We start from the raw sequence: 60,948 nt of genomic DNA on the forward strand, positions 1-60,948 counted from the left end.
CCTGAACACAGTAAAGAAGAAAATTGTATTATAGGAGATAGATTTTACTTGGCAGCGCATCATCTCAAGGAAAACCAAACGTGTGCACTGGTGTGCTCCTGTCCAGACATCATCAAAATTTTCAAAAGCACCTATAAGGAAAGGTTTAATGGCGAATTTTCAGGATGCGAAAAGAAAAAGTTGAACGATGTATTTAAAAATTATTTTTGCACGAATGACAATGGTGCAAGCTCAGAATCGGAAAAACTGAACAAAACAATCTCGAACTCATCTCTTTTAGCAATTTCTTGTCCGATAATAAGTTTTAATTCCAGTTCAGATTCCGAGGTTAAAATTCTGCGGGCGATCTCTAGTATTCTAGCCATCCTGCTTTTCCTGCAGTCTGCTTACCTGCTAAAAACAAAATCGGTTGATTGCAAGAAACCACTAAAAAATGATGAAAAGGTTGAATTGATTGAGCTGCAAGCTACAGGTATAACAACAGTAGAAGTGGAGAATGAAGAGCAGCCTGCGATAGAGGAAGTCAATGAAAATTACAACACCTGTGGAGGAGCTGCTTCGACGACTTGTCAGAGCTCTCCCCGCGAAGAACTTTGTTTTGGCAAGGAGGTCATTTACAGCGATGGAATCCAAAATATATTAGATCGAGATTTCACTGGGCCGCTGGCCGACTCATTCAACATTTACGAAAGGATTTCATTCCCCGATGAAGATCCAAACGATGAGTGAAAGTTTTGTATTGACAATGTTTTTAATTTTCTGTTTTCTCAGCTTTTATGAATTTTGCAGCAATTTTCCTTCTATAGTTTGTTTTAAATGCTTCATTCGTGCTGTTAGTTATAGTAAAATCAAATGAAAGTTAGAGCAAAAATAGTAAAAAAAAAACAACAAACTTAATATGTCGGTCATGTTGGCCATTTGAAGTTAAGCAGTGAATTTTCCTTTTTATTTGTGTGTATTATGCTTTATCAAATATTGCTATATATGGTTGCGTGTATTTTAAATCAGACGAAAATGGTGTGCTTCTTGCATTAAAATGATAAAAAAGCAGTTATATCATGAAAAGCGTATTTTATTTCTTGCAGTTCTTAGATTCCTATGCAACTCGTTTTACCCTCATGACAACATTTATTCCTTTTATTGTGTCACGTTTCAAAAACGATGCATCTGATCACTTATTGTTAGAGGTCTCAGCCAGCCGGCAAATTTCGGGTCACGTGGGCAGCCACAAGCCGCCGTGAATCTGGCTAAGCTGCGCCAGCCACCGGTGAAAAAAAGCCCAAAATTAAAAAGTGCAGGAGAAAAAATGTATTTCTGCACTTCGGTCCGTTAAGCACCGTCAAACATAACGTTTAAAATATTGTCAGTCGCACCAGCCGCCGCCTTAAATCTCGCGGCTGAGACCTCAAGAAAAAATATAAATATTTTTAATAAATTTGATCCCCATTACATTTTTTTTAAATTTTAAATTTCGTTTTTCAAATGGCTCTCTGACCGTCACACCCAGCAAACTAGTTCCTGCGGTTGTGAATTGAACGCCACTTCCACCCCGAAATGTGTTTTAAAATAAACGAGGAAATAGTTGTCCTGGCTGATTGGGTGTGCTCTGTTCCGCCTTTCAAGCTGCAACAGGCCATCGAGCTGCTAAAATTTATTCAGAATTCGATATCGGGAACAAGAACAGTGCGGACTAAAGTGAGGGACATGGAGTTAGTTAGCAAGCAAGTTGCTGGACTCTTTTTGCTGCTGTGCATCCTGCATTTCGCGATCAGTGATGATTCATGTGTTTTTTCAACAAAGAAGAGTAAGAAAATTTGTGTTTAAACATTCCATATATTGCGTTTTATTTCAGGTTTATCATCAAGATATGATTTTGTGGAATATTTAAAAGACACATTCCAAGATGACAGCAGTAAATGCGTCAGTTGCAATACAATTTCTTCGACAAACTCTAAATACGAAGCTAATTGTCTGCAAAAAACATCAAACGGTAACTTATCTGTCTCATCAACCCTGAACACAGTAAAGAAGAAAATTGTATTATAGGAGAAAGATTTTACTTGGCTATGCGTCATCTTAAGGATATAAACCAAACGTGTGCATTGGTGTGCTCCTGTTCAGATTTTTCCAAAATTGTTAAAAAAATTGCATGAATACGTCATCCGTTTTTAAGGAGAAGACCAGCGAATCGGGATACGAAAAGTTGAAAATGAACGATATGCTTAACAAATATTCTCGCTTGAATGCTTATAGCTTAGAATTGGAAAACTATTTTAATATTCTGCTGGCTCTCTCTAGTATTCAAACCATCCTGCTTTTCCTGCAGACTGCTTACCTGATCAAGACAAAATTGGCCTACTTCAACAAATCGCTCCAAAATCCAGAAGCAAAAATTGAATTGATTGAGCTGCAGGCTACAGGTAAAACAACAGTATAGTGGAGAATGAAAAGCAGCCTGCCATAGTGGAAGTCAAAGACCATTCCAACGCCTGTGGAGAAGCTGCTTCAACGAATTGTCAGATCCAAGAACTTACAATTAGTCCTGGAAAGGCGGTCATTTACAGCGATAGAATCCAGAATATATTAGAAGGAGGTTTCACCGGGATGGTGGCCGATTCATTCAATATTTACGAAAGGATTTCATTGCGCAATGAAGATCCAAAGGACAAGTGAAAGTTTTGCATTAACCGTATTTATTATTTTATATATCTTCAGCTTATACTTATATTAATTTTTACAGCAATTTTCCTTATTTTGTAGTTGGTTTTGAATTCTGTTAATATTAACAAAATCAAATAAAAATTTGAGCATATACAATAAAATTAATGTAATGAACAATAATAATGTGGTTATGTTGTACATTTTATTTTAAATTAATGGTTTTTCGATTGAAACTCTAAATTAGAGCAGGTTTCTAAGCAAGTAGATTCATAATTACATTTGAAGTTAATCAATGAATTTCTCTTTGATTTGTGTGTATTTATGCTTCATCAAATATAGCTATATGTATATGGTTGTGTGTATTTTAATTCAGACAAAAATGGTGTGCTTCTTAATTTAAAAAAAAAAAAAAACTATAAAAATCATGAAAAGTGTATATTTTATTTCTGTAGCTCGCTTCATCCTCATGACCAGATTTTTTCATTTTAAAGTGTCTCGTTTCAAATATGGTGCACCTGATCACTTCAAATTAGAGGTCTCAGCCAGCCTGCTAATTTTGGGTCACGTCGGCAACCGCCAGCCGCCGTGAATATGGCTAAACTGCGCCAGCCACGACAGCCGCCGCCGGGCAAAAAAATCGGCTAAGCCGGCCCCGCCAGCCGCTGCTTTTAATATCGCGGCTGAGACCTCTAGTAAAAATATATAAAAATAATTTGGTCCTCATTGTTTATAGCATTTTAAACATTTAATTAACATTTTTTTAAAATTTCGTTCTATTAATGTCTCTGGCTGGCACTCTCAGCAAGCAAGTTCATGAGGTTGAGAATTGATCGTCACTCTCGCACCGAATTAATATATTAAAATGTGTATTAAAAATAGACAAGGAAATAGTTGTTGTAACTGATTGTGTTTGCTCTGTTCCGCCTTTAAAGATGCGACATGTCTTCGAGCTGCTTGAATTTATTCAGAATTTTATAGAACAGTGCGGACTAAAGTGAGGGACATGGAGTTAGTTGCTGGACTCTTTTTGCTGTGCATCCTGCGATTCACGATCAGTGATGAATCATGTGTTATATCAACAAAGAAGTGTTAGAAATTTTGATTTTAAACATTCCATTATATGACGTTTCATTTCAGGTTTATCGCCAAGGAATGATTTCTTGGATGATTTACATGAAATCTTCCGGAGTTACAGAAGTAAATGCTTCAGTTGTGATAAAATTCACTCGACAAACGAAAAGTTTGAAGCTAGTAACTGCCTACAAAACGCATCAAACGGTAAATTTTCTGTCTAATTAACCCTGAACACCGTATATAAAAAAGAAAATTATATTATAGGAAAATTCACGAAAAGATTTTACTTGGCAGCTCATCATCTTAAGGAAAACCAAACGTGTGCACTGGTGTGCTCCTGTTCCGACTTCATCAAAATTTTCAATAACACCTATAAGGAAAGGTTTAATGGCGAATTTTCGGGATGCGAAAAGAAAAAGTTGAACTTTATATTTAAAAATGATTCTTGCCTGAATGATAATGGAGCAAGCTTAGAATCGGAAAAACTGAACAAAACAATCTCGAACTCATCTCTTGTAGCAACTTCTTGTCCGATAAACAGTTTAAATTCCAGTTCAGATTCCGAGGTTAATATTCTGCGGGCGATCTCTAGTATTCTAGCCATCCTGCTTTTCCTGCAGACTGCTTACCTGCTCAAGACAAAAACGATGTATTGCAACAAACCACTCAAAAACGAAGAAAAAATTGAATTCATTGAGCTGCAGGCTACAGGTGAAGCAGCCGCTGTGGAGAATGAAGAGCAGCCTACTGCGATAGAGGAAGTCAATGAAAATTACAACGCCTGTGAAGGAGCTGCTTCAACGAATTGTCAGAGCCAAGAACTTTGCTTTGGCAAGGAGGTCATTTACAGCGATGGAATCCAAAATATTTTAGATCGAGATTTCACTGGGCCGCTGGCCGACTCATTCAACATTTACGAAAGGATTTCATTCCCCGCTGATGATCCAAACGATGAGTGAATGTTTTGCGTTGAAAGAGTGTCTAATCATCTATTTTTAGGCTTTCCTGAATTTTTTTAAACAATTTTCATTTTATAGTACGTTTTAAAAGCTTCATTCATGCTGTTACTTAAATTAAAATCAAATAAAAATTAGAGCAAAAAAAATTAATGTAATGCACTATAATAAATGGCCATTCGAAACTTTCTCTTTGATTTGTGTGTATTTATGCTTCATCAAATATAGCTATATATGGTTACGTGTATTTTAATTCAGACAAAAATGGTGTGCTTCTGATTTGAAAAACTATAAAATTATGAATATAATGTTTATTTTATTTCTATGCAACTCGCTTTATCCTCATGACCCCATTTTTTCCTTATGATGCACCTGATACTTCAAATCCGCACCAGCCTGCAAATTATGGGCTGCCAGCCGCCGTAAATCTGGCTAAGCCGGCCCTCCAGCCGCTGCCTTTAATATCGCGGCTCTATAGAAAAAACGTTTATTAAATAATTTAGTCTTCATTGTTTATAGCATTTTAAACATTTAATTAACATTTTTTTAAAATTTCGTTCTATTAATGTCTCTGGCCGGCACTCTCAGCAAGCAAGTTCATGCGGTTGAGAATTGATCGTCACTCTCGCACCGAATTAATATATTAAAATATGTATTAAAAATAGACAAGGAAATAGTTGTTGTGACTGATTGTGTTTGCTCTGTTCCGCCTTTAAAGATGCGACATATCTTCGAGCTGCTAGAATTTATTCAGAATTTTATAGAGGAAACATTAACAGCTGAAGTGAGGGACATGGAGTTCGTTAGCAAGCAAGTGGTTGGACTCTTTTTACTGCTGTGCATCCTGCGTTTCGCGATCAGTGATGATTCATGTGATTTTTCAACTTGTTACAAGAAAAGTAAGAAATTATAATTTTAAACATTCCATATATTGCGTTTTATTTCAGGTTTATCATCAAAAAATGATTTCGTGGATTATTTTAAAGAAACATTCCAAAGCAACAGCAGTAAATGCGTCAGTTGCAATGAAATTTACTCTTCAGACTCTAAATTTGAAGCTAATTGTCTACAAAAAACATCAAAAGGTAACTTGTCTGTCTCATCAACCATGGACACTGCATAAAAAAGACAATTATATTATAGGAAAATTTACGAAAAGATTTTACTTGGCAGCGCATCATCTTAAGGAAAACCAAACGTGTGCACTGGTGTGCTCCTGTTTAGACTTTTCCAAAATTGTCAAAAATATTAGCATTCATGCGGCATCCGTCTTTAAGGAAAAGACAAGTGAATCAGGATGCGAAGCGGAAAAGTCGAAAATGAACGATATACTTAACAAATATTATCTCAAGAATGACAATAGAGCTAGTTTAAAAATGAGAAAGTCCTGTTCAGATTCGGAAGTTAACATTCTGCGGGCAATCTCTAGTATTCTAGCCATCCTGCTTTTCCTGGAGACTGCTTTTACCTGCTCAAGACAAAAATATTACCTACGCTCAAAAATCCAGACAAAATTGAATTAATTGGGCTGCAGCAGGCTAAAGGTAAAACAGCAGTGGAGAACAAAGAGCGGCCTCCGAGAGTGGAAGTAGTCAGTGACCATTCGAACACCTGTGGTGGAGCTGCTCCAACGAATTGTCAGAGCACTCCAAGCAAAGAATTTTGTTTTGGCAAGGAGGTCATTTACAGCGATGGGATCCAAAATATATTAGATCAAAATTTCACTGGGCCGCTGGCCGATTCATTCAACATTTACGAGAGGGTTTCATTCCGCGTTGAAGATCCTAACGATGAGTGAACGTTTTGCGTTGACAGAGTGTGTTTATTTAATCTTATAATATTTTTATGCTTTCATGATTTTTTATGCGATTTATCTTTTATCGTTTGTTCATTCTGTTAATTTTAATAAAATGAAATAGAAATTAGAGAAAAAGTATAAAAAATATAATTAAAGTTGGGCATGTTGGCTATTTGAAACTCAGAATTAGAGCAAGTTACCAAGCGAAATTAATAATTACATTAGAAGTAGTTAAACAGTGAATTTTCACTTTGATTTATGTGTGTATTTATATGCTTCATCAAATAAATATGGTTGCGTGTATTTTAAATCAGACAAAACGGTGTGCTTATTAAATTAAAAAACTTTGAATCATGAAAAGTATGTTTTATTTCTTGCAGTTCATAAATTTCTATGAAACTTGCTGATTTTTTTCCTTTTATTGTGTCACTTTTCAAATACGATGATCACTTTACCATCCGCCGCCTTAAATCTCGCGGCTGAGTCATCTAACAAAAATATTTATAAAGTAATTTGGTCCCCATTTTTTATAGCATTTTAAACATTTATTTAATTTTTATATTCCGATTTTTTATAAATATCTCTTGCCGTCACACCCAGCAAATGAGTTCCTGTTGAGAATTGATCGTCACTCTCGCACCGAATCGTGTATTAAAAATAGACGAGGAATAAGAGTTGTGGCGGCTGATTGTGTTTGCTCTTTTCCGCCTTTACAGATGCGACATGTCTTACAATTAGAGCTGCTAGAATTTATTCACAATTTTATAGAGGAAACATTAACAGCGTGGACTAAAGTGAAGACATGGAGTTAGTTGCTGGACTCTTTTTGCTGTGCATCCTGCATTTCACGATCAGTGATGAATCATGTGTTATTTCAACAAAGAAGAGTAAGAGTATTTTATTTTAAAACATTCCCTATATGACGTTTCATTTCAGGTTTATCGTCAAAATATGATTTCGTGGAATATTTAAAAGAAACATTCCAAGATGACAGCAGTAAATGCGTCAGTTGCAATACAATTGCTTGGACAAACTCAAAGTTTGAAGCTAATTGTGTACAAAATGGTAACTTTTCTGTCTCATCAACCAAGAACACTCTAAAAAAAGAAAATTATGTTCTAGGAAAATCTGCGACAAGATTTTACTTGGCAGCGCATCATCTGAAGGAAAACCAAACGTGTGCACTGGTGTGCTCCTGTTTTGCCTTTTCCAAAATGTTCAACAGAAATTGCATGAGTGTGTCGTCCGTCTTAAAGGAAAAGACAAGTGAATCGGGATGCGAAACAGAAAAGTCGAAAATGAACGACATACTTGCAAAATATTCTCGCTTGAATGAAACTCGAGCTTATTCCTTAGAATTGGAAAACCATTTTAATATTCTGCGGGCTATCTCTAGTATTCTAGCCATCCTGCTTTTCCTGCAGACTGCTTACCTGATCAAGACAAAAACGGTTTATTGCAACAAATCGCTCCAAGATCCAGAAGCAAAAATTGAATTGATTGAGCTGCAGGCTTCGTGTGAGACAGCAATGGAAAATTAAGATATAGTGGAAGTCAATGACCATTCCAACGCATGTGTAAAGGAGCTGCTTCAACTTTGTCTTGGAAAAGAGGTCATTTATAGAGCGATAGAATCCAAGATTTATTAGAAGAAGGTTTCATTCGACATTTACGAAAGGATTTCATTCCTCGATAAAGATCCAATAGTGAAAGTTTTGCGTTGACAGAGTTTTTAATTTTCTATTTTCTCAGCTTTCATGAATTTCTGCTTTATTAATGCTGTTAATTAAAATAAAATCATGTGAATCATATAAAATTAGAGAAAAAATAAACTTAGACGATTGATAAGTTCATCACGTTGGCCATTTGAAACTCACAATTAGAGTAGCAGGTTGTCAAGCAAAATTCATAATTATATTTCAAGTAAAACAGTGAATTTGATTTGCGTGTATTTATGCTTCGTCTAATATAATAAAAAACTATAAGACATGAAAAGTGTCTATGTCTATATATTTTATTTCTATTTAACTCGCTTTACCCTCATGACCAGATTTTTTCTCTATTATTAGTTTCAACCTTTTAAATATATGATACTTACTAATTTAATCCGGCTACCTTGATATTTCCGGCCTTAGGATTATTTGGGAGAAAACCCAGCGTGTCGCACGTGCGTGTGTTGTTACCTGTTTGTGCGGAAGGGGGAGTTGGATTGTCGAGGTCAAGAGCGATCACCCGGGGGTGTGGCCTCAGAGGTTACACACACACTCTCTCTCTCTCTCTCCCGCAGTCAGAGGCTGCAGGCAGATCATCGAGCAGCTAGAGGATTTTCATTTCCCTTTAACAAATACCGAGACGCCGAGAGAAAGGGCCTCGAGAAAGAAGCAGGCAGTCGCGCTTTGACACCGCTGTCGTACGATGCGTCGTTGAATTTAAGCCTCCAAGTGGTTGCGCAGAAATACTGTGAGTTTAATTTTGATTAATTTTTAATAACAATCAAATTTTTATTAGCCAGAACGACCCCCGACGGCTTTGTTAGAAAAATAATTTAGTTCGAAATTCTCCTTCACCCTGCAAGCAACAGAATTTAGTTTATTATTAACATTTATTTATTATAAAGAAGTTCAAATTAGAACTATTTTTTCTAAGCCGTCCGTGGGCTTTAAATGGTCGACCCAGCTTTCTATGCCTGCTGACTAATAAAAATAATCGTATGATGCGCGTCTAGTCGGCACTTTGATAGCAACCCCCGTATCATAAATCTGGCAACCCTGTCTCAATGATCAATTTGCTGACTGAGAAGTAACGGAGTATGTTGTAAAACTATTCCCCCCGTTATATGAATTTGTTTTTATGCTCTTTGTTTGAAATATAGTTTAAAAAATCATTAAAATTTGATCAGAATGAGTCAATAGAAATTAGTTGGTTTAATTTTTGTTATGAAAAATAATTATTTTAAAGATTTAAATTGCAGATAGTACATTTCAGGGAAACGCAGCTAACAATTTTTTATTCAACTAATGCATACGCCGTGTAATGAATTGGGAAAAAATCATTTGATATTTGAAATTAAAATTTTAACGCTTTTAAATTTTGGAAATTATTGGTTAAATCATTTTAATTATAAAAATTGCACGATTTTTCATTTGATTTTTAAACTCAAAATCAACTTTTTATCTGAAACGGAAAAGGAAACGTGGTTTGATTGCGTTTGTGGTATTGCAGTAAAGAGGAGGGTAACATTAAAACGTCTAAAAACCTTAGATTTAAATGAACAAACAATATTAACATATTTAATTTAAGAAAGTGAATCATTCTCAAATATTCTCATTTTAATTCCACGGCATTGCTGCCCGAAAAGGCGACCCGTCGCCCTTGAACCTGCCAAGCAGCAGCCGCAATTTTGCCGTTTTCCAGGGTCAATGGGGAGGCGGAATTTGCAGATAACATACGACGTGGGCCTATAGCTGACGAGCAGATTGGTCTCTTGGCGGGGCGAGCCTCTCATATATAACATACAAGAATCACGTATATATGCGCGACGACTGCAGACGTGCCTCTCGTCCGTAAACAACGTCACAAAGCGCTCTGCTCCGGAGCGAAAAAGGAAGCAGTTTCGTGCGCAGTTCAGTTTCTACCTTGCCCCCGGTTAAATGGACCCTGGCGCCAAGCAGGTTTCTTTGTAAGAAAACTTTCTTTTCATAACAGGAAATCTATCTGATTTGAAACCAAAACGGTTTTGTTCTACTCCAATAATCCTCAGAGCCGCAAGAACCGGAATAATTCTCCGTAATTTTATATTTTTTTCAGGAGAATTGTAATTTCAATTTAGTTAGGATTAAATTTTCCTTTACTGTAATTTAAAGTAGGCTGAAATTCCTCTTCCGTGGTCGCTGTTTTCCTCGCCGCTCTTGTCGCCAGTTCATTTCTGGGTCGACCAAGGCCACTGAGGAGCCGCTCCGATCGCAGCAGCCTGCGTTTTATTGTATCCGCGCGTGTATATATTTGAATTTTTATTGTGTAGAGAGACAGACTCGTTCGCATAGTGTCACTGGCACCAGTTGGAAAAGTGTCACGCACGCCATATTTAATTTAATTCATTGATAACTCGATTAACATTGAATTGAGCGATTGTTTAAAAAACAAGTTGTCATTCATGCGGAGTTCACCAGTGATTGCGTGAAATAATGGGAGTCTTTCCGGGACAGATAAGAAATGTATCAATTAAAACTCGGCGACAATGGGTCCGCGATTAATAATCTGCAGCTGGATTACGCCGAGTGGAAAATCTTGGCTCTTGGGTTTCAACCACTCAAGGCCTTTCTTCTCACATGTCAGCTCGCGATGGGAATAATAAAATTTGCACTTGCAAGACCTTCGCCGGTATGAACGAATTGAAATATATTAAAGAAGCGTTATATTATTATTATTATTGCCGTTCATTGGAGCATGCTAGCTTTATCGCTCAATTTCCCTGGATGAAATTGCGCGTTTCTTATCGCTTGTATATTTGTTCACGGTTCACGCTTATCTTGCTTACAAGGATTAACAATGGACGTTTTCAAAAACAACTCGGATGATGCTGTATTTTTGTTAGTAGAAATAAAAACACATATTATGTGTTCTTATTATTTTGATGATTTTTACAAAAACAAAATCAAAATAAATATCAGAACGGTTAATCAGTTATTGATATGATAAAATTTATGATTAAAAAAATATCAGCGTGCAGATAAATTTACTTCCTGTTAAATTGTTGGGGCATTATTTTATCTAATCAATGGTGTCACAAAAAACCGAAACCCCGGTGATTTGTGTTTTCATTAAATAAATTTTCGCAATAAATAATTGTTAAGAATGGAGTGTTAACTAAGTTTATTTGAATAAAACAAACTCAATACTTGTGCAATGATAAATGAACATCGTTGACAACAGGATTTAAATGAAAACAACTTGTACTGTCAGACGAAAATCATTTATCTTGGAAATGTGAAAAGAGGCCGAGAAAAAATTCTCCCTATAGGGAGAATTTTTTCTACGCGGTCAGACGTCCATACAAAGTGTTGTTACCAGGAAACCCTCGTTTTGCATTATTATTCTTGTACATTCTTGCTAAGGTCAAACAACAATAAAATACATGAATATATCTGAAACTATTTTTAAAGAAGGACTTACCACCTGCAGGTACAAGTACATTTCAAAGAATTCGACGCGCAGGGCTGGTTGTTTGTATAAACAACAATAACAAAAAAGTAGATGTTTGTTTGACCGACTCCTATGTATACAACGCGCTAGAGGGTTGACATTGACGTCTCCATTATTGTGTGATAAATATATAATATTATATGTGTTATATATAAATAATTATTATTTATATATAATATTATGTATTATATGAGCAGCGCATCTAGAGGATAGCGCGATTCGACTATTGGCTATTTTGTCACCAAACCTTTCGGACGTGCAGGAGAGAACCTCTGCGTCTGAGGAGAAAAGTCAGAGCCAGTCTTGAGAGACAACCAGCACTAAGAAGACTCATCTGTGTCTGTGTTGGCCTCAGACTGAGCAATCAGGCAGTGGTGAAGCGATTCGCGTGTTGCGAGTTTTCCTGTGTGTCCACGTCCATCCGAAAGGGCAGAACTTTTTCCTGTTCCCACTCAGGAAAGGTGCGCAAGACTGCCATTTACTCGTGAGTACAAAACCAAACCATGAAGAAATGCACTGAAGAACACACAAAATGAAAGGTGCGAATTCGGAACAGAATATTATTTATTAATTTGTAAATCACATGCACAAGTATTGAGGTTTTTTATAAATATTTTATTTTCCTGCTTTAATAAGCTATTATTGGTAATCGTCTAGATTATTCAGTAACACTAGAGGATTTTTTATTTTTTATAGCATCAATTTCTTCAATTTCACAGGTAGTTTAGCAATCAACAGAGAGAATCACCAAAATGCTGTGGCGGCTGGCGCACTCGCGCAAAGTCCTCCTGATTGCCACTCGTCGCTACACACAACGCCATGACGTGAGATCAATCAAAATCGTATTTAGTTTTTCGTATTTGCATGGTGTGCGTATGTTTTTATTTCAGTTGGAGCTGCAGGGCAAGGTCATGGCAATTCGCCGGGAGGACCAGTCTGTCTGGGAGAGAAGAGCTCCGCTGTCGCCGTCCAATGTAAAACAACTCACCAGAGCCGGCGTCAAGGTAAAACTTTTAATTTATCGCTGTATAGGAAGTCGTTCCGAAGCAACCAATCAAAATCGACAGAAAAATTTCGATGGTTTTAAAATGATTTTCTGCTTAAGAAATAACCAAGAATCAAAATTATTTTGAATTGAATTTTAATTGAACTACCAAAAGATTTTATTTCAGAACATCTCAATTGCTGCTTATTTTCTTAATTAAATAATTATTTAATGGTACAAAAATGCATACTTAAAATAAATGGGTGTTCCCACAAGATATATGATGGTTTGCAATTTTTTTTAGCAATGTTGAAAAATTTAATGCATTTTTTTCTGGAAAATCGGGGTGATATCTGTAGAAACAAGCCTTTCGGTATTCACAAAAAATGCCCAATAAGCAGCCTAAAACTTTCAAATTGGAATTAATCAAACTTTTTAATGTTTGACAACAGTATTTTTTTCTAAAAACGGGTTGAAATAGTTCCTTAACATGAGTCAATATTTCCAGGATGGGAAAGGTTGCTGTATTGAAAAAAAAATGTCAATAATGTTTAAAATAGGGTGTTCTTGTGTTCCTGCGGGGTGAAAAACAAATTAAAATTGCACGATTGGTTGATATTTTCCCTCGAAACTCGAAACACAACTCTGTGTCACTCCTGAAGTCATAAAAGACCATTAGAACATGAAAGAAATCGAGCCCTGGCGTCAGGGAAGCCCTCGATGATCGATTTAATTAAAAATCCATGTGTGGCCACTTTTAACGACGCCTGACGGGAACTGTATTAGTTCGCTTTGCAAGATTTGCACACCGTTGGATCGGCCAAGTCAAAAGATTGCAAAATATGTACAATTCAACCCTTTGGAGGCCTTCAGGGTGCTGTCTAAACACCCTGATGTGGAAAAATCTCGTTCCTGACAGCCCTGCGAAGGCAAAAAAGGGTTGAATCGAATCACACATTTCCTGAAAACTCTTGACTTCGCCGATCCAATGATGTGCAAATCTTCAAGATCAAACCAATGAGAAAAAAATTAGAAAAAAACAGAATATAACTTAATTAATCTGTTTTTTTTCATCTTTTCGCTATCCTGATTCCTTCTTCCCTATAACAGAATTGATTTCAAACAAATTTGGCTTGTCCAGGTGATCGTGCAGCCGTCCAACCGGCGTGCCTACCCGATGCAGGCGTATGCGTCGGCCGGGGCGGTCATCCAGGAGGACATCTCCGAAGCCAGCGTGGTCTTCGGCGTGAAGCAGGTGCCGGTGGACGCGCTGCTGCCGAACCGCACCTACTGCTTCTTCTCGCACACGATCAAGGCGCAGGAGGCCAACATGCCTCTGCTGGACGCCTGCCTCGAGAAGAACATCCGCCTGATCGACTACGAAAAGCTGATGGACGATCGCGGCCAGAGAGTCGTGGCTTTCGGCAAATACGCCGGAGTGGCTGGCATGGTCAACATTCTGCACGGATTGGGACTCAGGTTGCTTGCCCTCGGCCACCACACGCCCTTCATGCACGTCGGGCCGGCACACAACTACAGGAGCTCCTTCATGGCAAGACAGGTATTTTAAAATAATGCAATGACATAAAATTTGAATCAAAATATTTGATTTAAAAACTAACTTTTTTAATTGGAACAAACCAAAAATCTTATAGGTCTTGTCCGTTCGTTCCCTTTCCGTTACATAAAAAATATATTTTCTATTTCTAATTTATAAACTTTGGAATTTTAGTTGGTTTTCCCGGCCCATTAGTTGGCATTAATTTTTAAATTTTATTTAATTTTTGACTTTTTGAATCTCCACATTTTTAGTTTCTGAAACACAAAAATTAAACGGAAAGTCAGAAATATTTTTATTTTAAAGGTCTAAATTTTTTCCAGAGAGCGAAAATGTTGACAGTTTTGAGAGGAAAAAAGATTTAATTGCAAATTGTAGATTTTTTCAGTGTTTTGGTCCACTTCCTTTAATACTAAATAAATTAAAATACAAATTTCATGACTGTTTAATTATCCAGGGTCGCAATTAAAAATCACGGGAACTAGTTTACACGATTTTCTCGTTGGCAACGTGTCTTAGATAATTAGTTGAACCAACTGAAGTAATTAAAATCGATTTCCGATGCGGGAATTTAATTAATTCGCTATTTTAGGTACTCAGTCCTAGAAATCAGCCATTTCTTCAGATTTGACCTATTGGAAACTTATTTAAAACACTCACGATGTATATCCGTTTCAGGCAATAAGAGATGCTGGCTACGAAATTTCTTTGGGCATGATGCCAAGGTCAGTTGGGCCGCTGACCTTCATCTTCACGGGCAGTGGCAACGTCAGCCAAGGAGCGCAAGAAGTATTCCAAGAGCTACCATTTGAGTATGTTACCCCTACCAATTTGAGGAAGGTTGCTGAACATGGAGGTGATTATTATTATCTTAATTTGTTGAATTCCCTCACCCAATTAACAAAAAATTTCAGCCACAAACAAAATTTACGGCTGCGAGGTTAGCCGACACGACCATTTGGAGCGGAAGGAGGGTGGCGGCGGCTTTGATGCCAAGGAGTACGACCAGTACCCTGAGAGATACATCTCTACCTTCAGCAAAACTGTAAATTGAAATTTATTTATAAACAAATTTATAAAAATTAATCTTTCTGTCAGATCGCTCCTTATGCTTCTGTGATTGTGAACGGCATTTACTGGGCTGTCGGGAGTCCAAAACTGCTCACCCTGCCGGACGCCAAACACCTCCTCCGCCCTGCACACACACCCTGGCTGCCCATTTCGGTGGGGGCGCCCGCCCTGCCGCACCGGATGCTTGCCATTTGTGATATCTCCGCAGATCCCGGTGGTTCCATCGAGTTCATGAACGAATGCACAACTATTGACACGCCGTTCTGCCTCTACGACGCTGACCGCAACAAGGAAACTCAAAGGTGACACTTTATTTCTGCATTTAAGGCTGAAAGAGATTTACGGTCTCTAGAAAAAAACCTTTATTGTAAATGGAATGATTTTAAAATGTGCAATTTCCAGCTTTAAAGGTCCTGGAGTGTTGGTTTGCTCAATCGACAACATGCCCACCCAGTTGCCACGAGAGTCGACGGACTTCTTTGGCGACCTGCTGTTGCCCTACGCAATGGACATTCTCAAGTCTGACGCCACTGCGCCTTTAGAGACGCATAACTTATCTAATACTGTGCACAATGTAACACTAAATTTAATCTCTCTCGATCGTTCATTTTAATCTGAAAATTCGTCCTGCAGGCCATAATAGCGAGTAATGGGGCGCTGACCCCCAATTTCAAGTACATTCAGGATCTCCGCAATGCAAACACGTGGTAAGGATTTTTCATTCGGATTTTTAGAGCTTGGCAACCATCAACGTTTAATTCGCAAATTCACAGCAGGAGCAGGCACAAGTCGTCTATAGACATAGAAGAGTCGGCCAAGAGGGTGGTCATCCTGGGCGCAGGCTTCGTCAGCGGACCTGTGGTCGAATATCTAAGCAGGGAGAAGAACATTAAAATCACCCTGGGTAAGAATAACTGTTAATTTAAAAAATTGCATAAGGATTTAAATTTTAATAACTTTTTTTCGTGGTTTGTTTGATTAAAGTCTTAAAAATGTCTTCTTAAAAGAAATAATTTAATAAAAATCTTCACTGTTTTTTTTTTAATAATTTTAGATAAATTTAAATTTATTCTTACACTGCTGTATCGTAACTAATACACCAATTGTATAAGCCCGTAGTGTTCGTAGGAGCCAACAGGTGGCGCCACCGTGTACTTCAGTAATAAATTTAATTTTAAGGCAATTCCGCTGCGATTTGAGACTCAATCCTGCTTCTGTGCATTCTTTACTCTATAAGTTTTATTTTGACGTGCTGAACACCAAAATCAGTCCAGTCATTCGCCTTAGAAACGTTGGAAAAGATTTTAAATTTCAAAAAATAATATTTTGCTATTATATGGCGATTGGCTCAACCGATTGTGGTTTTCAGCCCGTCAAAAGAAAGTAAATTAAGTGAAGAATGCAAATTTGCAGGATTGAGTCTAAAATTGCAGCGGAAGTGCCTTTAAATTATTTTTTTAAGTAAATATACGGTGGCGCCATCTGTTGGCGGCTTCGAACACTTAACTAGTGAATTGGTAATTTTAAACTTTTTTAAAATTCTTGTTCAGCTTCCGCCCTGAAGGACGAGGCCGATGAAGTGGCTGCAAAGCACGGTGGCAACTCGGTGGAGCCGGTCCTCCTGGACGTGGTCGAGCGACCCGACATGCTGGACGACCTGGTCAAGTCAGCCGACCTGGTCATCTCGCTGCTGCCGTACGGCTTGCACCCGAAGGTGGCGCAGAGCTGCATCGACTCGGGCACCCACATGGTCACCGCCAGCTACTGCAGTCCTCAGCTGCAGGAGCTGCACGACAGGGCCGTCGAGAAGGGCGTCACCATCGTGCACGAGGTGGGACTCGACCCTGGGCTCGACCACCTGCTCGCCCTCGAGTGCTTCAACGAGGTCAAGCAGGCCGGAGGAAAGGTTGAGTCTTTCATTTCGTACTGCGGAGGGCTGCCTGCACCTGAATTCTCCGACAACCCTCTCAGGTGGATTGACAGTTAATAATTTTTAAATGGATTTTTTTTAAATTTGGTTTTTTTCTTCAGATACAAATTTTCATGGTCACCTAGAGGCGTTCTGTTGAACACCCTGAGTGGAGCCAAGTATCTCAGAAATGGAAAGGTGATGCCCTTTATTTTGACTTATCAGATCTTCAGCTTTTTTAATTTCCTTGCAGCACATTGAAGTACCTTCTGGTGGCGCCCTGATGGACGCTGTTGAGCAGCTGGACTTCCTGCCTGGCTTCGCCCTGGAGGGCTTCCCCAACCGGGACTCTACCCACTACAAAAATCTCTACGGCCTGTCTGGCGCCCACACCATGTTCAGGGGCACTCTCAGGTTCACCGGCTTCACCAACTCCATGAAGGGGCTGCAGGCGTTGGGTCTTCTTGGACTCGAGCACCACCCTGCCCTTCACCCCAACGGCCCTGAAATCACCTGGGTTCGTTTCAAAAGATTTAAAACTGTTTCTAAATTTAATTGGTCTTCCTCGTTCAGCGCCAACTGGTGACCACCCTGATGGAGCTGCCACAGATCGACATTTTCTATGAAAACCTGAAGACGGCGATTTTCGAGAGAGTAGGCCGCTCTCACCACAGACTGGAGGCGGTTGAGCGGCTCGGTCTTTTGTCTGATGACCTAGTGCTCAAGAAGGAAACGCCAATTGATACGCTCAGTCACTTTTTGGCCAAAAAGTTGCAGCTAGGTAATTAATTTTTTTGGCAAATTATCAAATTTTATTTGTATTATTTATTTTAGAAAAAGATGAAAGAGATATAGTTATTCTTCGTCACGAAATCGGCATCTTGTGGCCTGACGGCAAAAGAGAGATCAGAGGCATCAACGTGGTTTCGTACGGAGATGCTGGAGGCTACTCTGCCATGTCGAAAACCGTTGGCTACCCAGCTGCAATTGCCGCGAAAATGGTTCTCGATGGTAAACAACTTAATTCTGCTTAGAGGTTAATCGAATTTTAAATAAATGCATCAATTCCAGGTGAAATTCAAACGAGAGGAAACGTGCTGCCTTTCTCGCAAGACATCTATTTGACCATGCTGAGCCGCCTGAAACAAGAGGGTCTGGAAGCGACAGAGCAGTCCTTCTGGCTCTAAATCTCACAAATTCCAATCAATTTTTACATTTCGTGTTCGTACACAATTCTGTTGCCATATTTTTCTATGTATTTTGAATATTGTAAGTGTAAAATAAATAATCTTTTTGAAATTTTAATAAGAGAAAACTGAATTTTATTTTTAACATTGAATTTGTAATAATTTAATTTTAAAAAGATTGCGTTTGTAATAATTTCCATAATTTCAATTATTTAAAGTGGATTGAAGCAGGACAACAGTTGAAAATAATTTGAATTGTTGGATGTAATAAGCAGTTGAACCATAAACAATTAAATTTGTTAAACAATTTGCAATAATCAAAAAAGGACCTCAATATACAGTAAGAATTAAATTTTCTCCAAAATTTCCAGCGCTTGATGATTACATTTTCGATTCCTCTTGTCAAGATCTGTCAATAAGCGTATGAAACCCTTTAAGGAAACTCTTTGTCGTGAAATAAAATAGGATTTCAAATAAGGAGACAGTCCTCACCATTTGAAAAGCAGGCTAACTTTACAGACATTCATCTAAAAAATTTGCATGGCTACTTAGCTCAATTTTAGCTTCAACTGAATCCCAAGGGACGAGTTCATTCATGCATTGGCAGCAAGAATTTTCCAGGATTTTGCAGTAACATACGTTATTTATCTGCGTAACTAAACCTATAAGAATTTCCCCCCGCCCAATTGGCGCGCTTCTCCCGCAAAACATGGTATTTGGCGCACGCGTCTGCCATCTCTTGGCATTTATTGAAACTGCTTTTCTGCCTCTGTACAATGCAATGTTCGGCGCACAAGCCAACAAGCTAAAGAAAGCCAATCGCGCTGCTTTGCATTCCTGTCTGTCACAAGGAGAGTAAAGGTAGGAGATGCAAAGCCCCGCCCAGAGTCACCAAAAGAGGAGAAGGAATGGGGATGAACAACCAGCGAACAAACGATGTTCATCCCCACTCCTTCTCCTCTTTTGGTGACTCTACGCGGGGCTTCGCATATCCTACGTTTACTCTTTACTCTCCTTTCCTTAGTCTGTCAGAGGCAACAACAAAACAAACCGTCGTGAAGGCCGAGTGATATGCGGTTGTCCCGTTTCTGTCCGAGCTTTCGTCCAGTTTGACGCAATGTCTGCCGACGCAGACCCCGAACTTCTGGAGCTAGTGTCCAAAAACCTCGAGGAGGAGGGATACTTGTATAAAATGCGGGTAAGGTCTAAAATAAATGAGTCACAGGTGCAATGGAAATTATTAAACAAAAATATTTATTGTCTTTCCCAGGCGCAGCTCCGGGCCAAAATTTTTCAAACTTTGGATAATCAGCTGAACCCACAGGTACGAATTTTATAATTTTTGTTGATTATTATAATTTTAGTTGATTGTTTCGTTTGCATTGCAGAAGCAGTCTGTCCGAACGCAACTGCAAGAATATTTAAGCAGCTCTGAAGGCTTGATCGTGGCCAGTTTGGTCAAGGACTTCCTCGACTTCTACAGTCTTGGCTACGCCGATGGTTACTTCCAGCCGATTGCCGCCTGCGGAGTCAACTTCTTCGCCAGCACCAGGGAAGACCTGTCCAAGCAGTTGGGCATAGCAGACGAAAATGGAAAGTGCAGAAAGCCGCTCCTTGCGCACTTGATAAAGCAGCACAGCAGCCCCGAAGTCCAGAAGCCGCCAGCCAACCAGACCTTCACCAAAACCAATGGTGACCTGTCTGCAAAGACCTCTCCGTCCAAGAGCCACGACCTCTCAGGGAGTGATGACTCGAGTCCGAAGGTGCTTGAAAAGGAGTCGCCTCTTCCTGAAGTAGCCAAGCTGGTCAACGGCAGCAATAACTCGCAGGAGACTGTGCTCTGCGCAGTCAAGAAACTCGAAATCAACAACGAAAGGTGAGCTGCTGTTTAAATTCCTTCAAATAATCTTAGTAAATAATTTTGGCACTAAAAATAAACAAAAGATTGAGTCATTTTAATTTGATTATTTAATTCAATTGGTAAAAAACGTCCGTCATGGCTTAAATTTAATTTATACCTTTATTTAACATTATCTAGTGCCAACAAGTTTGAAAAATCAAATTTCGGTATCTTAGGACGTTTCATGCCAATAGTATCCTGGATTGCATAAACCCCGCATTTAAAAAAAAATGTAGTGGTAAAAAAGGTGGCTTTTTTAAATTTGAACCAGTTTCTTGCAGGCAATAGTTGGACCTCAATTTTCAATAATTTTCTAATTATTAGCTAATGACCACGATTTGAAAATTTGTCAGAAATATTTGGAGAAATTGAGGCAGAAAATGGCAATTTAATAGAAAAAATCTGCACAGTAGAGGAAATGTTGACTACTCCAGCCGCAAGTTTTAGATTTCCGAAGGGGAAAAATGAAAAAATCCATTTTTTTGCGCTCTGAAGATATTTTTAGAGGCTCTTTAGCTGTTGCCTAATTATATCTAAATAGCGTAATTCATGCAGTAATAACTACCGAGATTACGTAAAGCTATTATTTATATTAGACGCACAGGAATAAAGAATAAATGGTCGGTTGTCTTAAATTCTCAAATCGTGACCAAAGCAAAAAATAACGCGGAGCAATTGGAAATAAGAATAAATTTTCCCGAAAATGCCATAAAATCAACTTAAATTACGCGAAATTGTTATCAGAAGTCTATAAGATATTTATTTTTTAAAAAAGAAAATTGCACAGGGTGTTTGTACATATATATTAATTATTAAATTTTATTCAACATTAAATCGAAAATTAAAAATGAATTTTAAGTTATTGTGGTTTGATATTTTTTTAATAAGAAATTTAACAAATTCAAACCCCTTTTGCAATTTGAATGTAATTTCAGGAAAAAACTTAAGAGTTTGTTTTACTGTTATGCTTTTAAAAACGTGTTTGATCTTTGATCAAGCATTTTTTTGCCATCATTACAATAAAGAAGGGAATGAGGAAATTTAAAAGTAAGCAAGGAGGTCCATGTGAAAATAATGGGGAATTTGGAGTCATAATATAACTAACTGGTATCGTGTTAATAGTTTTGATAACATTTATTTAAACCAGTTTTTAGACAAATATTTTTTTCATAGTTTTCCCTCTGAAAAAGTACACAGAGCTAACCTAACCAACAGCCCAATTGGCACCACTTTTATTGTTAGATTTTTACGAATTTTATTTTAAATTTACATTAAAAATAAATTTTTCAACTTCTAAAGCTCTAGTCTGCCAGAAAAAAATGAGAAAATAAGAGTAAAGTTTTTACCGCACCATTTTAAATTTAATTAAAAATCATAATCCACAGCAACATATTATTTTTCGCCTGCGAGGCGAGACTTACTTTAAAACCATGAATGTTTCAGATTATCCCCTGGGCTCACAGAGCCTGCTTCTATGCTCAAACCTCCATCCGAAGTGCCGTCGACTGAGCAGCACAAATCTTTGACAGAAACCGGTACGGCTTTTTTGTGTTTAAAAAATATAAAAATCTCATGCCAACTGTGCTCTATTTAGGGTCTCCAGCAGATTCTCTGGAAAACTATGAAGAAGATTTTCAGTCGTCAGCCACCTTGAGTCCAAAGGAGTCAAGGCAAGCTGCGGCCAGCGCCAGTGAAATTGAGGAGGTCATCTCGGAGGCTGTCAGCAATAGTGACTCAACGGTAATTGGATGGGTTTTCATACGATTCAAAACATTTGTCTAAATTTCTGATCTTAATATTAGCTATGTGATAGATGTCTCAAGTCTCAAATCATTCCATAATAATTGCTACTTCACACATTACTAACCATGCTTTTAATATTTTTCTTGTTTTTTTTTCGTAGCATGGGAAGTTTATATATCTTAAATTTTATAAGAGAATTTTTAAAATCATTTCTATGATCAATTTTCAATAAATTTGTGCTTGTTATTGTGTTTCAGGTTGAAGAATTAACTATCGACGCAACAATATCATTAACAAGTGGCTTTTTTGGAGACCACCTGCAGTCAGTATAACTCTCAGCAATTGGAATCTACCAAAATCTCTTAAAATCAAACTCCCAAGATGTGGAAACCGGATGCAATCTTGCCCTCAGCCATTTTTCACAATTTTCTTAACCATGTTTGTTGCTCAACTTGCAGATTTTGTGTGCTATCAAAATATTTTGCTGTTTTTAAATTAGTGCAAGGTGTACTAGTCACTTTTTCAGTTTGACGTCGTTCTCCAGCGTAGTATGCCTGTGTTTTGATCGTTTCTGTTGTGACAGGATAGAGTTTTCCACATTATTTATTGTATAAAAGAATGTACATACAGGTTAGCTCGTTTCCAGAAATTAAAAAACAAACGGATTTTAGCTAAAATCAATGATGAATCCATGTTTTATTCTTATTTCTTTCTTTTTCAAAAATGGAAATGGCGTCACATTAACGTTACATGAACAGTTAAAGAGGAATGTTAGTTACTTAAAGACTTGGATTTGTAATTTTATCGAGAAAGAGATCGGCTTCGGACACAGCGGCGAAAATGCCTCCATTGTTGAGGGCGCCAGCTTCGGAAGAATAGTCAAGCTTGTTGCCCTTCAAGTCAGTCATCACGCCCAACACGGAGTTAATCACGGCGTTACCGGCACACACGTCCCACTTCTTAATAGCTGTCGAATGTAGATAAATATCTACGTTTCCTTTCACAACCTCCATCACTTTGTAGCCTGAAAACAAAATATTTTTTGTTTTCACTCAAGAGGGAACATAATTATTTATAATTATATCATTGAAAGAGGTCTAAACCGCGAGATTTAAGACAGCAGCTGGCTACAATTTTCTTGCGGGTAATGTTTGCATTTGCAACTCAGTTTCAATAATTTTCTAATTATTAGCTAATGACCTCTACTTGAAAAATTGTTAGAGATAAATTTTTGGAGAAATGGAGGCAGAAAATGGCAATTGAAAATAAATCTGCACAGTAGAGGACATTTTGACCACTCCAACCACAAATTTTGGATTTTCACATGGGGAATATGGAATAAATTCATTTCTTGCGCTAGAAATTAGTAAAAATTGAGCGGTAAACACCAGTGGTAATAAAAAAACTAAGTGGTAAGCAAATGCAACTCTGCTGACGCGGCTGATAAAATTTTAAACGTGAAGTTAGATAGTGCTTAACTGCCTGAAGGGCCAAAAAACATTTTTTAATAAACTTTTTATTACTATAACCAGATAAAAACATTCTAGAAGAATAAAACTCACCAGCTCCAGCTGCTTTGGTGATCTTCACATTCGGACCAAAAGCAACTTGCGCCAACTTTTGCACTTCACCCGTGTGCGACATGGAAACCGTAATATTCGGCGCCTCCACATTGGGCTGCAAACACGTGAAACGATTTTAAAACCTTTCAAGGAGGCGTAGCAACTTTGCCTCACCTTTGTGCGAGCCAGCTTCTTGACACTTTCAGACCGCGCCACATTTCCCCAGGTCCAGTAAGTCACTTGGGGCTCGGCGAAAGGAAAGTGGATCACGCCGATAATCGGTTTGCCTTTCACGGCCACGCACACCATCGTTGTCACATATTGGAGAAGGTTTTCTGCAAATAAATACAAAAATCCTCAACCCAAGAAGTGTGTAAAATTAAAAAAAAAACGACTCGTCAAATCACATTTTTAGTTTTCAATAAAATCGGCAGGCACGGAATCTCTGAATTAGGCGATTTTTTCGACTCTTTCCCATCAAATAAACATGGAGGGTGCAAATGAATGAAGTGTTTGGATGAAATCCTGCGACCAGTACAAAAATTCCGGAATTTTTAATGAAGTATTTCGTTAATTTACATCTGTATGTATCGAATATTGTGTTCCAAGTAAACCTGTAAACTCTTTTGTAGCATCTAGGGGGTCGATCCAAATAGTGACATCTTCATTAGCCACCATTAAATCAGGCAACGTTTGTCCCTCCACGTCCACGACGTCAAGAGAAGGAGGGGTATTGCATTCATTGGTGTCATGCTCCTCAGAAATCACCTAGAGAAAACCAAAATTAATTTTTCCATCCGTATTCATCAGAAAGTCGGACGTACCTTTAATTTTGGGAACTTTTTCTTCAACCCATGGTACATGACACAGTGCGATTTGAAGTCGGCGTCGGTAACAGGGTCGTTGACCCCTTCTTTCGTCTTGCCCTTGCTCTGAATGTGCATATCGGCAAGTTTCCTAGCGCTCCTAACCTGTTGTCCTCCCTTTTCGGCGACCTAAAATCATAACAGCAAATGAATTTGTTTTGATAGATATTTGCAGTTTCTCGTTTCCCACCTCCTTGGCAGCCACCAAGAGGGCCTTCATGTTAACCCTGTTTTCCTCATCGGGGGTGGCCAGCAACCTGCTGCTGTTTGTGTCGTCCGGGTGACCGATGAAAATGTAGATAAACAACAGCAGGAACGAGATGGTGACGATGCACACACCGACCTTGTTAATCTTCACCGTGCCGCCGAGGTTCATGGTTCAATGAAATAGCCTGCCTTTTATTGACTAGATAGATTTTATAGTCGTTGTTTTCAGTCGGTTACGGTGGCACCGATGTCACATCATGATTGCGAACTGTCGAGGGACGCCAAGCTAGCTTCTTGCTTCGATACACAAAATAAATTTAAAGCGCTTTGAGCTGGATTCTGGACGTCGGAGGGTCAAAGGGCCGGTGATCGGTTTTGGCCTGTGCTTCAAACCGGTTTTTATAACATCTCGCAAACAGTGATTCTCAACATAAAATACAATTCACAAACAGTTTTTGGCTTTTTATTCAGTCATCTATATTAAAATTTAAAATAATAATTCATAATTCGTGTAACTTTACTATTTAAGTCAAGAATTTTCCAGGATAAAATTTACAAAAACCGGTTATTCTCATTTTGAGCTGATTTTAAACCGGCTGGGCTGCAGTGGGCGGTGTTTACAAACCCATGTGACCCTGACACACCTCCTTCGCATTCGCTCCAGCGCAAATCTGAAATCTGCCCGTCGAAAATGATTGCCCTCTAAATTAACTGAACAAAGTGCATGGAATCTACTCAATTTCGGGTCAGGTCGAACCTGACAACGCTACTCGAACGTAATGAAGTTAAAGCTGTCGAGGTTTTTGCTGCACAGGTGCATTTTCAAGTCACTTTCGTGTCATGTTCTAACTTTATCGACCCGTTTGTCAGACAAAAAGATATGCATTATGCATTCATTCGTTCCTTTAAAGTTTAAAGTGCATGCATTGTGCATAGTGTGAAGTCCTTTGAATGAATGGCGTCCACTTCAACATAAAAATTCTTCATACATTCGTTACTTTACTTTCAAGACTGGCATGAATTTCCTGTTCATTTGAACAAAAACAGTATTTAATTTCCAAACACCTGATTTTATGGCTTTTTATCTTTTTTCATGGGAGATAATACGATAAGGTGATAAGATTTATGCTTGCTTTAATCATTACTAATGGTATTATGCAAGATGGCAAGATGAATTTAACATTCGCGAAAAATCATTTTTTCAGGAGAAAGAAGAAGCTGTTTTTCGGCTTCATCTTTATTAGCCTGATCTCAGTTGAGTTTTTCACGTACTTCCTGCAAACTTTGTCATGGATAAGAGTCGAGTGTGCAGACCAAACCGCGGACGAGGAGTGTGTCAAGCTCCTTTTCGTCGCAGACCCGCAGCTCATCGGGGAGGAGCACGAAAATGCAGCTCGATACATAGGCAGCATTTGGGACAGTGACAGGTATACAGGTTGATGATAAATTTATTTGTGTTATTAAAATCACCCTCCTTACTCTCAGGTACATCAAACGTACATTTTCTTACGCCATGGGTCACGTTCGTCCAGACGCAGTAATATTCCTCGGAGACTTGTTGGACGAGGGCAGCACTGCGTCCGAAGATGAATTCGAGCGATACGTCGACAGATTTAAATGGGTGTTCCCCGAGTCTGACATCCCTTTTATTATCCTTCCTGGGGACAATGACATCGGGGGAGAAGGAGATCCGATCACTCACCAGAAAATAAGACACTTTGATCAGTATTTTGGGCAGCCAGATGTCGTGCGAGTCAAAGGAATCGTTTTTTACAAGGTTCGGTGATGATTTATTGAGGTGGGGTGGATTTTTTTTATGAATTGTTTTAGGTCAACAGAATGCGTTACCATTTCCCAAAGAACAAATTGCCGCTCTCGGAGAATGAGACAAAAATTTTGCTCAGCCACCTGCCCTTGCTCACCCACCCTAGTCCTTTTATAGATCATGTGAGTATACCCTATAACCTCTGAAAATCCTAGAAATTGTTAAAATGAAAAAATAATTTTTCTGAGATGATTTTTGAATAAATTAACTTAAATTTAAGGGGTTTTATTTTTCCCCAAAAAAAACAAATATAAAAGTCCTCTAACGGCCAGTTGGAATTTTCAGACAATAGGAAAAAACTAGAAATTTAATCAGATTTTTGACGCTTCTTAGAACTGGGGAATTTAATGAGCCAAACTCAGACCCCTTTAAAAAATCTGCAATTTTTGAAAAATAATAAAAACAAACTTTCAAGGCTCAAAAGAACTATTTTTTATCTTCTCACCATTAAATTTTCATAATTTTTCTTACCTCGGAATTAATTAATTTCCTTTGCTAAAAAAAGAGGGCGTTAACCAGTAAAATTCTGGATTTTGGGCCATTTTTGGTCAGAAGTACATGAAAAAAATTGGTCAGTTATTAGGTTCAGCATTTCGTTAATTATCATTTTTTTTAAATAATAAATCACTATCATTCCACTTTAAAACTTTAATTTATTTAATAAATGATTTTTTTCAGCTGATTGAAAAGTTTGAGCCGAATTTAATTTTTTCTGGTCACGAGCATACTGCCGTTCATCTCAGCATCGTTCAAGGCCAACGTCTGGGCAGGACTGAGGTGCTGATCGACCCCATCGAACTGGAACTAGACCAGTTCCAAGTCATTAATGAAATTATGGTGCCAACCTGCTCATACCGCATGGGAACAACCGAGATTGGCTTTGCTGCCGCAGCTATTAGTGAGTATTTGCATTCATTTATTTATTTAAGCCGTCAGTTACGGAATTAATTTTAATACTGAATCGTTATTTTTTAATTACCAGTATAGCTCATGGTTTTTAGTGAATTTCGGACCGTATTTTATAAATTTACCCCTTTAATTGTTTGATGAGGAACAATTTTAATGTCAGACAGTTTTAATTAACTCTAAAATTAAGGTTATTTAAAATTAGATTACTTTTTTCTCAAAATATTGTCGCTTAATGCTCTAAATAGACTTGAACCATCCTTGGCATGAGGCCTTCATCTTCAGATCCTGATGAAATTTGGTATAGAATGCTGCTCTAGGGTACCTATGTAACTAAAAATTCCGAAAATTTCTCATTTTACGGGGGCTCAAAGTTTGCAATTTTTGAAAAAGTGTAATTTTTCGGAAAATTGTAACGTAAGTTCTGTTTGAGGAAAACACAGAAATTTGATGACAAAATTATTCTAAATTTAACGTCCATCAACTTCCCCACAATGACCAACTTTGTAGGTTAAACTTCAAGGTCACTAAATTGGGTTAAAGAATTCAATAACCTCCCGCATGCCTATTTCATTTCATTAAACGGAATTTTTAAAATTTGAGATGGCCAAAATGTGCCCAATCTCAACGGAAATTTTAATTAAAACGAATTTAATACGTTTTTTCTTCGTCAAGATGAGATCTGAAATAGGTCGTGAGATATAGACGGTCCAAATTTAAAAAAAAAATGAAGTTTTCTTTATTTGCTAAAAAATGCTACCGCAATTTTTCGAATTCTAATAAATTTAATAAACCTTCAAGGAATGTGTTTTTGATGTCCTTATCAACATAATATGTAAAAATCATAATCGTGACTAGAAAATTCGCAGAGATTTTTTTCGCGTTCCATAACAGATCTTGCGAATTGCACGTACTCATAACGCATGCGTACTTACAGCAAAATCAGCATTTTCACCGTGATCACAAGAAGTGTAAACTGATTGCGATCTTTGTGCAGATTTGAAGACTCAAAGAGCAACGGTGTACGTTTTGCCGCTGCCCGACCGATTCCGGCAGCTCTTCTTCTACGTCGGAGTGATCATCGTTTTAATACTCCACTACGCAGTGATCGCCGTTTACATATTTTTTAAAAAGTACTTCCGGCGCTGTCTTTACCTGTAGCCGTGGGAGACGCGATCAATAACAATAGTCATTGTCTAAAAATATATTATGATATACATGTATTAAAAAATACCAACAAACCGTGCCAGTCGTAGAACTTGCGTCTAAGTCAGTCCAAGTAGAGTTCTTCCAAGCCCTCAGAGAATATTAATAATAATAATATACTTACAATCCGCAGAGATGCCAAAGACCCCCCCCCCCCCAGAGCGTATTCAAGAACAGATTTTTCCATCCTGTAACTCAAGTTCCGGAAAAAATCTTTCTGCCTATTTCTAGGTTTTGATAGTTTAAAGTATGAAGCCCAGAGGAAGCATAATTAAAAATTTTTACTGTCAAAATTGCAGCAATTCACCAGTTGCATAAACCCTAAGTGTTCGAAGCCGCCAACAGATGGCGCCACCGTAGACTTTCGATTTTAATGCACTTCCGCTGCGATTTCAGACTCAATCTAGCTATATTGCTTTTTTTAATTAATTTGCTATTTTTTGACGTGCTGAAAACCAAAATCGGTTCAGCCAATCGCCGTAGAATCGTAAAAACTATTTTTTGAAATAAAAAAATATTTTCCAACGTTTCTACGGCGAATGGCTGAACCGATTTTGGTTTTCAGCACGTCAAAAAATAGCAAATTAATTAAAAAAAGCAATATAGCTAGATTGAGTCTGAAATCGCAGCGGAAATGCGTTAAAACCGCTTAAAACAAAATTTTTAAGAAAGTCTGTGGTTGCGCCATCTGTTGGCAGCTTCAATAACTAAGGGTTTATGCAACTGGTCAATTGGGGTTGAAAGGGGATGAAGGTAAGCACCCCTTAAATACTTTACTGGTTAGTTTGGGTCGAGACAATTCTATCGGAGGGTAGTTTTTGAAATTCTGAGGGTCAGAATCCGAGATTTGGAGGTGCAAGAATTCCAAAAAATATCGAAAAACATCAATTTTTAACCCTTGGTGTGGAAAATTTCGAAAACAAAAAAAACGCCCTGAAATTCAACAAAATTTTCAGCCATAATTCATTTTTGCTGCGGGGCATAATTATTATTACTATTTGAAAACAAACAACCTGAAAAATCTGTTCGGTCCTGTACCGGTTAAAATATTTCCGGTTTCGGGTTTCCAGTTTGGGTTTCCTGTCTTGGGATACGCTCAACCCCCCCCCCCCCACCTCGTCATCTAGCTCGTGCATATCTGTTATAGTTAATATATGTTGCGTGTGTTTTAGACGTTTTTTGTGTCAATGAGATCATGTACAATTTTAACTCTAAATAAACTTTATTTTTGGCCAGCAAATCAAAATCTGTCGCGCGTGTGTGTATTTCTCATCAGCTTTCTCTTATCATAGTATTACAAACATTGATCATAACACTCAGGTTTTTTTATCATTGCGGGGAATATCGCTTTCAAATTTTTAGACAGCGTTTTATTTCAATCAATCTTTAGGCCTATTGGTTTGATTTCTTTTGCAATTAATGAATCACTCCGATCAGGGGTTTCTCCTCGTTTTACCGCAGGAACAACAACGACTATAACATTGAAACACACTGCTTTCTCGTCTAATTGTCTTTTTATGCAACTTATTGTTATCGTTTAGTATGGTGAAAAGTCAAAAGGCCCTTAGGCGGGGGGTGAATGTGCCACTCCTCACACAGTTAGGAATGCACGCACCTCGCGACTTTTCGAGGGTAGAAAACGTTTGGTCACAGTTTCCTTGGGTATGTGTGTGTTTATGTGTGTGTGTGCGTGTACAAAACTCTTTGGTCATTTTGGCCTGCGAGATCGGGGCGAAGCGTCCGCCGTGGAAATCTAGTTAGTTTCTTGCAAAATCAGCGCGGCGAGAAATTTAGTGTGTTTTTCACAGATCAAAAACAGCACTTAAAGTTTGTGTAAGCTCAGAGGAAAGTGAATAAGATTCGTATTATCAAAGATATGGGAAGTCGTGTCTTTTTCGCAATATCAGTCACAAGAAATGTTTTTTTCACACACTGTCGGCCATCGCCTGATCTGCGTTGAAAAGTACAAAATCGGAAAATAATGTGATTCAATTATTATTGTATAATTATTATTTTCAGCAGAATCGTGTGTTAAATAATGACAGATTTGATCTCTCCGATATATTTTTTTTCTCGGGGATTTGTCAGCGTTTCGCAATTCTCTGTGAGTTTGCAGCCAAGTCAAAAAACTGCCAGATGTTTCATATTTTCAAATTTTGATTTCGCCTGTATTGAATTTCACCATGGAGACCTAATAAATCAATCAAACTCGCATGGCTTTCACAGAATAAATCGTTTTTTAGTTTTTTCGCATCCTATTAGTTTAACCACCAGCGATTATCAATTAAATTTGTTGAAAATTTTATTTATTTATTTCTTACAAGGAAACTTTTGAGGATTCGACGTTTTAGTTTTTGGTGACAAAAAGTTAAGAATTCGATTTAGGGGAAATTTGGTTTATAAACAAATTCGTCAGTTGTGAAAGCCCTGAAGTGTTTGAAGCCACCAATAGATGGCGCCAGCGGTTACTTTCTATTTTAAGGCATTTCCGCTGCGATTTGAGACTCAATCATCCTGCTATTGCGCATTCTCCGCCTAGAATGATCTATTTTTAGGTGTTTGAAACAAAAATCAGTCAGCTTATTGCCGTAGAAATGTCAACAAATATTTTTTTTAAATTTGTTTTTCACGTTTCTACGGTGATTGGCTGAACCGTATTCTGGTTGACGCACGTCAAAAGAAATTATTTTAGTTTATGAATGCTCAGTAGTAAGATTGAGTTTGAAATTGCAGCGGAAGTGCCAAAAAAATCGAAAGTATTCACTAAGGGCTTTCGCAATAATTGGTGAATTCATCGATGCAGACTCATATATTTTAAAATTTCACTTGAGTATGTTTGTCCTGGACGTTGCAAGTTCTTGTAGAGGTAAATCTAAACATCTGCTAAATGTTTGAATATTTTTTAATAGTTTCCTACTGACCAAAATGGAGGCTACAAGACCTGGTCAGTTCAGAAACTCAAGAAGGTTTGAAAATATACTATTTCAAAACATACATGCACAATTTTTTGCAATTTTCTCAGCCAAAGTGTAAAATTTAGGGAAAGTTACAAATTACAATAGTCGAAACACAAACTGGCTGCAAAATTCGATTTAGAATAATTTCCCTTTTTTAATCTGGTAAGGATTTTTACATTCGGAGCTCCTCAACTCGCAAACTTCGTCAAATCGATAATTTTTAACTCGATATTATTATTATTTCCACCAAAAACCAAAATGTCGAATCCGCTTATTCGTTAACTCTTCTATAATTTCAGTTCAAACTCCGGCAGATTTTTCATTGACTGTGGAAAATTTGAGAAACGAATCATGCATAGATAAGGTGACACCGTACACATTTCATAATTGGCTATTTTTTGTGCGAGATCGCCACCGTATAATAAGCGTTAGTTGAAAAGAACAAGCGCTCTCTCTCATCCAAGTTCATCTTGGCGCGAAGGGGGCAAACATAATGAATTATGAGGCTGCAGTATCATAATTTATATGGAATATACGGGGCGCAGAGCGGAACCGCGACTGTTTTGACAGAAAACAGTGATCACATTGAAGAAGAGTGTCACATTGAAGTTCGCTTTGAAGCACATCGAATCGAACAATCCACACTGAAGACACAATTATGACACACTGAACTGTTTGTTCATCGTCTCAACACAGCTGCGCGCGAGAACACAATTTGTGTCGCTGGTATTACTTTGGCTACTTTGCTTCGGTTAGTGGTTTTAGACATATTTTACACATTCAAAGCGTTCTGAGAAACTTCATCGTTTGCGCAGGGCAGGGTGTGCTACAGCGGATTTTATTAAAAATCTTTACGGGACAGGAGTGTGATAAATTCAAATACTACAAGTATACAGAATTTGTATCTGGCTATTGAGATTCTAAAGGAAAATATTTTTCGCCTTCGAGTGAACCAAACAGACAATTGTCTCTGCTAGCGGGGCTGGCAAGACGAAACCAATTTAATAATTCATCTACCCTATGCGATTCACTCATCTTGTGTGTGTGTTAAATTGCGCGTTTTGGCGGCATCCTTTAAAATGTAAACTCAGCTAACACATTCATGCATATCCTTAGTAGCGCCAATCGAAATTTGTACATTTCTGGCAGCTTTTATCGATTCTGTTTCGAGTGTGGAAAAAGATTTGGTTGATGTTTTTCTCGTCTACGCGGTGGCTAAATCAACTCAGGGGCGTGGGCAGCGCTTGTCTTCAAGGCTCCAACGGGGGCCCTTTATCAGTCGGCCTCGTGGCACACCTCCATGAAGTCTGGGTCGTGCATCACCATTTTAATCATGTCCTTCAGGATTGTGTAACGTATGAAAATCGGGTACATCTTGCTATTCAGATATTCTGACTGAAATTAAAACAGACAATTTTTAATTGAAGCAGCAAAATTTAATTATAAATTATGTTTTAGATGTTAAAAAGGAGTTAAGAAGAATTTTTAATGCTGAAAAAGATGTTTAAAACAAACTCCAGAAAAATTTGCTTGTAAGTCCAGGAAGGGAAATTTAAAAATAGTGCAACGAGATCAATGACACATTCAATTTTAAAATTTTACTCTGTGATTGTATTTCCCTTTCCAACTTGTGATTGGTTCAAATTCACAATTTTGCAAAAACCCTTTGGGTTTGAAGCCGCCAGTAAATGGTGTCATCGTTTACTTCTGATTTTAAGGCACTTCCTTCGCCGGGTTTGCTGTTTATTCAGCCCTTATAATGATTATTTATTTTGGTACTTTAGAAACCAAAATTAGTTCAGCCAATCGCCGTAAAAATGTGAAATTTAATTGTTTGAAGTAAAAAAATCTTTGCAGGACTCATTTTTGTGTTCAGCACATCAAAAGAAATAATTAAACGAGCAGGATTGAATATTAAATTGAAACGGAAGTTCATTATAATCGGTTTGCTGCTTCAAACGCCAAGGGAATTTGCAACTGGTGAATAAAACACTAGTTTTATGAACTGTTAGCGTTCGAAGCCGCCAAAAGATGGCGCCATCGTATACTTTCGTAATAAATTTAATTTTAAGGCACTCGCGCTGCGATTTCAGACTCAAGCCTGCTACTGTGCATTCTGCATCTATTATGTTTTCTTTTTACGTGCTAAAAACCAAAATCAGTCCAGCCATTCGCCGTAGAAACGTTTGAAAAGATTACATATTTAAAAAAAATAGTTTTTCACGATTCTACGGCGATTGGCTTAACCGATTTTGGTTTTCAGCACGTCAAAAGAAAGCATATTAAGTGAAGAATGCACAGTAACAGGATTGAGTCTGAAATCGCAGCGGAATTGCCTTAAAATTAAATTCATTACGAAAGTATACAGTGGTGCCATCCGTTGGCGGCTTCGAAAACAAAGGGCTTACACAACCGGTGTATTTCCATAAAAATCTTTTACATTCTAAATCGGTCCACAACCTCCTGTGCAAACGGGTACAATTTAATTTGTGTACTGTCATAAATTTGCAATAAAATTTAATTTGATGTCTTAAATGATCGTGTTCTAATTTCTTTAATAAAAAGTACTCACTTTGAGCTCGCGGATCAAATTTCTGAGGCCAGAGTATTTTTTTAGCAGCCGGTAGAGGTCATTGGTCAGTTGGGTGTTTTCCGCCTCGATTTGCGCTATCGTCATGTCTACATACACCGAACAGACTTGGCATCAAGTGTCGCAAAATATAGCAGCTGGCGATAATACCTTCGAGTCTCTCTCTGTTGTCGCGGCGCTTTTCCTCTTCCTCGGCCATGCGGGCCGAGCTCTTGACGCTCTCGCCCGACTTTTGAGTCTTCTCCATGATTGAGCAGGCCCGCAGCACAAACGCGGGCACCGTTTCCTGCTTCTCTTGCTTCGGGATGTCCACCAGCGTCCAGTACTGCGTCTCCAATCGAATCACATCCTGACAAAAATTGATACAAAAAAAAAATAAATTCAGAGAAGAGATTACATTGTAGGCAACAGTCTGTGCATTCACGTTGCACCGGTTGCATAACTTTTAAAGTGGATTTAAATAGGGTAGAAATTAAAAATTATTTGAATTTTGTTGAAGCAGTTATTTTACAATTTTTCAAAATTTCTCCAAAATTTCCAGGGAATGAGCACATTTTCTTATCAGATTTCGATTCCTCTCGTCGAATCTGTGCAACAGCGTATGAAATCTTTCAGGGAAACTCTTTGTTGTGAAATAAAATAAAATTTCAAGTAAGGAGACAGCTGATAACTTCGCAAAAAAATTCTTAGGTCAATTTTGTCTTCAACTGGATCTTAAGGGATGATTTCATGCATTGGCAACAAGCATAATCCAGGATTTTGCTCTATAAATCCTCTTCAAAATAAAATATCTACTTCAAAACGCACTAAAATAAATATTTGATTGCAAGTTGGTACCTTGATCATTATTTTGAGAAGGGTGTATCTGTGGAAGACGTTTCGCACCGATTTCGAGTCAGTGTATTTGGTGTGCAGGGTGGTGAGCGAGCGTTTGGCCGTATCATACGAGTCTTCGAGCCGAACGCGCACCATTCGCAGCCTCTCGTTCAGCTCAATCACCTCCTCCTTCGACATGCCACCTGAAAATCACACGTGCATTGTGTTGCCACAAACGCTGCCACTGATTGCCGGCTATTCAACACAGCGCAGCTGAGCATGCAACGTTAGAAAAACCGTCTTTTGTGTTGTTTTCAAATGCACCAAATCGATTACACGGCTTAAATATATATATATAGGAACATAATATATCTTTTGAAGCTACAAATAAATTCATTTGCTCTGGGCAGTATCGAGTTTTGTCCACGTTTATCTTTTTGTAATCTAGATCAAACAAATAACATATTTATATTTCAGCGCTTGACTCTACTGAAACTGGACTAATAAAAAGCTAAAGGCTATCAGCTTTCATCGTATCAAATGATGCATAAAAGCCTCTAATCCAGCGGGCCAATTTATATTTTGTTTCACAATATAGGCTTTGTAAACTGAACCTAGCTTGTGACATTTTAAAAGCTGCTTTTTACAGTGCCCAAAATGGACAGCTTAAATCCAATACTAAATATTTATAATAATCTTTCTAACAAAAAGGAGAACACACCTATTGATATAAAAAAATGAGTTTTCTTCATTACCATATTTAAGAGTTTTAATTACAATGAAAATATATATGTCAAAGGATAATTTTCGGTTTTCGGCGCTCAAATATCGAATTTAAAAATACTTTCTCCTCCTGTAAAAGCTGTTACATCCGTTTGAAAAATTGATTCAAACTTACCAGGACGTGCAAAAAATTTGAAATGGCTAAAATAAAATGAAGCTTGAATTTATGACAACAAAGAAAAAATCAAAACTCTACCAAAAGCCGAAACTTTCCTGCATTCCATTTTCCCCAGAGAAAATTTAGGAAAAAATCACTAAAATTTCTAAAAGAATTTCAATTTATCTCGCTGAGTAGAATTCAAATATGTCAAGTTTTTTCCAAAGAAAATATGGCAATTTGAAATTTCTCAAAATTTTGAATTAGCTAACCATAAATAATGAGAGCTATTCCTTTGGAAAATTGTCCTCTTTTTCAAACACTCTCGAATTGTAGCAAAAAACCTCCATGATTTTCGGATTAATTGGTGATTTCCTCTTGTAAACCTTATTTATCATTTCACAATATTGTTTCAAGTTTCGATTTAATTTTAATTAATAAATTTATTCAGTTAGAATAAGCTGATTTTAATCTAGATTGACACAATTTTTTTCAAATTGAAAATGTTTTGTCTAAATACCATAATGAGTGCTAAAACAAAAATCTTTTCAAATTCAAAAAGCTGATATAATTTAATGTTTTTGCATATTATCTTGAAAACAAAATTACCTCTGCCAAATTTCCCGGAAAATCCATTTGAAAATTTGAAGCAAAAAAAATGAAATGGCTAAAATGAAGCTTGATTTTATGTTAGCTATACATATCTTAAAAAAATCAAAACTCAACCAAAAGCTCTAGGTTTTCTGCATTCGTTTTTTTCCCAGATCAATTTTCTATTGGAAACTTTAGGAAAAATCCCCAAAATTTCCAAAAGTGTTTCGATTCATCTGATTTTATAGATTCCAAATATGTCGAGTTTAAATAAAAGACGCTAAGAAATTATAGCAATTTGAATTATTTTCAAATTTTGAAGAACTGTAGCGAAAAAATTTAACTTTTTTATAATTGGTGCGTTTCCTATGTATACCTGATTTCTCATTAATTTCAAAATAATGTTTCAATTTAATTTAAAATTTAACAGACAATTTAAATTAAATATTAAGAAAATAGAAAATGACTCACTGGCAGTGCCCTCGTCCTTGACATCTTGCACAATCCGGCGGACGCTCTGAGTGAACTTGCCCACCAGATTGCTGCCTGCAAAGGGAGCGGAAAGAAGAGCATTTAGCCAAAATTGCACTTTGCCGCCGAAAATCGCGGACGAAAAATATAAAGTGAGATGTAGTCAAACCTGGCTCGAGAGCAGTTTTCAACACGGTGGGTGGTTGGGGGCGAATATGAGAGATTGGTGGGTGTGTAAGAACATAAATCAAGATGACTTAGACCTTTGAAGTGCTGTATGTACACACTGGCGACAATTTTGAACCGTTCGACGAGCGAGGCGAGGCAGGCCCGGTCTGTCGGTTTTGCCTCACAGTCAGAAAGAGTGCAGTGCACACGCGACTTCATGCACACATATACATACATTCATGTGCGCGGCACAGGGATGAATGGGGCGACGAGCGGTATGAACACAAACATCAAAGCACATCTGGCCTGACGTGAAAGATACATTATTTCCACATTGATGGAGAGACACACAGCGCGGCACAGAATGTTATAAATGAGGACGCCTGCAAAGTGGACTTGAGCAGATCCGCACGTCCAATTTGCGAAATTGCTTTTTTAAATTGAATTGGCGCAAAATTGATCAGGTTTTTTGCACGAGACAGACTCACTCGACCGGATATTAAATTTTTTACGCTCGTGTCTACTGTTTCAAAGCAGGAATCCACTTTTGTATGTATTTCAATTGATACAAACTTAATAATTAGTAAAGCAGACCGTCTTTGACGAAGTGTCTGAGCGCACCAATCGATTCTTGAGGGTCGAATTAGGTTAAGTGGATATTTTTTCCGACCAAAAAGTTCAGCGCAACGTGCGAACTTTTTCCCGCCAGAACAATATGAATCTGAGAGCTGCGTATGCGTCAGAGCTGGCTGGATCTGACAAAGATATCATTCATACAGTCGGTCTCTGCAAGTGCTCATACCAGCTCTGACGCATGCGCAGTTCATGTTGTTTTGGCGGGAAATGAGTTCGCTCGTTTTGCGCTGGACTTTTTGGTCGGAAAAATATCCACTTTACCTAATTCAACCCTCAAGAATCGATTGGTGCGCTCAGAAACTTCGGCAAAGATAGTCTTTAATTGTAAGCTCAACAATGTATAATTTCAAATCAGTTTTTTTTAAATTCTTGCTTTTGGAGCATCCCTGCTTGTCTAGGAGATTTAGGCAAGAACATCGGGAAAATGCAAAATCGTGGCCGAAAAACGTGTTAGTTGGGCAAAACCCATCTGAAACCATATAAATCGGGTTAGAAACCATCCTATCCGTCTATTTTTCAGCAAATAACAGTCTAAAAGAGTCCAAAAAAATTAATAAATAAAAAGTTAAAAAATCGTCTTATTTTTACAGCTCTTATAATGGATGTGGTGGCTTTAAATTGTTTTGCATGGAAACTCGAACATTTTTACAGGAAGATTTTAAAGAAAACATCTATGTAAATGTTTAATAAAAAATATTGAATTTAAAATACCGAAAAGAGAAGAAAATTTGTTATATTGTGTCAAAGTTTGCAGTGCTTCTCTCCACCTCAGCCGAAACAAATTTGGATTTCATTGCTGTACTGATAGTGAGAACAATATGTCCTTTGAGAAGGCCTATAATACTATTTTTTGAAATTTAAGATATAAGCAGCACTACCTAAACGTCATTAATATTCATAATTGATTGGAACAAGTATATAGTTAGCCTGGCTGCAAAATATTTCAAAATTCTTGATTCATTTCCCGTTATTTCTAAATGAATAAGAGAAAAGCGGGATCAACTGCTTAATCTCTCACATTTTGACGCTTTTTAATTTGTTTTTAAGTTAAAGTAGTTTGTTTCGTTTACTTTGTTGGGATGATTTGCATTAAAATTTTCAAATCAGATGCTATTTTCACAAACTTTCTTCTTTAATAATTTTTTCATGGAAATAAAAGTCAATTCTGAGTCAATTAGCTGGTTTTTGATAAACTTATTTAATTGTACAATGGAATTTAATTCAATTATTCGTTCTAAATTCATGTAATAACACTTTGAAGCATGAATTTGGAATAAAGTTTGAAAAGCGCGTTAGCTCTAGTCCTTATTTATTCAATAAATTTATCCTCGAAGCAAAATTTCTTTCCTTTTTTCAGACAGTCATAGATATCTTCTCTGTAAAATCTCCTTTTTGAAATGGATCGATTTTACTTAGCATTCAATTTAAATAGAAACCATTTCTAACAGAGGAAAAAAATAATATTCGCTCTTATTACAAAAGTTGAAACCTGCTTTTAAATTGAAATAAATGCAAATTTCGGTTAGGCCGGCCGAGGCTTCCTTTTGTCGAGGCTTGTCACATCAATTTCGTGCAGCATGTGCTCATGCTTTGCTCGCCCTCGTTGGAAAGCACACAAACGTGGATTATTTTCGGCTTGTGTCAACACATCGGCTGCTTGTGTGGTGCACAAAACATACATACAGGCAAACTCGTGTCGAGTCCGGCGGCACTCACCCATAGACTTTCTTTCTGTGCTCATGCTCGGGGCTAAAAAGCATCCAGCAAACTCTGTCGTCGGTCAGCAGCGGCCTAAATGCGCAGCCCCTGCTCTAAAAAGCGCCGGAAATGCCGAGCGAAACACACTAAAAAGTTGCTTGAAACGCAAAAGGACGAAAATCTGAGAATAAGTTGACAAATTTGCCAGGGAAGGCGGGAGAGAAAGAAAAAAGAGCATCGCAAGGGAGCAAAGTGAGAGAGAGTTAAGAGAGAGAGAGAAAGCGAGTGAGCGGAAAAAGATTGCAAAGCGGAGCAGAAAAGCAAAAAAGAATTGCAAAAGCCATTTGGCACACGCGACACGCACAAAAACGAGCTTTGGATTTTGTGCATTAATTTGAGAGACTTTTCTTTGATGTCGATGTTTGGAGAATTGTTGGCAGTTCCAACGCACTTTCGGCCGTTTTTAACAGGGTTTATGGCAAAGGGTGGACATAATAGACAAGAAAAATATGCAGTTCCGTAGATTTTCCAGAAATAACCGCAATTTTTACTAAGATTCGCAAAATTTTCTAGAAAAAAACACTGCATTTAAAAAAAACTGGTTTTATTGTTCATATTTCCGAAACTTATAAATGCTTTTTTTATTTAAGGTCAAAAATCCCCACAGTGGATGACTAAAAATAGGGTTTTTAAAAAATCCAGTATATAAAAAGTCACCGTTTTCACTAAAAGGCCGAAAATGTTATTTTACTGGGGAATTTTTTCCAGCTGTATTTTGCGCAAAAACAGTTTTGCATTTATGTGCATTGCAACCCAAATTTTTAAATTAAATATTTTACTGTAACACTGTAATTAAAACAATAATTTTTCAGCCAAAATTTTGTTTCAATTTTAAACTTGATTTTGAGTTTGAGAGAAATTTTTTTGGGAAAATAACTTGAATATTTTTTTCAATTTCCTCCGATATATACAAAAATTTGGAACGACAAAACTTCAAACTCCTTTGGTTTTAAGTTGCGCCGCGGGCCGTGCAATTAATAATTCAAGATTTTCCATTAAGAAGCGCTTAAAATTGCATTTTGAGCGAGAGACGCGCGCGCCTTTTCATTTACTCGGTGCGCTGAGGAAGTGCCGGTCGATTTGAATATTAATACAATTTCGGTGCGCCTCAAATCGCGACGCGCGGCTCTTTCGGCTTTTCCGCCGAGCCGAATCCAATTAGGCCACGCCCGTCTTAATTGTTAATTCGCGCGCGCGGCCTATACTCCTATACACCGTAGGCAGTGCATGAAAGCAGAGTCCGGGCAAACACCAGAGCCGCCGAGAAGTGTGTATATATATACATATTATACATAGAGTGTGTGTGTGTGTGCGGCGCCCTCGAGAGCAGGCGAATATTATGTAGAAAAAGCTAGCGCACGGCGAGAGATGGCGAGGCCAGAATTCCCGGCGGCACCGCACCGTCTTTTCCCGCGCACCAGAAACACCCAGCATCGGTCGGATTAGGTTTTCCAGGTCAGAAGTGACGTCAGCGCGAGAGCAATCTAATTTCTCGTGGCATCTCGCAATCGAACAAGTGGCAAAGAAATTAATTTACAAATTGCCTCCGGCCGGCAAATAGCTTATAGTTGTTGTTTGGCGAAAAAAAAATTGCGCGCCTGTCCGTTGTTCCAATTATTGATTCTGGAGGGAAAATATGTATTTATTTTGTTGAATTATTCATAAAACAGGGTGTTTCCAAGGGAGATTTGGTGTTCAAATTTTTTCGTTGATATTTCTACCGTCTGTTGAGTGAGGCGGGAAAGTTACAAACGTAAAAAGAAATTGGCTTGGAAAATTTATTATGAAAATACCGTCAGGACGATGAATATTTTTGTTATTTATTTACTATGACAGCTGATTATCCTGGTAATTGGCGAATCGACCGTTAGATGGCACATCTGGCTAATAGAAATGTAACGAAATACGCGGGAATGAAATTATTTGGTCGGCACGCCTCTTTTTTGACGCTTCTGATTGGCCGCTGGACTGTCTTGTGATTGGCCTTCATTATTTCGACGCCATATTGACTTCTGACAGGCGGGAACCAACACAGATCGCAATCCGGTCCCCGGTAGGAATTACGACTGCGCAGAAGGTTTTGATTTTGGTCACGCATGCGCAATGATGAGTTTGAGCCTCCCTGTCAGATTAAGAAACGATCTGATCATTCTGCGCATGCTTAAGATGCGCATACGTTTACTGCGCAGCTTCAAAATGGGCGAATATTCAAACGACTATAAACTTCGGCGACATATTGACTTCTGACCGGATGGAACCAACAAAGATCGTAGGTTCCTAGGTTTTAGATTTTTTTTTCATAAAAATACTAATAATATTGTGATGTTATGAGAAAAAATTGACGTTTGTCTAACATATATCCACCCTTCTAGTGAATAAACGGAATTAATAACTTTAAAACTCCAATTGTTTGGACTGGGATTTGCAGAACATTACTAATGTCAAAATGTTTCTAAGAAACAATTCTATTTCGGCCTTTTACAAGAAATTTTGGTTCTCTGAGATTAACCAAATGAACAAAATGCTTTTCTCTTTTTAATATTTCGTTGGAATGCCAAAAAGTAATCAAACCCGTATATTGAATCATATTGGCTTTATTTTGCGGAGCTAAGAGATTGTTTGTAATTTAAATCTCCTGTAGAGAGAAAATGTTGTTTTCATTGTTTACGAAAGTTGAATACATTTTTCCCTAAAATTGTTTGCCGTTGGTTGGGAACAAAGGGTTTATCAGGATTATTAAATTTCGAAACGCAAATCAAGTTGAACGAGGGAAAAGCATACAGAGTGTTCGTTGGCGAGAGCCCCGCGGGAGGATGTCCGCGGCTGGAAAAGCAGCGCCATAAACATGATGAAAGGCCGCTCAAGACGACAATTTGTTAATTACGGCTTTGTGCAGATGACTTTTGCAAATGAAAGCGCGCCTGGCGTGGAAACAAAGAGTCGCCGTGCGCGCGCGACGGAGAGCAAGGGAGTGAAGAGAAAGAGAAAAGAAAGAGAAGAGAGAGAGAGAGAGACGAGGTTTACTCACTGCCCTCTGAGCGCTGCTGTGACGGACCTTTTTTGTCTGTCCTGCCCATCTCGAGTGGCTGCCTCTCTCGCGTGTCCTCCTAAAGCAGCAGCCTCCGCGCAAACCGCATCTGGAATGCGAGCAGTCGGTCAGATTAAACCGCCTCAAAGGCACATGGAGATCGCGTTGCTCATGGAATTCGTCTATTGGATCTTCTGACTAATTATGTCCGCATCGCTACTGGAATTTGTTTCATCAGCCCTTCCTGGCAGCAGCCTTGCCCCTCGAGTTCGAGCAACAGGCTCCAAATCGGCCAGACTTAAGGCTTTAATTAATGTGGATGAGCGATTTAGTTTCTCTTTTCGGGTCGAAATATAATTGGTTTCGGCGGTTTATGGAGTTGAGATTAGTTTTCATTGAAATTAATTGTTTCTTATTAAAGGAAGAGCTAACAATTAAGAACATTTTGCATTGTTGACTATAGTAAAAGTATTTCATTCTTTGGGAGATTTAGGCAACTGGTTTTATTCTCTACAAGAATGAAGTCAGGTCCTAGGAATAACAGTCAAATTTTAGATGGTGCTAATTTATTCGAAAAATTAAATGGTTTTCCATGATTTTTTTCGCTTGATTCCGATTTCCTTCGCCGCGATCTATCCAATAAAGTGCAAATTATGAGAAAGAGTTCCCTAAATTGAGAAATAAGCATGCAAACTTTAGATTTCTCAATAATTTAACCGTAAACCTGAAAAATTCAAGCTTTTGTAACTTTTTAAATGTAATATTTCAATTAAAGGCCACAAATTTTATGTAAAGCTCTACTTTTAAGTGTACTTTAAAGGATGAAATTGGTAAAATCACGGTCACAATGTTGAAAGATGGGATTATAAATGTGAACCTGTTCTTGGAAATAGCTATATGCTGTAAAATTTTGGTTAAAAGTCGGAATTTTCCAATCAAAATAATATTCATTAAATTTTGAAAAAATCGAATAAACTTGAATGATTTTTAGATATTTCAAACTCAATTGACCGTCAGTTTCACGATGGTTTTTTTTCAATAGCAGTCTTTTTCGGTAAAATTCGAAAGTATTTCAAGGTAAATTTCGATTTTTTTTCCAACGATTCAATTTTGAAAACGATAATTTTTCTACAAATTCGTGTTTTAACCCATCCTGTTCTTTATTTGAAAAATTAAATGACGTTTTTTTGTCATGCAACTTGGCAGTATATCTATTCTAAAATGCATTGGTTTCGGGGTTGAAGGTTCGTCGTTTCGTCCAATAATATCTAGTTAAAAATGTTAGAGAGACCGTTTACTACGACTAACTATTAATTTTGAGGTTGAGTTGTGAATCAAAAATAAAATAAATTAAAATGTATAGAGACACTGGGCTGAAAATGAGAATGTTTTAGTAAAAAAATCATTTTAGGTGGTTTTAATTCGCTTAAACTGCTTGAAATTCCATTAACCATGCACATTTGAAGTTCATTACTTTGTTAGACGTACATGAAAAATCAAAGAAAGCTAAACGCGCTGCCCTAACTATTGTTTATTCTTGTACAGTGACAATATGTAAAAATAATGCAAGGAATGGCAAAAAGGAAAAGTAAAAAATTTCCAAAACTATATTCATAATTATTTTAGCAAAAGAAAACTTTTGAAATGAGCCAGGAGCTTGGATTTGAATTAATATGTAAATAACTATGAGTTGTTATTGAGTCGGGGATTAATTAAGTCTGTTTTTTATATATTCATTTAATGCCAGAAATTCAAGTTCAAATATTTGAAAAGGTTTTTTTAAATCATCCCTCTCTGGACATGATATACTGGATCGTAAAAGTACGAGCTCAAATCAAAGCTAAAAAGGATAATCCAGAAGTTGAAAAGTTTTAGACAGGTGAAGGCCAAATTTTCCCCTGTGCCTAAGCTTTTCTCATTATTTACGGATGGTTTTCCAATTGAAATAGGCAGCAGGCACAGTAGGCAACGATCCATTGTGTGTGCCGAATAACACTCTAACAAATAACACAGGCCGCGCAAGGGATGATTCCGGCGTTCTCTTTGTGGATATTTAATCTAAACGCATGACATTTTGTCTCATCATGATCGCGCATGCAAATCTGAATCATGCATCATGTCAGTGCCAGTGTGTCAAACGGAGGTACCCAAGCAACAAATTGACATTTTTCATATGTATAAATATTCACCGTTCAACGCATGCAATCGCGTTAAAAACTCCATATGCCCCTCTTTCGCGCTCCGGCTCTGGAAGCACTTGATCCAATTTCGAGCGCTGCGTCAATTTGCATTACTTTGTTCTGCAGCTGCGACACAACATATTCATTTCGCTCGCGCGTGTGGCATGTATGTGATTTGTAATGCGTGTCGTCCCTTACACACATGTATACACGCGCGCATCCATAAAGCTGGGTGCTTTCAAGCCCAGCGAGAGAGTGAGCGAGCGAGCAAGCGAGCGAGCGACAATATGCGGAGAGGAGAGTGAGAGCGAGAGAGAGAGAGAGAGAGAGAGAGAGAGAGAGAGAGAGAGAGAGAGAGAGAGAGAGTTAATTACGCGCGCCGCCGGATTATACCCGAGTTGGCATCATTATTTTGTTTTGTTCACGAACACAGGTGACGTGAATTGGATGCTCCCTCTCTCTCGCTCTCTCTCGCGGGGCGGCTTCGCTACACTCTACGTACTCCAACCCTCCACCGCGGCTGATGGCAGGCTTTAATATGAATCGAAACCGTCTATTAAGCGGGCCCCAAAGTGTTTATACAAAGTTAATCCAGCGTTTATGCCCGATAATAAATTACACGACAAATTTGAAAATGTGCAAATTTCGAAAACCGGCTAAAAGTTTCTGCCCGTTTCCGGATTTTTTAATAACGTTCTGCTCCATTAAAAGTTTTCAAAGTAGAGAGAGCCCGTTCGCTGCTTCACATATAAGAGGAGATGAAAGCAGTACTCGGCAATATCGATCTAGCCTGCGAGAGAGAGAAAAAAACCCATCAAGCCGATGGTGAGCGCCGAGATTTTCCTGCACTCTGCTTGCTCGCGTGAACCAACGGCAAATATTACCCTCAACCAATCCGCACAATTATTATCTCAGGTCGACCTCTTGCAGCGTGTCGAACGCCTGGTGCTGAGTGAGTTCTCGTGTCGTGTCCGCGCGCCAAAGATAAACTCACACGCGCGTCTGGTCGCCGGAATCAACAGGTGGTCACTTTTTCCTGCTAGTCTTAATACCCGCCGGGTCATCGAGTCTTCGAGTGATTTTTGCCGATAATCGGTTTCCAACGGATAAAAAAACAGTGTCGAATATATTTTTTTACTGTAGATAAATATAGTTCCTCGGTCGAAAACCGTGTCAACAATTTTTTTCTTACCAATTGAGGCATATTTTGAGAAACTCTTAATTAAAAAATTTTATGCCCTTCGATTTGCAGGAATTTCTTCCATTTTAGTGACCTACCAAGTTTGGCAACGTGGCAAAATTGTTGGGCGTTTAATATAGATCATTTTAGACACCATCAATTTATCTCCTCTGCCGCATTTTCTGGAAAAATCAACATTACAAAAATTGCCCAACTTTGAGCCCATGTAAAGGAGGCATTTTTTAATTCCGACCTAAAATTTTGGGGTGCTAATTTCATCAAAATCAGAGACCCTCTTGCCAATGCAGCGGGCCACTTTTTTTAGATCCTGCCCTGTATATATTTCTTTGACTTAAAGAGGATGGATCCTGCAAAAGCCTGGAAAATCCTCATCCCTTAGGATTAGGTTGAAGCCAAAATTGACCTAAATTTTAGAAAAATTTGTTAACATGGTTTTTAAATGGTGAGGACCCTGTCTCCTTAATTGAATTCCTTTTTTTATTTCACAACGAAGAGTTTCCCTAAAAGGTTTCATGCGCTGTTGGACAGATCTCGACGAGAGGAATCGAAATCCTCCAAGAAAATGTGGTCAAAAGCGCTCAAAATTTTGGAGAAAATTGTAAAACAAATTGTTTCTCGATCAACTGCTTTATTTTGGATCCAACAATTCAAATAATTTTCAATTTTTGCCCTGTATTATATCGATCTACTCTTAATTGTGTTATAACTTAAACCATTTATTCTGAATTTATTAACAAGAAAAGAAAATAAAATTTTCCTGAAAATTTAGGAATTTTTTTCTTCTAAAGTAAGTGAATAAATTCGCACAAGTTGATTACTTGGTTGTCTACAATGCTCATAAATTCCACTCACGAGAGACTTGCTCGTCGACAGTGGTTTACAGTGGGCAAATCTCCGCCTGCCCAGTGCCATATACGTATAGTGAGTGAGTGAAACCTTTCCACTAGTTGGCGGAATGTTTGCTCCGGCGGCCATTTTTATTTTCCCCCTTTCACATTCCGGCAGCTGACGAGAAATTAAAATTAGAACCGGGACGGCGGGTTCTGAGGAGGCCTGTGTTTTTGCCGCCGCTTCACCGCCGGCGAGTTTCGTCGCAAAATGAGCGAGCAGCATTTTTTTGCCACTGCCGCTGCCGCCGCCGCCGCGCGCCCTCTCTGTCGCCAGCTTTTGTCTTCTTATTTTATTAAATGCCCAGCAGGCGTTGTGCTTTTCTTCTTGTTTGCTCAATGCGCCGACCAACCGGAAATCAACGCTTCGCAGCTTATTTATAAACTCTTTTTTTTAAATTGTGATTTTTATCTCTCCAAGCAGGGAACGTTTAGGTGCATTTTTGTTTGATTTTGAATAAGATTGATGCATTTGACCAATTTTTGTTGGGGTGTGGAATAGAATTTGAAAAATAAATTGTTTACAGACATTTCGTATGCAAGGGCTTTTCTTGAAAAAACGGAATTTGGCACTTTCTTAAATACGAGTAACGATAAAAAAACGGCCAAAATAGATTGAACAGTTTCAATAATTGAACCAGCCCGTTGGCTCGCATTGTTAAGGCACTCTCAGGAGTGTCAAAGCAATGTGAGGTATTTGAGCAGTTCGGAGATCTAATACTGGCTACCCAATGTCAGAGATGGCAAAAAGTGGTTAGTTTAGTGACTCGAATTGCTCAAATTGCTCGACGGGCTGGGAGGCGCACCGGCGCCGACTCGCTACTTGCTGGTTTGCACCTTTCCAGCATGCGTGATTTGGCTTCACGGGACAAATGTCTAGCGTTTCAATGCAGTCCTCGGTGCGGAGGCAAGTGGCCCTTGAGTGGGCTGGGTCCCTGTGCGGCCTGGTGCGCCCATGTTATCCGTTCGCGGTGTTATTGGGACCCGGGTTTCAGCATTCGTGCTAGTGCAGTGCGCGCCGTTCCCGGTCCTCGGACGGACAAGGATAAAAAGAGCAAAAAAAAAAAAAAAAAAAAAAAATAATTGCAGTATTGATGGAGGAAGTGGATAATTTCTAATTTTATTTTTTATGTCACAAAATATTGTAGATTTCAATTTATAACAATTTTGAGGCCGCGGTATTTTAAAGAAAAAAATGTAATTCACAAAGCGAATGAAGCATTTAAAACTTCAGATGGTTAAATTTCTGTAATGTTCAAGAATGGTTAATTTTTTAAAACATTTTTACATTTTCAGTGATTTGTAACTTTGATTGTTTATGATGTAAATAAAAAAAATGGTCTCTAAAATGTTCTATGTCACCTAACAACCTTCCCACAATGATCAAATTCGGTCAAGGTCACTAAAATTAGGCCAAAATTTTCAAAACAATTCCTGTATGTACATGAAATTTTTTAAATTCGAGATGGCCAAAATTGTGCCCTATTCACGAGATAATAACAGTTCATGTTGATACACTTTAGCACATTCTAAAAGGGTGAGGTCCAGAGCCCTTCAGTTCATTAGAGCAGGTCAATTTGAGTCTAATTGTGTTCAACTTTTGCGTTTCTGTAAATTACCAGCTGAGATTTGGTGGCGACAAAAATTTTCAGCAATATTTTAAAAACTGGATAATGTCAAGAAAAGGAATATTTCGAAAAAACCTATTTTAGAAGCTCTCTATATATTTTGCTTTGAATTTTACGAAAAATTACCCATAATAACTCTACTGGCCTTTTTTCAATCGAACTTATATCGAGGGGAATCCGTTGCACGTCTAAATTTTTGCTTGAAAATGTGAAGAAATGAAATTTTTGCGTTTATAGGATTTTCCAAAAATGTTTTTAAGGCCCTGCAAAAATTAAAAATAAAAATGTTCCACCTATAGATTCTCATGTAGTGTAATTTTGTTTTTCCGCTGTTAAAGAGAAAAACCGTCCAGCGACCAGGGTTCGCCAATTTTGCAAAAAACAGGTGGAAAAATTCCACATTTTTCCGAATTTAACCCTAAAAAGGTTACATTTTGCGCCAAAAAAGTGAGAAATTTTGGAAAATTAAGACGAAGTGCTAAATTTTTGTTATTTTATACTGATTTTGTAGAAATCCCTATTTTTGGTCATCCATCATGAGAATTTTTTATCTTAAAAAAATGAATGTGTTTCAGTAAAATGCGCAAAACACAGTTTTTTTTGCATTGCAGTGGGTTTTCCGGAAAAATGCGGGTGTTTCTCTTGTAATAAACTGCAAAGTGAACAATGTGTACCCTTTGCAAGTTTTTTTCTATCAATTTAAATGAAATGCAACACTGCTTTACATTTCCATTTATTTCCACCCTCGTGGAAAACCGATTATTTATTTTATTATTTAACTGAATCGCTTTTCTCGGCAGAACTCGCAGAAGCACAAAATTGCAACTTGAGCGAAGAGCAGAAAAGCGCGCGCCAAATCAAATTAAGCAAAGTTGCGTTGAGCCGGATTGAATGGCCCTGACGCGCCGGCTGCAGCCAGCGAGCGGCTGCACGAATCAAAGGCGGGCCTGCCCGCCCGCCGAGCAGGCCGGCCCAGCAGGTTGCATACCCTCTCTCTCTCTCTCTCTCTCGCTCTCTCTCGGCCGTCGCTGCTGCCTGGCCTGGGCCATTCCGCTCACGAACGCGAGAACGAACGCGATCGCAATCGCCGTCGCCGCGACGATAAAATGCGAAATCGCATTTTTGTTTGCTCGCGAGCCGCTGCGTGCAAATTGGCCGGCCCGCTCGCGTGTAAAAATCTGCCACCGACCGGCAAATCGATTTTTGCCGCGCACCCACCCCCGCCGATCCCGCCGATCGGCCACTTTCCGCAACTCCACTTTGCGTCGGCAACCTTCGGGGAACGGCCGGCACGCCGACTGATCGAATTCCGCTGCGTGCGGCCATACATTCGGTTGTCTCATGGAGAAATGTCCGACCACTTTTCAAAGTGTAACTTCGTTTCAAGTTGAGCCTATTTCTAGGAACGGAGGAACGAAACCTCTTTCGTCTAGACGTCAGCAGCAATCCAACCGGGACGGATCAGATCACATTACGAATCATTTTTATTTCCAGGAATATCCTTTCTCCAACTTTGCTGCGTCTTTTAAACGTTTATTTTTAACCGTTTAAGGCATTTTTTACGAATCCCTTCACTGTTTACCATTTTTGTATGTGTTTAGAAAAAAATTAAATATTTATTTTACACAACAAGGAAACAGTCTACCAAAACAGACATTTTTATTGCTGTATTTTTAACCTCTGAATTAGGAACAGATTAAAAAAAATTCAAATCATTTCTTGTAGAGTCTACATTAAATGAAATTTTATTAATTATGGTTAGAGTTCACAGCCAGCCGCTAGCCATGTGAAAAAGGGTAAAAAATTAAAAAGTGCAGGAGGAAAAATGTCTCGCGGCTCTTCGGGCCATTAAGCACTATCAAACTTCATGTTTAAAATATTGTCAGCCACGCCAGCCGCCAGCTAACTTTTTTTAAAACGGAGCAGTTGTTTCATTTCCTTTTGCTTACCACTGGTTTTTAACAATTTTTACCAATTTCTTACGTAAGAAATGCAAGATATGTATTTTTATTCCGTTTTTTCCTGTGAAAATATAAAATTTGCGGTCGGAGTGGTCAAAATTTCCTGTATTGTGCAGATTTTTTCTTTTAAATTGTCATTAAGCTGCCTTAATTTCTCCAAAAATTACTGTCAAGTTTTCTAGTTGAGGTCATGAGGAAATAATTGGAAAATTATAGAAAACTCAGGTGCAAATATTGCTAGAAAATAAGTATAATTTAAAAACGCTTTTTACCTCTGCACTACATTTTTTTGGATTCGGATTTTTTTGCAACCCTGCTTTCCTTCCTAAAGAATAATATTTTTTGCAAGATTGTGACAGTTATTAGTTGTTTCTTAGAATATTAAATCTATGTTTTTTAAATTCCTCCTTTTTTCCAATTAGAATTTCGTGGAAGCGTGACTGAACCCCGAGACAACAAAGCAAAAGCACGCCTTGCTCGCACAAAAACGCAAAACTATCTTCCGGTTTGACAACGACCAACAACTAAAACGGAAATCGTCCTGGTCCCGGCCAATTTGCGTAACTTTCAACAACCAAACGCGAATTTCCTTGTTGCAAGAAAAGGTCAACAACCAATTCGACAATGAAATTTTGGGTGTTTGTTGAACGTTGCGCAATTTTGACGGGTCCAGGACGAAATCCTAATTGGATAAATGTACACTTACAATTTCCGAAATTCGGAAGGAATATTAAAAAATAATTAAGTTTCTGTCAGCTCGCAATTAATTAAAATAAAAACAATTCATTGCCACAAGGTAACTTTTATGAAAATGCCAATTTATATTCACGAAAAACACGAACTGAATAAACGAGACCAAACCGTTTTTTGGCCTGAAACTTTTAAAATCTCACACTTTAGCCAAAAATTTCCCCTTTGAACGGATTTTAACTGATTTAGATGGGTTAAAACCGTTTAGAGATGTTTTTTAAAGCTTAAAATTGTCCAGTTCTTGAACCATTGATTGTTCTCTGAGGGTTGGAAGCTAAAAATATCCATTTTGTCTTAATTTTCTGCAAGCTCGTCATTATAACGAGGTAATGCGATACGTTCCTACTATCTCTAACGCGAAACAAACTTCAGCAGACTAATGGAAAACCCTCGGAAAATTAAACCATTAAAACTTTGAGGCTTTCCGCAAGGGAAACAGCTGCTCGGATTTCAAGCCGTCATTTGGCAGAGGATGATTTTTCCATCCAAAATTTCGTCCCAGCGGCTGGCTGATGTGGAAAAGGCGCGGAGAAATTGGAGCGGAAGTCAGCCGATGTGATTCTAATTGCGAAAGTAAGACGTCTTGATTGGAACCCAGACGGGCAGAAAATCGATTGCTCCCGGTGGAGAGCGAGGAATCAAGAAGCACCGCCGCTGCCTCTTTGGCGACGCGGGACTTAAATCAGCAGCGAGGCCCAAAAAGTAGAAAGGGCGTGTCAATCGAACAGCAATTCTGCACCGACGACACTCTGAACCCCCAGCAAAGTCGAAAGAAACGGAGCAAAAATGAAATACTCGCCGGGGCTTATTGTTGCAGACACACGAGAGGTCAGGGGATTTCCTTCTCTTTGAGCCGAGAATATATATATAAGACCTCCTGCTCGCAACAACACAAAAATAATAATGCTGCAGCAGGAAATCGAGGCTTTTAAGAACAGCACGACGTGATGACCTGAAAAAAATGCAAGCTTACGGAATCGACGCGAATTATTAACGAGGAAAAAAGAATGATGCACAAAATAAACCTGCTGGAGGTAAGAAAAAATAAACGCCAGAACCCTCTGCCTTCAGCAGGGTTTGCCAATCTTGCACCAAAAAAATAAACAGCAGGAAAAAACCGTTGAAATCCGAGCAAGCTGTTTCCCTTGCGGAAAGCTAGAAAGTTTTAATGGTTTATTTTCCGAGGTTGTTCCATTAGTCTGCTGAAGTTTGTTTCGGGTTAGAGAGTAGGAATGTATCACGTTACCTCGTTATAATGACGAGATTTTAGAAAATTAAGACAATGGCTACTTTCAACCGTCAGAAAACAATCAAATGTGCTCGAATTGTACAATTTTAAGCTTTCAAAAACATCTCAAAACAGTCTAAATCAATCCAAATCGGAAAAAGTCGTGCAAAAGTGAATTGTTTGGCTAAAGGATGAGATTTAAAAAGTTTCAGAGAACAATTCAGGTCAAAAAATAGGTTTTGATCTCGTTTCAGTGCGATTTTGGGGGTTTTCCGCATTTTTTTTATTTTACCCCGAAAATTTGGGAAGATTGCGATGATAGTGTTTAAAATTTCTGTCTTTTGATGAAATAAATTTTGTAAAAATCCCTATTTTTGGCCTTCCATCATGAAATTGTTTTTATCTTCATTAAAATGAATGCGCAAAATTGCAGAAAAAACGCAAAAACAATTTTTTACATTGCAATGTTCTTTTTTTGGAAAAATGTGGGTTTTCGTGGAATCATGGTATCAAAGTGATAAACGACATGACCCACTCGTGGCGTGTGTGTGAGTCTTCAGATTTTTATGAAAATTTAATAATTAAAGGGTTTTGCCGATACTTGTTGGCATTCCCTTTTTTAAACCAAATAACGACCAGGGCAACAGAAACGGCGTAACCTTCTCCAAACTAAAAGCTGACGACTTGCTGCTCGCTCTCTTTTACTATTGTCTGTTCGACAGCGCAGCGGCAATACCAAAAGTTCCAACGACCCACTTCCTTTCAGACTATTTTTTTCTTAACATAAAGAATTCTTTTCCCTGAGTCACTGTCGTCAAAGTCGGAATAAACCTAGTCAATGAATTAGAGTATAACGAGGAATTGTTGATTTCGAGAATGATATTGGTAAATAAATACACGTAAAAAAGAATATTTAATGAATTTTTCATCATTTTTTTAAGAATTATATTTGAATTGGATTTATTTAAAGAGGAATGATACTGGAAAAGCCTGGAAAATGCTTGTTGCCAATGCATAAACTCATCCCTTAGGATTCAGTTAAAGCCTAAATTGACCTAAGAAGCACTGTAATTTTTTGAGAAAATTGGCTGGGAAGTTACCGTGCTTTTCAAATGGCAATGGCTGTCTCCTTACTTGAAATCCGATTTAATTTCAAAAGCAAAGGTTTCCCCAATACGTGGCATACACCGTTGAACAGATCTCGACGAGAGGAATCGGAATATGCCAAGAAAATATGTTCAAGCACTCTAAATTTTGGAGAAAATTGGCAAAATTTGAATTTTTATTGTAGGGAGGACATTTTTTTATTATTGCAAATTGTTGAACAAATTGTTTACCGGTCAATTGTTTAAGGTATCCAACAATTTAAATAATTTTCAATTGTTGCCCAGTATCATTCCACTTTAAGGCATTTTGTCAAGTTAGAATTTTTCTGGCTGACGAGTGACCTTTTCGCGCAAATCCAAATACCAAGGAGTTCTTAAAAAATGATAAAAATTAATTAAATTTCCTCATTTTACGTGTATTTACCGCAATATTCATTCTCCAAATTCAATTACAATTCCTCGTAATAGGAGAAAAGAAAAATATTAAGCTGTGCGGTTCAGAATACTTTTTAATTAAAAAATAAAAATTTGATATCAGTTTTTTTCCCAGGAAAAGAGGAGGAATCACACGCGTTGCAATTGCTACATATACTGTAATTTAATTTACAGCTGCGAGATTGTTTTCCTCATTCTAAATTCGAATCCGCGGTTTGTTTTTTTTTAATTATGCAGCAAGCCTTCGCTTGGCTTGAGTTAAAAAAATCGAAACCAAATTCAGATCAGAATAGACCTTTTCGCGGAACAAATCAAGGCAACGAAAATAAAATTAGCTTTGGTCCATTAATTAAAATGCAAACGAGGCCGGGCAGAAGATTAGGCCATAACGAGCGCGTGTTCCTCAGGTTGACGTCACCGACCGGTGCAAATTCGCCTTCTTGTTAAGGGTCTTGCCCCGCCAGATATTTATCTGCAAACGACCCGCTGCTCTGACCGCTCCCTCTCTCTCTCTCTCTTTGCCAAGAAATAATCGTGGGGCGGCGGCGACGGCGATGCAAAGCGAGATTAGGGCCGATTTTCCACGTGAAAAGGCCAAGGGCTGCGTGTGCGATGTCTCTCCGCCCGTCGTCCGCCCGCCCGCTCGCTCGGCAGCAGCACCACTTTCGGCCTGCCCTCCTCGTCAATCAAACTCTGTGTGTGTGTTGGTCTGGCGAGCCCTCTCGAGCCACTAGTTGCGTCGTCGGCAGCCAAACGCAGCCCCCGCGCCAACTCTTACTTAGGGACGCCCGACGAAACCACGAATTGGAATTTTTACAACGCCCTTAATCGTTCTAGTAATCAGTTCAAAATTCTTTTTTTGCCTTTTTTATCCTTGTCCGAGGTCCGAGAGGGGCGCGAATGCTGAAACCCGGGTGCCAATAACACCGCGAACGGATATTATGGGCGCACCAGGCCGCACAGGGACCCAGCCCACTAAAGGGCCCCTTGCCTCCGCACCGAGGACTGCATTGAAACGCTAGACATTCAATACTGCCTTTTTATTTTTTATTTAAATATTGAGATTTAAAATAACCAGGATTTGCAAAATTAACCAAAAACACCTTGCAAAGTAATTTTCCTTTTTTTAAAAAATCTCAGGTATCAGAACTGTAAATCTGGAATATTTTTTTATTCTTGCTAGAATAAAAAAAACTTAAAAAATGAAAATTTGCACAGTACTAGCGATAAAATGCTAAAACGATCCATTTACACAAAGTAAATAATCACGCCGCACTGAACCGCAAATTACATTATGCTATCACTGATTACCATCACATACTGCACACTTGCCACAAGTACTTTTTGCGGGGAGGGAAATCCAGCTACGGGGCTGTTTTGAGCTCTGGGTTATCACATCAAAATTTTGTGCTATTCAAATGCATAAAATTATGAATTTTTTTTAAAACAAAAATTGTATTCATTAAATTTTTGTCTTATTTAATGCAAAATTTATCTCGGTTAGGAAAAAACGCTCTCACAGACTTTTTTCTGAAATTTTGGATGTGCACATTGCAAATTTGACGAACCCTCTGGTTTTCAACAGGTCATCCCAATTAATTTCATGATATATAGTATATGCAGGATACAAGGTGAATCTTCTTCAGAATGGAGAATCTTTCTAGGTTAGTGAAGTTTGGAAAAGAGAAGGGTTGTTTTGTCGTTAAGCGATGGTATTATCCAGCATAAATTCGACATTTTTCTTTTTTATTCTGTTTAATTTATTTTCAATCCTTTCCATGGATTGAAAATTGAGGGGCAGTTTTGTTTTGCAGGTCAAGTAAAGCAGATGAGGCCTGGTACGGGACCGCGTAATGTATATAAATTTCTTAAATTTGTTGAATATCTTAATTTATCCACCAATTTAAAATTTAAAATTGCTTGAAATAAAAATACTCCTGAAGATAAAATAGTTCCTCTTTACAATGTAAACTGAAACTTTTTAATAAATTTCCGTGACAGAAAATGAAAATGTTTCAAGCAATCCAAGAGCAACAAATATTCTAAAATTGGTAAAATTTTTAAAATTAACTTGACAAAAAGCATTGGAAAATCAGTAGATTAATTTTATTTATTTTAATAATCCTACCCACATTACAATAACTAAATAAATAAAAATGCGGAAGCAGAGAACAAAATCCGGAACAGCGGTGCCAGATTCGTGCGACGCGCAGATATGGCGTCCGGTGGAGCATGGCTCGAAAAAGCGGTCACGTGAAAATGCGCGAAAAGAACCAGGTTTTCGTCAATATTGTGACGTATAATTTGAATTACTTGTACTAATTGTGTCTTTTGGATCGTAAAAACAAACTCTTGACACTCGTACGGAAATCCAAAGAGAGCTTTTTGTTTCCCACTTTCAGACGCCATCTTGGATCTACGCAGTGGGAACCAATTTTATCGCACATCTGGCCCCCGCTGATCCGGAAATGGAAACATTTCTTTTCTTATTTAAAATTATGTTAAAATTCCAATTTTACTAGCAATGGGATTTTAGAATATAAGCCTAGACCGGTAGCACAGCAGTCTTTAAGACGAATCTTGCGTTTTTCAGTGTGTATAATTTTCTCTCTGGGTTGCTTCAGGGCCAAGAAAGGTAACCCTGAGGAATCGCATGTGCTCATCTAAATGAAGAGACGAGCAGACCGCAAATTTGGCGAAAAGCGCTAGTTGGCATGGAGCAGGCGGCTCGCTCGGCTGGAAATTCGCCGCGCCTTGCACCTTGTTACTCTCCCTTTGTTTGCTGCTTACCCGGCCGCGCAGCTGTACACATATTCTATACGAACAGAAATGAGAGGAAGTTTTTTGCGCGTACGTTTTTCTCGTATATGAAACAATTTGCGGCGTACGCACGAGGCTGTCAGAAAAAGCCCGAAAGCAGGTAGATGTTTTTGAAAGCGGAGAATTCCGCTCGCGAAAAATCGGAGTTTTGCACAATGCTCTGAAGTTGATCCGCGCGCAACACACAACGCACCCCGTTTCTTGTTTCATCAGGCAAAACGTGGCCCAGAGCGCGAAATCATTTTCTTGTCGCGATACACGAACAATAGAAATATTGCCTCCTCCCCTGCAACAAAACATACGCGTACAAATCCGCGTGTATTCAAGAGAGCAGAATAGTCTCCGCGCATGCACGTGTAAGGATGCTGCAGATTAGGAGTTGACAATGCGCTGAGCTTAAGTCCTGATACTCCGTCGTAAATTTATTATGGAATGGTAGCAGTAGCAGCTAGCACCTTCAATTTTATCTCCACGAAGTCTGTTGTTCGCGCAAATCAATGATATAAAATTGATAGGGGTTTCACTCAAAAGCTGAAAGACCAAAAAACAGCGCGCAGTTGTTGAGCAGAACAAGTAGTAAACTTTTATGGGGCGAATTTACAGGATTTCGTCGTTAGTTTTGGGAATTTTGTGCCGTTTTATTTCAAAGGAAAAATTGTGATCGTTGACATTGTTAATTAAAGAGGATAATTACTGCAAATCCTGGAAAATCCTTCAGTTGAAACAAAAATTGAACCTAAATTTTTATAAAAATGGCTGCAAAGTTAGCATGCATGCTTTTCAACTGCCATATCGTGAACTTAACTCAACTAATTTTTTTAGGGATGCCAGTTATTGAACTCCAATAGCAGAGGAAATAAAACACTAGACTCTAATCCAGATTAAATCCTAATTTATAGAAAATAATGGGTTCAGTGCAGACCTCGGTTCCGTAGAAAATCAAATATATGCTCAACTTTGAAAGGCGGAAAAGGAATAATATTGGCAAACACTTAAGATGAGGAAAAACAATATTTGTCGGACTTTACCAAATCCATGGGGATGTGCGTAGCGACAATGCGTAACGACAAATAATATTAAAAAAGTATGAAACTTGAAAACCTATTTTATTTCACAACAAAGAGTTTCCCTAAAAGGTTTCATACGCTCTTGGACAAATCTCGACGAGAGGAATCGAAATCTGCCAAGAAAATGTGGTAAAGCGCTGCAAATTTTGGAGAAAATTTGAATAGTTTCTGTGTAAGGTCCTTTTTTGATTATTGCAAATTGTAGAGCATATTGTTTATATCGATTAACTGCCATTGCATCCAACAATTCAAATAACAATTTTTAACTGCGTCGCCCTGAATCGATGCACTTTAAAAATAAACATAGCTATGTAACGAGACACATTTTTTGCTCTACTAATGAGGCAAGTGGAACGTTGCTATTTATAAATATCAGCAATTCCCCTATACATTCATATAAATCCTCGAACAAAGAGTTTGCGAGCTCATACAAAAAAACCAAGCCGTTATTGAGAACACGAGAAATAATTGAACTTGCCTCATTTTTCTGCTACTCTCCATCTGGAGAAGTTAATTATTTTATTTTCAGCTACGGGCGGTTCTAGAAGCTAGAATCACGACAGTTTTGTTCCCTGGAATGCTGGGTCCCTTTTTGTTGGTGTTACCTTTGATGGCAATTCTAACTAAAAGCAAACAATGTAACAAGTTGCCATTGACTCTATCAACGAGGCTAGAGTAGAACTTTGCTAATTATCAACAATTCTCCTACACAATTCACTTCCTAGAACAAGATGTTTGAGCTTTTCTCCTTCTTGGTAATCATTAAAGTAGAGTTTTAGAAGCCAACAATTCACAACATTTTACATTGTTGACTATATATGTATATAGAAAGTAGTTCATTGAGTTAATTAATGTTTGTGAAATTTACTTGCAATTAGTAACAGTTTATCCTTAGGACCGAGGAGCAGTTGATTAAAGTGGAATGATACAGGGCAACAATTGAAAATTATTTGAATTGTTGGATGCCATAAACAATTGATCGATAAACAATTTGTTCGACAATTTGCAATAATAAAAAAGGACCTTCCTACGATAAAAATTCAAATTTTGCCAAATTTCTCCAAAATTGGCAGTGCTTGAACATATTTTCTTGGCATATTGCGATTCCTCTCGTCGAGATCTGTCCAACGGTGGATGCCACTTATTGGGGAAACTCTTGGTTTAGAAATTAAATCGGATTTCAAGCAAGGAGACAGCCATTACCATTTGAAACGCATGGTAACTTTCCAGCCAATTTTCTCAAAAATTACAGCGCTTTTTAGGTCAATTTAGGCTTTAACTGAATCCTAAGGAATGAGTTTATGCATTGGCAACAAGCATTTTCCAGGCTTTTCCAGTATCATTCCTCTTTAAATAGGTGGTCAATGATTTTTCGATTAAATTCGATCCCTCTCGTCGCGATCTATCCAGTGGTGTTTGAACAATGAGGAAAAAATCCGTAAATTGTGCAATAAATCGTGATTTGCATTAAGGAGACAATTAATGCTCACCGTTTGATTATCATGAAATTTCTAACAAAATTAAACGGCAACCTTGGAAATTTTAATCTTTTTCCTAATTTTTAGATAAAAGAGGATTTTTCCACAAAGTTCTAAAAGGCTTATTGCTTTAATAAACTTTCAAATCAAGTTACCGCCGCGGAAACCGCAAGAGTTTATTTATTTTTACACCGTATAACCGCGCGAGGAGATAGATTGAACAATTATTGTTCTATGGGGGTGAGTTTGATTCGAGGTGACAACTTTAAAGTGACAGATTGCACCGTACTCACACAAAACCCACAATTCCACAGTAAAGGAGTTAACTTGTTCCACGGCAACGGCCGGAAAGAGCGCAGCGTGCGCGCGTGTGTGTGTGTGTCTCTCTCTCTGCCCGTCATCCCTTTAGTCCTGGCTTTTTCGTAAATTTCGCCACGGTTTCGCTTGGCGGAAACAAGAGTGTGTCTCCGCAGGATGAAATTGGATTCGGGCCGCGCAGAAATTGGATCGTTGGCGTCGCACAACAAGTGGTTGAAAACCGGAGACGGGCGCGCGATCAAATTTGCCTTCCGGGACACGAAAACCAAATCGATTATTTTTCTGCACTGGTCTGCATGGGTCGAATTTTCGGTGCAGCGGTTATGATTTGCGCGTGTGAGCCTTAGCAGAATGAAATCAAGTGGCCATGCCTAAGAGAAAATCGATCAGCCGCCGTGCTTAGTGAGCGGAAAATTTGCTCAGTGCGAATGCCGATTGTTCTCAATTAAGCCGCCGCGTGTAAGTGGATGAAATTTTTATGCAGCCCTGCAGCAACATCGATCATTTCCTCTAGGGACGGCAAAAACTACCCCCTTTAAGTCGGAATGAATGCAGGATGGTGAATAATTTAAAATCCTATATATTTCGATTTTTTAAAAATGGTCAAATATTTTTTTAGTAAAAAATAATAGTTTCTACCCCTATCTCCCAAAGTGTCTGTTCAGGAATGCATCAAACCAGTGCACCTTGCACCCCTTGGGCTCACGACAACCTTCGTGGTGGCTGGACAGCCCTTCTCCGATCAACCCCGACATCGACGGAGGAAGCAGGGGTGAAAAAAAGTTTGCAAAAGTGCGAGAATTTCGGCTACTCACCCTCTATTCGGCTCTTCCTCCCCCGGCCCGGTTGGGTTTGGGGTGAGTTTCGGTGCGACTACCCCGTCCTGGCTGCAACACCAACGCCACCCTACCTCCCCACGGGCTCGGCCCAAAGCACAACATGTTGCATCCCCCGATATCCCGCATGCAGCCCGCCGCCGCGCGACTCATCACCACCCTCTCCAGCCCGCACACCCCAACGACGCGCCAGCTGTACACGAGCCCAAATCGACGACAAGCCAGCCAGCAGCCACCCCCTAGAAGCAATTAGCCCCTTCTTCGCCCCTATATATGTGTGTGCGCTTCGCGTGCACGTGCAGGCACACATATACACGGATTCACCCAATTAGGGGTGTGTTTTCTGTCAGGAGAGCGCGCTGCGTTTTGATTGATTGATGCGGTGCTAACAAGGGGTTGAAATCCAGCCCTTTACCGCAGAGCCTAGTTTGGATTTAAGATACAGGGATTCGAAATTATTTTTAACACAATTAAGGGTTGCAACTGAGGACGAAAAATAGATTTGAATTTGAACGGGGGATTTTCTATTGTTGTTTTGAGCA

At 38.4% G+C, this 60,948-nt stretch overlaps 5 protein-coding genes across 11 annotated transcripts; 3 read left to right on the forward strand and 2 right to left on the reverse strand.

Moving 5' to 3' along the window:
• Positions 1-8,804: 8,804 nt before the first annotated feature.
• Positions 8,805-18,529, forward strand: LKRSDH (lysine ketoglutarate reductase/saccharopine dehydrogenase). 2 transcript variants are annotated; one of them, XM_065493847.1, is made up of 16 exons: positions 8,805-8,949; positions 12,411-12,515; positions 12,582-12,695; positions 13,818-14,237; positions 14,913-15,090; positions 15,149-15,279; positions 15,333-15,607; positions 15,708-15,879; positions 15,939-16,012; positions 16,079-16,209; positions 16,856-17,276; positions 17,337-17,412; positions 17,468-17,731; positions 17,788-17,995; positions 18,049-18,225; positions 18,286-18,529. In XM_065493847.1, the coding sequence occupies exons 2-16, from the start codon at positions 12,444-12,446 to the stop codon at positions 18,399-18,401; spliced, it is 2,829 nt and encodes a 942-aa protein (XP_065349919.1). In that variant the 5' UTR covers positions 8,805-8,949; positions 12,411-12,443; the 3' UTR covers positions 18,402-18,529. The 2 variants fall into 2 exon arrangements, with proteins under 2 accessions (XP_065349919.1, XP_065349918.1); XM_065493846.1 differs by lacking the exon at positions 8,805-8,949 and adding an exon at positions 10,011-10,168.
• A 901-nt stretch (positions 18,530-19,430) lies between these two features.
• Positions 19,431-22,732, forward strand: LOC135946170 (uncharacterized). The gene is made up of 6 exons (XM_065494250.1): positions 19,431-19,599; positions 19,672-19,725; positions 19,790-20,277; positions 21,745-21,836; positions 21,896-22,041; positions 22,302-22,732. The coding sequence occupies exons 1-6, from the start codon at positions 19,519-19,521 to the stop codon at positions 22,374-22,376; spliced, it is 936 nt and encodes a 311-aa protein (XP_065350322.1). The 5' UTR covers positions 19,431-19,518; the 3' UTR covers positions 22,377-22,732.
• On the reverse strand, positions 22,710-25,032 carry LOC135946169 (putative inositol monophosphatase 3). The gene is made up of 6 exons (XM_065494249.1): positions 24,663-25,032; positions 24,431-24,601; positions 24,221-24,374; positions 23,781-23,941; positions 23,607-23,721; positions 22,710-23,068 (listed from the first exon to the last, which is right to left on the reverse strand). Exons 1-6 carry the CDS (start codon positions 24,846-24,848, stop codon positions 22,824-22,826), a joined length of 1,032 nt encoding a protein of 343 aa, XP_065350321.1. The 5' UTR covers positions 24,849-25,032; the 3' UTR covers positions 22,710-22,823.
• Positions 25,033-25,303: 271 nt separating this feature from the next.
• On the forward strand, positions 25,304-29,020 carry Mppe (Metallophosphoesterase). Its single transcript, XM_065495006.1, has 6 exons — positions 25,304-25,493; positions 25,885-26,106; positions 26,165-26,456; positions 26,510-26,626; positions 27,183-27,402; positions 28,408-29,020. Exons 1-6 carry the CDS (start codon positions 25,459-25,461, stop codon positions 28,569-28,571), a joined length of 1,050 nt encoding a protein of 349 aa, XP_065351078.1. The 5' UTR covers positions 25,304-25,458; the 3' UTR covers positions 28,572-29,020.
• A 799-nt stretch (positions 29,021-29,819) lies between these two features.
• On the reverse strand, positions 29,820-60,588 carry LOC135946060 (uncharacterized). 6 transcript variants are annotated; one of them, XM_065494099.1, is made up of 8 exons: positions 60,386-60,587; positions 42,512-42,620; positions 39,442-39,536; positions 36,922-36,996; positions 35,001-35,182; positions 34,314-34,512; positions 34,146-34,252; positions 29,820-32,968 (listed from the first exon to the last, which is right to left on the reverse strand). In XM_065494099.1, the coding sequence occupies exons 3-8, from the start codon at positions 39,464-39,466 to the stop codon at positions 32,849-32,851; spliced, it is 708 nt and encodes a 235-aa protein (XP_065350171.1). In that variant the 5' UTR covers positions 39,467-39,536; positions 42,512-42,620; positions 60,386-60,587; the 3' UTR covers positions 29,820-32,848. The 6 variants fall into 6 exon arrangements, with proteins under 6 accessions (XP_065350171.1, XP_065350170.1, XP_065350168.1 ...); XM_065494098.1 differs by having other exon boundaries at positions 39,442-39,580; XM_065494096.1 differs by lacking the exon at positions 39,442-39,536 and having other exon boundaries at positions 60,386-60,588.
• Between the last annotated feature and the right edge of the window lie 360 nt (positions 60,589-60,948).

This window comes from Cloeon dipterum, chromosome X (assembly GCF_949628265.1).
Source record: "Cloeon dipterum chromosome X, ieCloDipt1.1, whole genome shotgun sequence".
NCBI lineage: Eukaryota > Metazoa > Arthropoda > Insecta > Ephemeroptera > Baetidae > Cloeon > Cloeon dipterum.

Excerpts from the sequence above, each read along its gene's own strand:
- LKRSDH (XM_065493847.1), top strand. The coding sequence starts at position 12,444 with ATGCTGTGGCGGCTGGCGCACTCGCGCAAAGTCCTCCTGATTGCCACT. Across the intron at positions 12,516-12,581 it reads GCTACACACAACGCCATGAC|TTGGAGCTGCAGGGCAAGGT; the intron begins GTGAGATCAATC and ends TTTTTATTTCAG. Across the intron at positions 14,238-14,912 it reads GCTCCTTCATGGCAAGACAG|GCAATAAGAGATGCTGGCTA; the intron begins GTATTTTAAAAT and ends TATCCGTTTCAG.
- LOC135946169 (XM_065494249.1), bottom strand. The coding sequence starts at position 24,848 with ATGAACCTCGGCGGCACGGTGAAGATTAACAAGGTCGGTGTGTGCATC. Across the intron at positions 23,722-23,780 it reads AGAAGCTGGCTCGCACAAAG|CCCAATGTGGAGGCGCCGAA; the intron begins GTGAGGCAAAGT and ends ACGTGTTTGCAG. Across the intron at positions 23,069-23,606 it reads CACCAAAGCAGCTGGAGCTG|GCTACAAAGTGATGGAGGTT; the intron begins GTGAGTTTTATT and ends TTTTGTTTTCAG.
- LOC135946170 (XM_065494250.1), top strand. The coding sequence starts at position 19,519 with ATGTCTGCCGACGCAGACCCCGAACTTCTGGAGCTAGTGTCCAAAAAC. Across the intron at positions 19,726-19,789 it reads ATAATCAGCTGAACCCACAG|AAGCAGTCTGTCCGAACGCA; the intron begins GTACGAATTTTA and ends TTTGCATTGCAG. Across the intron at positions 22,042-22,301 it reads TCAGCAATAGTGACTCAACG|GTTGAAGAATTAACTATCGA; the intron begins GTAATTGGATGG and ends ATTGTGTTTCAG.
- Mppe (XM_065495006.1), top strand. The coding sequence starts at position 25,459 with ATGAAGTTAAAGCTGTCGAGGTTTTTGCTGCACAG. Across the intron at positions 26,107-26,164 it reads AGCATTTGGGACAGTGACAG|GTACATCAAACGTACATTTT; the intron begins GTATACAGGTTG and ends CCTTACTCTCAG. Across the intron at positions 26,457-26,509 it reads AAGGAATCGTTTTTTACAAG|GTCAACAGAATGCGTTACCA; the intron begins GTTCGGTGATGA and ends GAATTGTTTTAG.
- LOC135946060 (XM_065494096.1), bottom strand. The coding sequence starts at position 42,560 with ATGGGCAGGACAGACAAAAAAGGTCCGTCACAGCAGCGCTCAGAGGGC. Across the intron at positions 35,183-36,921 it reads CAAGGACGAGGGCACTGCCA|GTGGCATGTCGAAGGAGGAG; the intron begins GTGAGTCATTTT and ends TGTGATTTTCAG. Across the intron at positions 34,513-35,000 it reads TTCTCAAAATAATGATCAAG|GATGTGATTCGATTGGAGAC; the intron begins GTACCAACTTGC and ends AATTTTTGTCAG.